The following is a 72,089-nucleotide window of genomic DNA, read 5'->3' on the forward strand; positions in this document are numbered from 1 at the left end:
GTTTAGAAATTTATGCGGGGTTGAGGTGACCTAGTGGTCTAGAGTATTATATGAAAATAGTAAGGGAATATAAATGTAAAATCAAACCAAAGAATATCATAAACAACAAAACAAACCAGTGTCTCAGAAATATATACGACCAACAATTAGCCTACCGTATAAAATCAGGTTGCACCATTGAACTATTATTATAAAATTACGATAACCATGTATTATATTTTATAAAATTGTTGTAAAGCAGCAAGCCTATGCCCCAACTAAGGCACTGTTTCTGTTTATTTCTGGGAAATAAAAGGCATATGCCATTTAAAAAAATACTACTGAATTGTAATGTGTAAGTCAATATTTGTAGTTTTATTATTTGGGCGTTGCTACATATATTTTATAAGCTGGTCTAAACCCAGTTTTCCTTGCACTACAGATAAAATATCCATATTTGTTTTCTTTTGCGGATATTGTGTAATTTGTTACTTGTAATAAATCGAACAAACTTTTCTTTAGAACAAACCAGAAATCTATAACTATTTTTATCTCTTGAATTAACAATCAGATATGATAATTGCACTTATTGACCTTCTTATTCAATCATCATATTAGGAACACTGTTCTTCGTAATTTATTAAACTGAGTGTCGTGGATTTGGCTTGGTACCAGATCTTTTCTCAAGTTACACAAAATAGCTTTTTTGCAAGTAACGTGAAAATCCCGCATAATATGGACTCAGACTAGCAATAATTTGCCCATTGACTTCAATGTTAAATGACTGTAACATCACAGGCTGTAGCTTTTTGCTCAACATTCCGTTGGTTCCAATCTTTATAGGCACAATGGGGACAACATTTGGCAATCTCCTCATCATAATTTTGTAGGGGGTTGACCATTTAGATTTTTTGCTACACGGATTTGAAGTTGACAGGGGTGAAAATCTCACTTCCGACACAATGATTGCTCTGCAGAAAGACACTTTACACCCCCTATCCCTCCGTTGTAATATCATCAGTATTACCCAAAACTGATATGAAATTGCAAATTTGATCCCTTTTCTCCAATTCTAGACCAAAAAGTCAACCCAAAAATGCAGGAAGAGGGGAGAAAAAAATTAAGGGAAAAATTGTCTATTTATAACTCGCACTAATAATTACTAGTCTTAGTCCTATATACAACAGGGTACTCAATATACCAAATACAGGTGTAATAATAATAAACAATATAGTACTCAGTAGATCTAAATTTAAATGATTTAATAGAAGCAATTCCCCACAGGAAAGACCCCTGTGCGTGTGCTAAGATAATAAAAATGAAACCTCGTGCTATATGTGTATAAACCAGTGATTGTTTTCCATATAAATTGTGTTGTATTTTTTTTTTTTTTGTTATTAAGAGTTGTTCCCCTTTTTACACAGGTCAGGCGTGTAACGTATTTACATTTTCAGCAGTGCGAATGAATTTGCTTGATCTGTGTTAGATATCGATTTACTTTCGAAGAAAAAAGATGATGATACATTTAAAGATACCTTCCCTCAAAAGTGTTTATCAGGTGGTTTTTCCAATTTTGGTATATGTGGAAAGAAGTGACACCCAATCTTACTAGAAAAATACTGGATTCCTGGAAAAACATCCATGGAGCGCATACAGGACAAAAATGAGAGGGTGTCACTATTTGATTAAGGGCTGTCTGTTCGAGTGACGTCAAAGGATGCACGCGTAGATTTTCCAATCGATTGGCGTTAGGGACCCAGACAGCCACTCAGCTTTGGCCCAAGTATGGCCCACATCTGGCAGCATCTGGCTGGATGTGGGCCACATCCAGCCAGATGTTGCCACATGTGGGCCATAGTCTGGCTAACACTTGGCAACTATTGGCTCACTACTGATGAATTAAACTTATTTTTGTAACTGGTATCTAAGAATATCTTGTCAGTTTGTTTAACAGTTTTAAATTATTTGTTTTATATTCAAAACATTTGAAAAAATAATATTATGCGAAAAGTTTGCCATATCTGAACCAGAGATGGCCACATCCAACTAGCCAAATGCCTCAAAATATCAACACAATAAATTTCGGCTCAGAATATGTCATCTAGTTTCCAGTAGAATTTTCCCTTGTTCTGTATTAGTTTTATTACAAATAAATATTAAAGTCTTAAAATAATATTTTTTTAATGTACCGGTACTGTATATAATATAAAAGGAAACCTCTCACCCCACCCTCCCCCAAAAGCCAGTAAATATAAATCTTTAAAGCAAAAATAATAAATTATTCTTGAAAGAAGTCAATGAAATAAAGACAAAGTTTATTTGAACACAGCCTGAGTGTTGGGTATCATGCTACAAAGTAGTTAGATTTTAATTACTATAGCAGATTCTGTACTCAGATTATACAAGTTGTTGAAGCTAGCAGGTCAACCATGTAAATCTTTCAACAAAGCATAATGAACAGCCCATTTACTATCTTGAAATCTGTTTGGTCATTGGCTGAATTTAAAATTGTAAAATTCAGTGTAAAAAAACTTAATAGAATTTAGTACTAACAAGAAACTGAAGACATTGCAGTGGTACAAAACTGTGCATTATTTTCACAGAACTTAGTTAAAGATAAAAAGATAAGTACATTTTATTACTTTCTCTACAATAATATTAAATTAGATAGATTTATGTGATTTAATTATAAATAACTTCATTTAACTATTCTTTTGCCTTGGCAAATAAGAATTATTTGACTTAATACTTTGGTACTTGCATTGACAGACCCTTTGGCCATGCTTGATATGAAGAAGGAAAAACATGTTTTTATGTACATTTTGTGCATTTATTGCAGGTGTGATAAATAATTTCACCACAAGGATGCAATGGAAAATAATTTCAAAAATGTTGTAAACAAAATGGTTGAATGGGGGAAGAACAAAAACACGGGGAAGAGGAGGAGGAGATAGCTGCAGAATGAAGAAGGGGAGAATGATATTGACATGGATAATTTGTATGCCTTATAACGAACAGTGAAATCTTGTCGAAACGTTGTGTGTATATAATATAGTGACTGTTATCCATAGAACTGTGCTGTGTTATATGGATGAATAAATTTATTATTTAAGATTTTGCTTTTGTTGTTAATGTATGTTGTTTGTGCTGCATGCAAGATATCCTTAATTTCTACTATCATTTTGGGACTAACATATGGTTCAACCCTATTTCAATATAGTTCCCAGAGATAACTGACGAAGTTGGACAGGCTACCCTACTCCTTCAGTCCTTGTCACATGCAAGCAGGGATTCGCAACCACGCCACTTGACTGGAGGACCGACCTTTTAATTTAATAAGCAAGTGTTAAACCACTAGACCATGGCCATGCCCCTCGGTTTACGAAGGAGGAATAGGACAGGGAATAACGGGTTGCCCTATTTGGCCCACATCTGGCATGGTATGAATTTCATCTGTGGGCCACATTTGGGCCAGTGATGGTCCAGACACGGGCCAATTGTGCCATCTCTGGCCCACACGTGGCATGCCATATCCTTGCCAAAGCCTGCCAGCTGTGTGCCAGATCTGGGCCATGCAAGGCGAGCGTGTGCATTAGCGAATCTGGGCCAGATCTGGCTCTGATTGGGCCATGTCTGGCTCATGTCTGCCAGATCTGGCCCACATGTGGCATGCCATATCCGGCCCAATCATTTTGCCACATGTTGCCAGATCTGAGCCAGATTTGGGCCAAATATGGTGTGCTGTATGGGGAGCGCTTGATGTATATGTTAATGGTGAGAGGACGTAGAAAAAGCGAGAGACGGAATCGTACAGCAGTTTCTGAGGTAAAAAAAAAACACAGTAAAAGACGTGGGCGTACTTCGATATTTATGATAAATGGACAGCGATTATAGACAACATCGTCTTTTGTATGCAATGGACTCTCCTCCGTCTACGCACCCGTTGCTAAGTCGCATGACACAAACATGACTTCTTTTAATAGATTATTATAGCTTTGGGTATTTCCTTGATAGATTAATTAGTTTGAATATGTGTTTAGTCCAAATATATCATCAAATCACCCAGTTTATACGCAGGGAGATATTTTTAGTGCTTACAGTTTTATCTAAAGGTTAACAGTCAGGTTAGTAAGCATGTCGAGTTACAATGATTCAGGCTTCAGGGCCGTGGTGACAATGAGTGTCAAGAGGTTTCTAGGTGGGTCCTAGAAAATGGTTCTTTCGATTTTTCACCTTTTTTTAAAAATATTTCTCAGCGGCGGTTGGTGGGAGGAGGAAGACGCGCCACCCCATATATTTGTGCCAGTCGGGTGACGTTCTTTTCAAGCTGCTTATGCACCTGACCCACCCCCTACCTGCAGATTTACGTAGGCAGATTGATGTTAAAATCAAACTATTAGTCCGAATATTCCTGAGTAACATACCACGCTTCAGATGGAAACGAAAATATCAGCAGAACTAAATTGTTTACAATCCAGCCAGAATCAAGATGTCCTTTCAATAGTCATACACGTAATTTATAATCATTCTCTAATATCTCTACTACTAGAATGTTTCGTAGTTTTTAACGTTTCCGTAGTATAACGAAACGTGTGCGAACCGTGCGAGACTTAAACGTATATGTACAATATACTGTGCAATTAAACGATGGAAAAAAGAAGTGATCGGAGAATAATTCAACAATTTATTTACACTTCAATATTTGAGGTAAATTGACAGAGAGTAACGACAAATATTAGATGCAAAAAGAACCACCCTAAGACTAGATAACAAATCTCATCTCTGAACCCAACGCAAATCACATCTGGCCTCAGTAAGCAAAATTGACAATATTTTTCATCAAAACTTTAAACAGGAGATGTATGACGGTGTATGCCGGATAAAAACAACGCTTCATTAATTTAAACGCGAATATTTGGAGTTAGGCGATAGTTGTGCCACTACATTGGCCTCTGTAAGTTTAATTAGTCGTAATTGTATAAAATTATCTTATTTTTAAGATGTTACCTGCATTAATAAAGAAACTGAGTTTGTCACTTGGAACTAAAGGCACCCAATCGTAGCTAAAAACATGCACATCCGTATATCTCAACGTTTTTAGCTACATTCTCGTAGCTACCCTAAGACAAACCACGTAACAAACAAGGATACTTAAAATTGGTATTTACGGCTTGGGGTAGTTCCTTGCGATTAAAATGTTTTAAGAGGGATTTGAAGCAAACTTTTGATAGATAAATTAGTTTGAATATCATTTTAGTCCATGCATCATCAAACCGCACAAATAAGCTGCAATTTATCCCCGAGATATTTGTAACGGCGCCATAAAACACAGAGAAAACTGGGGTGGATAATGAAATATATTTATCTAAAACATACAACCGAACGCAGAAGTATTTCCCAAAATATTCCTTTGATTAGGATGTATCCACCAACGGATTTCCGACCATTCTTTTAAATCTCCACAATCATGTTAATTATGTTAACAGCATTATATTACAAAACATCAAATTTTCATTAATATAGACAACATTGTGTAATCAGGACCGTATATACACGGGTTTTGTAACAGTTATTCACTGGTGTTCACCAAATTATCACTGTCGTCGACTCGGTCGGCTGACAAAATCACAAGAATATATTACTTCCTCTTTAAGCACTTTACAATATTCTACGTTTGATGAGTCACTATGGTCCATCATTAAAGATGAACAACTCGTTTCCGACTGAGATCCTGAGTCTTCCATATCAGCCTCCGTCAGAAAGCTCACACGTTTCGGTACGGAAGGCATCGACGACGGCGCAAGTCGGTAACGGAAGTTCTTGTTTTGAGAGGATTGAGATATTGAGTCTTCCATACCCGTATCCTTCAGAGATCCAACACGTTTCGGTACTGACGGCATCGCAGAAGATGCTAGGCGGTAAGGGGAGCCGTTGTTTTTAGAAGATCCCGATTTAGTACCACTAGCCACGGAATCATCAACAGTTATCGGCAATCTGTATGAAAAAGAGGGATTTTTTTTCAAAATGGATCGTGGTGACACAACTGACGTACTTGATGTTGCTGTTTCTTTATGTTTAGTTCCGGATTGTCTTTCCGAATTCCTGATCATTGCCGGGCGCTGTAGACTGCATTTCTTTGATACAGTTGTGTCTTGATTTTGGCAAATAGCGTTGTTAAGCGCACATCGCTGATTTTCAATGACTGTTCTTGATCGTGTTTTATCATGACGAGGTTCATATATACTGACCCTTCCTTCTAGTCGACAATGAGATGACGTGAAATAACCGGATTTTCTTTTATTAGATGGTGTCGCCATTGTTACCGCTCCTAATCCTCCCCGACTTAATAAATAAGACGGCTTATCCTTGGCTTTAGTTGACGTTCCTTGAATTGGTCGTCTCAAAGAAAAATGCGTTTGATTTGTCTCCATATTAGGTTATTGGGTAATATAATCCAGATGTGGTTTTTGTTTAAAGACCAATTTGTTGCAATACGAGTTAAAGTCGATAGATTCAACCGCCATAATGAAGCCATTTGATCAGAAATATAAAATCCAGTGTCGAGATTGAACCGCTCACTTATTTATACGTGTCTAATACCAAACCTCATCATAAACCAATCCATTATTTACATCCAAAGACAATTACATTGATATTTCGTTAAAACAAACGAAAATCTTCGTCATAGGAAGAAAGTCATTATACGATATGCTCACAAATCAAAATGTCCGTATATACTCCAATAAACATGTTGAGAGGCATAGATCTATTAAGCTTATGATTGTTTATTTTAACTTGCTCAAACATACAAGTACTTAAAAAGTACATAAGATATTACTAGTCGCCTTTAACAAGCACACGTAATTTATTTGAATTGGAGTTGAACTCTGACCCCCTTCGTGATATTTTTAAAATCAATCACCACCAAGTCTCGTTTACTATACTTAAATCTTTATCTGAGCTGAAATGAAATCCATAGTGATCTTTATTGTATAAAATAATATTAACATGTTCTTTTGATATTGGGTTTATCTATAAATAGAAATCAAATGTTTCATAAACTGCAATAAATTAATAACATAAAATTAAATGCGGTTTAACGTCCTACTTTTCTGCCCGAGCTTGATAATGAAGACGGACGTACGCCATACATTCTGCTATGAGGGAAAATTTGCACAGACAGCGGCACTTTGGCCTGCTCTAATTTCGAATTCCAACTGTCCAGGCTTCGTGTTCACGAAACTGAACGACTAAACGCTGTCCTTGTCAGCCTCATGGTAATTTAATTTAAACAGACGTTATTGTTCTAGCCAACAAGTGGATAAGGCACAAGTTTTTCAATATCACAACCACATGAACAAGCAAAATCTATACTAATATTTGTGACTGTCGTTTGTCTGTCCGTCTTTTCGGGGTTGGCGGCTACACTAAGTCTGCCCCGAGTCTGAAATTTGGGGTATAGGTGTAGCTCGGAACGGGGAGTAACATAGGCCAGGTGGCGTTAGTCTACCACTTCCGGTTTCGGGGTTATGACCCCCGAGTGAAGCCGGGCATTCTTCTAGTTATCAATAAAATTAACAAAAACAAAATTATTACATAAATGGTTTATATTGCAAAAATGTCTTTTATGGCAAAAATGGTTCCTCGACGTTCTACTTTTGCAACGTTAACCATTTTTGCAATAATTTAATTATACTGCAAAAATGGTTGCTACAAAGCATCTAAAACAAGTAGTGCTATTGACCCAATCCTTCATATCGCATAAAATATTGTTTTTAAACATGTGACTGCACGACAAAAATCGGCTAATGCAATCAAGGTAACATTTACCATTGATATGTTAATTAATCACCCATTTAAACCGTTGAAAACGTGCAGAATTGACAGGCACATTTCATAGAAGATAACTGATTATAAATTACAATAAAAAATTTAATAATTGCATACAAATCACTTTGTTTACACTCATATTACATAATTGTGTGCTTTGGACCCATTTTCGTCATAAACTTAAGAAATGAGTTATACAATGAAGAAAACAGACCTTTAAAATTTCTTCACAGATTCACATAGAATATACTCAGTTCACTTTCAATATCCTTTCACTATATATCGTCCAAATTGGCATTATTAACCCCTAATCTTCTTATCGTAGTTTATGTACTCATAGACCCAACAGAAATGCAACCACACACCCATATAATCAACTATTTATATGGGATTAAACACGGCCATTCCATTCACCCACTTAATACATCGCTTATTGAATATGTCCTATTGTATATTATTGTGTGGAGTTGTCAATTTCGGATCATTTCTCCTTTCACTAAATACTAATATTATGTGTAATAAGCGCCAGTCATTTTACATGACATGTCGATCATTCTTAACGTACGCGTATTTTGTTTAAAGGGACATTTAGCCGAAGATTTAATTTTATTTTTCTTTAGTAAGCTGCTCATAACGGTAATCATTTATAATATATTTGTTACCCCAAAATATCTACGGTTCAGGTAAATTTTACATTGGTGGTTGATAAACTGGTTAGACATGAACATGTTTTACGTCACGAAAGTGATATTCTCTGTCCGTTACAATAATACATTAACCAACATTTTTTCATCCTGTAAAGTATGAGTTAATACAGCTTTTTGATTGGGTTAGTATTAATTATGCCGATTATGTGGTCTCCTGATATCGATGAAACCGGATTGAAAACCAAACTAAAATGCAATGCCAGACGGTAGCTCATACACGTCAAACAAACAAAATCTAGATAGACTAATTAAATGTCAGTCATTGATAATTGGGAACCATTTTCTTTATTTACGGAAAATGCCTTAGGGACAAATAATCTATTTTTCTGTCTTGCTGCATGCTGCCCCTTTAATTATATGTCACCCCCCCCCCCCCCATGACATAAAATAGTATACGACATACGTCCATGTATGTATATTGCATATCTTAGATGATATATGTGAAGGAGGAGTATTTATGTATAATAGTAGGCTAAATGCGCATGTTATCTATAGCCGAGTATATATCAATATCTAAGTAGAAAATGAAACCACTTAAACGACAATATCTTTGAAGGAGAGCCATAAAGAAAGTTCATAAAGATTCGTAGGTCCTATATTATGGCAAAAAAAAAAAAAAATATGTGTTCCAATATTTTCTGAGTCGTAACATTGCTATTTAATTAATTGAAAGTAGGTTTTTAGGGGGGGGGGGGGGGTGTTCGTTTTGCAGTACCGTTGTAGGGAGGTTATGACTATTTGGTCAAGTCTGCGAGATTTTGGTGACTATTCATGATTTTGAGGCGGAAGTAAACATACATGGGGTAAGAAAATCACCCACAAAATGACGTCGCTGACGTCGCTCTTTGTGGTTATAAAGATTATTATGTTCATGGGATTTTCAAATCGATGTTATAGGCCAAGAAATGTTATGGGTTTAACGTTGAAGTCAATGGGGGGAAAATTACTAGTCATAGTCCTGATGGAGGCAGAGCACCATTATTTTCCCCATTCTACCTCCAACTTTTCCTCAAATTTTCGTCGTTGGGCTGAACGCTTTTTATTACAGACAGACCAAGAAAATGACAAAGTCTTTGGTCCAACGTTTATATAAGGATGAACACAAAAAGTTTGAGATATACAAACTTGAAGTAGCATTTTTATATAACATCTACTGATAGAGAATGGCTTTTCAGACGTGTTATATGCCCCTGAATTTAATATGGACGAAATAGAAAAGTGAGAACCTGTCTATAGAAATACACGATATGCCAGTCGTCTAACATATCGAATGCAGGAAGTATGACTGTAACACGTCTGGTTATCTGAATTAACAGCTGTGATAGATATTATATCTACACATATCTATAACAACTATAACAAAATCAATCGAATTGAAATTTGTTAACATTTATTGATTGTTTGACCCATATATGTTAGACATAAACTGCTCAGACCCTGAACATTCCATTAAAATAAACTAAAAACCCAATGTATAATAATTCTATATAGTATCAAAAGCTAAATAACAAGTATAATAACGCGACAATAAGAAAATTAAAACAATGCTCAAATAAAAAAAAAACGCTTTGATAATTTTAAAGTGATGTAATATACCAAATAATTTCTAAATCATATAATATACTCACATAGCATACACAATATACTCAAATAACATACACAATATACTCAAATAACATCTAAACATAAATACATAACATCTAAATATACGCATTTAAAAACTAGTCTAGAAAGAACAAATAAAATCACTGGCAATAAAATCAACAGTTATAAAATTTAACAAAACGGACAGACGCACAGGGTGTCAACATACATGTAATACGTCCACACTGAAATCTAGGCGTATAAAATGAGTTTTAGGAATGAATATTTCTCGATTTGATAAACCAAATGAATGTTTTGTATACGATGATAACACCGTAGAATGCTATTGTAGGAGTCGTTATACTGCTTGACTGACATGCTAAAAAGGAATTTATTCGCTATCTTCAAAATAGTTCTGTTTATTTTTTTAAAAAAGTCAAATTATGCAAATATGTGAATTCCAAATAAATTCAGACAGCAGTCCCATATAAGATGGTTTCGACGAAATGTACATTTAGACAACAATCAAGACAACCCCGATCATTGAATTATTATAACTGTCAAAAGTACATATTTCATAACATAATATTTAATATTTTACATTTCAAAACTAAAATCCAGTAGTCCTATAGGAAGTTATATCTAAAACGCAAAAGAACACAAATAAAATAAAACCAAGTACAAACAATCCAAACCTTTAGACAAAATTCGAAGTCCTAAACAAACGGTATAGGCAAAATAGTGTAATCAGCACATGGATTGTTTACCGTGTACAAAATTCGAATTCCTAAAAAAAAAAAAAAGCATTGGCAAAATAGTGTAATGAGTAAATGGGCTATTCGCCGTGTACAAAATTCGAAGTCTTAGAAAAAACGATATAGGCAAAATAGTGTAATCAGCAAATGGACTATTCGGCGCGTACAAAATTCGAATTCCTAAAAATAAACGGTATCGGCAAAATAGTGTAATCAACAAATGGACTGTTCACTGTGTACAAAATACGTGACAAACAGTGGTAACAGGTGTCCAGAAGAGTAAGCTTACCCTGCCTGATCCACACCCGCCATAGCTACATCCAAACCATTAGTCGAAATCTCGGTAGAACAGCGTAATTGGCCAATGGACTTTCCGTATGCAAAATGAACATGATGAACAGTGTTAACAGATATAGTAGACATAATCAGGAAGATAGTATACGCGTCAATCAAATATATCTAGAATAATAGCCGAAAGATACATGTTATATTTACTATTGACGTCAATATCACAGCCATAAAACTTTTTAAAGGTTTTTGTAAGTTTAGTGGACAAGAAAGTCTTCATTCAACTCTCCTTTGTACAATATGAATGCAAGATGTAAAATGTAAAATTTCAAGTTTACACAACCTTGATTGGTCTTATTCATCACAGTATATGAATATCTATTGAACAAGGGTTCAGTCCATGTAGCCAGACCCCAATTTGTGACATCTGATTGCAAAAAGGAATAAATAGTAAGATCTGTGTTTTAATCAGATAGTTGTCGGGTGTTTATACCGTTTGAAGGGTTTAGCTATGAGGCTATTTTCAGTACGTATTTTACCAACCTTAAAACATTTATTGCTTTCAAGATCCAAAGCATGCTTGGAACAGGGACTCATTCATGCAATTAAATATAGTATTCATATGACACGTGTTAATACTAACAGTCTAATCAAAGAGTCCAGATTTGTCAACTTCATATAGTTCACGTTGATATTTCGGATCAACACGAAGATAGCGACAGCTTAGAATCTTCTCAAAGTCTTCTTTAGTGGAAGCGTCAAATGACACTGCTTTCGGTTCATACCCAAGTTCAATCTTTTTACTCTTTTTCTTGATCCTCTTTTTTCTTTCCACTTTCCTTCCAGCCACTGTTCTGGCACTAGTCGACCTTAATGGGCTAGTTGACGGCCGAACCAAACGCCTATCATAAAAAGTGGTAGCTTTATTCTGGTCGGATCGTTTTGTCAGCAATCGCCTTTCCAGCTGTTCCACGTTATCTTGGAAGATAATGTTCGATTTATGCGCGTTTCGGATTAGATCCGCAAATATCAAACTGTTGTTCTGGGCAACATTTGTTGCAGAATAATGCACTTCCACCCGCTTAAGACCTCTTTTGAGTGGCATGAGCGCTTTGCCAGTTTGAGTAAGAGAACTTCCATTTCCTTTTAGGAATTGGCAGGACTTCTCGAAACCTGGGTCGTAAATTGCGCTTTCCCTCCGCACCTTCTCACCATTTACGATCAAACTGCTGGACCGCGAATAAAGTGTACGGATCGGCTTACTTTCTGATATCTGCTTAGTATCTGCACTGACTGCAGCTGTTCCTTCATTTTTGATGACCGAACTTATTGCAGGAATTGTCTTCTTGGATGTTGATGAATGCACTTCGCTTGAGCACTGTGGGGATGCTGATTTTGTCGGCACATCTTCACATATATCAACCATTTGTAACGATAGATCCGATAAGTTAATACTAACTCTACCTTTTGGCTTTGTCTTTTCCATCATCATGTACACATACTCTGGTTGATTTTTTATGTGTTCCGCTGAAAACTTCCTAGCCGCCATCCTTCGCGAAAAATCAATCTTATGCTGATCGTTCTGTTTTCGGGACAGAAAGCTTATAGTTAGTAAAAACGTCTTACTATGCTAGATATTAGTTATAAACTGACTTATTAAATGAACTACTTAGTGGTATATTAGCGCCTGTTTCACATTTGATAATATCACCATAAGTATCCGTGTTAATGGCGTCATAAACCTGAAAAACTGTGAACACGTTGTTTGTCACATTTATTGTCTTCTTATTTATTATATACAAACTGTTATACAGATTTAATGGTAGCGCATTGGATAGTTATCGTTCTTCAATTCAATTAAAATTTCATTTCAGTTTTAATGATTAGTTTGACTACAGTTCACGAACATCATACTCCTTGCAGTGTTTCATTTGATTGTACCTATTCCCACTTAATACTGTTGTAAAGGAAGCAAATTTCTGTTCCAAATTATGACTAGTCAATAGTCCGATTAACAACCAATAGCTAACTGCGTAATAAATATCATTACCATTAAACAGAGCACCAATTTGGACCAAATATGTTTACATAACGTTACGTCATGGCTCACAATTTTATTATGCTCAATTAACCAGTGCATAGCAGAATATTGCAGAAAAACTAATTGCGTGACCAAAGAGGCTATCAAAACGAATACAATGTAAACAATACTGTTTGGAGCCGAACAATACTTTCGCTGTTTTTAATACCGTAAATCACTGTCCAAAGTCTTAGGGAAGACCCCAGATTAAACGAAGGGATGTCATGTTGCTGTACTTGGGATAGATTTGATTGAACGGGAAGAATAGACACACTCCCTCAAAAGGTCAGAAGCCAATCCAGCAATGGTCAGAGAGGGATTTCTCGGGCCATTGCTTCAGGAATATAATAAACATAGTTGACAGCTTTATGGGTCCGCTGTTTAAGATAATTGTTGCATATGACAAAGCGCCGTGTAAATGGCTAGATTAGAGGCCAGACCAGGTCAAGTACCGAATACACGTTTGTTTAAAATGTTTTAGGCGGCCGCGGCATTTTAATATAACATACCAGTAGGCTACAGTGTCAGAACGTAATGTACAATATGATCTAAAAGGTATTCTAAGTTTAGATGGTAGTGTAGACGAATGAGTAAAGAAAACCTGGGTTAGGTGCCATCTTGACAACGATGTTCAGGGATATAAACGAGTTATTCTTAAGTAGCAGACTAAGGTTTTAACACAGAATAGCAGTTAAAACTGAGATGATCATAGCTTTCGTTAGGATTAATCGATTTAATACTGCTTTAGACAAAATAATTTTTGAAGTTTTGATAAGACATATTTTATAAGGTTACGAACTGAAAGTCCTTTTTTGCTCATGCCCTGACCCGTTGAGTATAGGAAACGAGGATGAAAAATCATGAGGAAATTCCTCGGCCAAAACCGGGATTGAAATATGACTTATGCAGTTATTCCCTTGACTGCGCATTTACACGGGACGAATACAGAAGTTAGATTGTGCATTATCTTAATTTGGAAATCACACGGATAGAAGTTACAAGTTTTGAATCTAATATGCCGTCATAGGCCTCGAGTAGTCTTGGAAAGTCCACAAACTCCAAACATATGTACATTTCATTATCTTGGTCTTAAGCCCCTGTCACACTGTTCCGAATAGGGCGAATATTCAAAACTTTTAGCGGGAACAAACTTATTGATCAATACGCTATATATGTAGGTAATACGTAAAGAATTCACCGTGTGAACGTTTCGCACGTTGGTTGTAGGTTGCTGCTCCGTTAAGGCTTCCATCTAACATGCATGACGTTAGACTACCGATACAGTACAGCTACAGTATTGGTAGCGTATTTCAGTCAGATATTCGTCATTCCTGCTCAGCTGGTCGTCAGTGTTGGGGTTGTTCAGCGAGTCCGGATTCGGCATCTTCTGGTCGTTCATCAACATAGAAATGGCCTGAAACGGCTTGCCATCGATCAGTACATCCGAGACAGAAGAAGATGGGAGTAGAAGAGAGTGTGACAGATCGGTGTGGACCAGGGCCTGAATCCAGAGGCGATGACAGCTCAGTTTATATGACCAGTTTCTCGTCTAGCTCCGTCGTGATGACCCAATATCATTCATATGATGAGATCCTGAGGGAATCCGCCATATAATCACCAACCAGTACACCTAGTTTCGAGAGTATCTTGACCGTAGTCTTAATATCACCTGGCCTCTCCGAAACCTTGCCTCTGGTAAAAGCATTATGCAGTTTGTACGGAGGGTCCCCCACAACACATTATATTTTTTCGCCCGCGTATCAAGCCATAATCGACGAGTACATGGGTGGGGTCATGATGTGACCGGCCGCATCCTTTGAATGTCGTGAGGTTTATTCGTTCGTTCGTGGGACCCAAAGTTAGCTTCGACCTAGAGTGATAATAGTGATATGAAATGAAATGAAATGAAATGGGGTTTAACGTCCTACTGTTTTGCTCCGAACTGGGCTAATGAAGACGGGCATACGCCATACAGTGTGCTATGAGGGAAATTTTGCCCGGGCAGCGGCACTACGGCCTACTCTTATATCGAATTGCAACTGTCAAAGGATCTTTTACGTGCACGCCAATGTGTACACGGGACCTCGGTTTTTCGTCCCATCCGAACGACTAGACAGCTGTCCTTGTCAGGCCCTCCGTCCTGCATCACTGACAAGGGGGAACCACGCCGGAAAATCTGAATGAACTTTCTCGGCCAATGCAGGGATCGAACACCCGACCTCCAGGCTAGCGAGCCAGCGTCTTACCCACTTAGCCACCGTGACCCCCTAATAGTGATATCGCAGTCGTGAGATTGCTGTCCGTTTCTACACTCGATATCATGGAACCGTGGATTGCTGCCCGTTTCTACACTCGATATCATGGAACCGTGGATGGGAAAGACCTACTATGAATACAAAGGCTTCTGCTTCTTAATAGATTATAAGGAGCCATGCTGGAACTGGGACTCTAGTGGAACTGGTTTATATATGTTCAATGTCTGGGATGTCTCGCTGACGTGTGACGACGGGGATTTTGATAACGTATTCTTGAGTCAATGGAGACACATCATGGTATATGTTGGGTATTTGTTACATACACTCTAGACGCTACGCCCTGCACTTATTTTGAAAAATAAATTCCGTATGCTAGGCATAAGTTAACTCTATTCTCTAACTCTATGTAACACGGACCTTAGGGTGTCGCACAGACTCTGCCGTTCCAGTGTTCTTTGCGATATCATCTTGTGGTATTATGTACATCAACTGATGATCAGTTATAACGGAGGTGCTATAATACATGAACATTAAAACTAAAAAAATGTTTGATTCTCAGAGAAGAGTTACATTACCTAATTTAGCAGTATGAAAAATCTGTCGAGCATTATATATTATATAAATTCAGGGGGTTTGTTTTTTTTGTTTTAATTTTAAAAAAAAGAATTAAGAAACAAAATAGATACGGTCATATTTTATTAAACGTCCCCACGAAAAATAAATCCTATTGAATCTGGGCAATCTGAAGACCGGTGCCACATTTACAAAGAGGGCATCCATTTTCATCATGGGCAAAACCAGCACCATTAGGACACCACAGATCACACAAAGCCATATGGATATTGTTACATACTGAAAAATAATTTGAGATGTTTAATATGTGTATATGCTTCGGTAAATATGGATATAATTGCAAATAAAAGTCAATAATTATATTGATCACAGGATATGACAAATGTGACTATAGTATCTGGGGTTTAGTAGACAGACCAGAATCTGGCGTGTTGTGAACTAGAATTTAGGATAACGAAGATACCAAACTGGAATTATATGGGTTGTCGCAGGCTGATATCTGGGATATCGCAGACTAGACTAGAATCTGGTACGATTTGTAAACCGACTGGGGAATGGGGGCGTTTGGTTCCAAGCGAACGGGTACACAACGAGAACAAGTGTAAAACAATAAAAGGCCTCTACTTGTGTGTCCAAGACGAAATCTCGGGTGTAGAATCTAGGGTGCCCCAGACGAAATCCCAGGTGTTGCGGACTAGAATCGAGAGTGCTGCAGCAGTATATTGACTAGAATCTAGGCTGTCCCAGACTAACTTTCGGGTGTCGCGGACCAGGCTAGTATCTGGGGTGTAACATCTGGGATATCGCAGACTAGACTAGAATCTAGGAGGGGGGGGGGTCCAAGCGAACGGATACACAAAGGTCCCTACTTTTATGTCCCAAGATGATGTCAGTCTTTTGACAGGTGTGTCCACATCCATTTGAGGCACAGTGATAACCAGCTTTACAAGGTGAACCGAATTCGCCACTTAAAGAGCACATCTCCACACACGTACCAAACTGTAAAGCAGGAGCAGTCCATCCCACTGGAATATATAGTATTGAATGAATGTCATCTTGTTTTTAAAATATTGTCCGTCTTACGAAGTGGAAGAATCTGAAGACCACATGAACACATTTAAGGTAAACATAGATGAAATCTTAAAATGGATCATTAACATTTATATGCATATATTACCTAAAATTCAAGTCTTTTTAAACAATTCACAAAGCCACATATTCTCTTCGAGATAAACATCGACACCACATAACATAAGTCTTATTACCTGCTACAAAACAAACCAACACTATAACAGCAACTTTCATCTTGTATTCGTCTACTCTTATTTTAGAATAACGATTCTACTTTGTAAATATATAATGTAGGACAGTCTGTGAGATTTTACAACATGTAGATGAAGATAAAAAAGATAGCACGATTTGAAACAATTTGATTCAACTTAGGTGCGGTCATACTCTTCCTATCTATCACGAAATTGTCACATATTCATATTGACCACGTTTACAGGTAATCAAAATCTGTCGTCGCTACAATCTTGTCTCATCAGGACATACCATCTTGGATTTTTTTGAATAATAAAAGTTTAGGTTTTATCAAATAAGATGTGTTAATTTATGTGTTTGTGTGTGTGAGTGTGAGGGGGGGGGGTCTTTAATATTCAAAAACGTACGACGGGTGCCTCAAAAGTGTCTGAACTCACCCAATCATAATGCTAGAACAGTATCTCAGCATGTGCCTGATACGCAACACGTGAATTCCTATATATAGCTATCAAACAACGTGACCCTTTCATTTGCTCTCAAAATGGAGAAAACTCAATACAGGGCAATGATTAAATATGTATCTCCATTTGAAAGATTTAGCACCATAGCAAATTTATGATGACATGTTACAAACATTATGTGGCAATGCTCCTTGGTATAGTACAGGGGGGGATCAGCACTGAAGACAACCAAGGTCTGGCCGACCTTGTGAAGTGACGGTCTAACTAAAAAACCGCAGGATGTTGTATCATTCAATTTCAGGATGAATCGGCCAAAAAATGATATGAATTTAACAGCGATGTCTATGTCAAGTGAATTGCCCGTCTGATTTCATGTGGAGGCAGATCACCATTAATTTCCCAAATGACTTCAATGTCAATTCTGGTCTCTGTATCCGGCTCCAACTTTTCCTCAAACTTCCGTTATGTTGAACGCTTTTCACTACAGGCAGAGCATCAAATGGACATGTCTTTTCTCCAGATATTATATGTGGCTAACCAATGAAATTTTGAGATACATAAACTTAAAGTAGCATTGTAGAAACCTGTAACTATCCGCCGTACATATCACCGTAATCATATTCTTAAGTCTGGAATCTTTACTATTTACCAAAACCTGGCAGAACATGTTAATTTAACCCCTGCTCTTCCATTTTAAACCGAAACATCAAAACGGTAGTGTGCCTCCAGATTTAAAAAGATCCCTACGTTAAATAAGCAAATTGGAAACAATGGGCAAATATATATAAATTGTTTTAAAGTAACAAAGAATTTTTTAGAAAACACACCCTTCACGCCACTCTCTCCTGGAAAGCAAAGCCACGCCAAAAGTGAAATATTCGGATCGGACTCTCACCCATTATTTTTACACATATAACAAAAACAAAACCACTTAATTATTTGTTGTGGTATACACTAAACATTTATTGCAGATCAAATAATTATCCGATACACTAACAATGATAGTGATGGGCTGAGTTGTTACTGGTGGGCTTTCATTCGTCCATAAACTTCAAATTGATATTTAATACCATTTTCCTTGTGAATTTCGGGATCTCTGAAAAACAAACCACACACAGGATTGTCAGGCAACGAATATTCACCAAATGTCATAGAGGGGCTTTCACGTTTTCGGAAAGAAAGACAATAACTACACAAAAATTGATTCGGCATATAACCTTCTTTTCGATAAGCCCAAAGATTAAACAGGGGCAAAAACGATCGAGAAAAAAAAACAGTTAAAAAAATATATGACTTGTAAAACCCACTACAAGGTTTGGGTAACAACTCTCAATAAGTTTTCTGCATACGACATTAAAATAATGTGGCTCAATGAGTAAATCGTTAGTTCGCTATCCTGGAGGTCCCGTGTTCATTCCCGGTGTTCATTCCCGGAGATTCTTAAAATTTAAAATAAATCTAAAACAATTTGACGTATAGCTTCCACAGTAAGTACACTCCTACCATGAACGTCATTATGTCATTTTGAAACTATTGAATACAGGCTTACAGCTACATAATACGTGTCGTAATAATCGTCACAACAACCACGACATCGATTAAATATAATCAAAATCCATAATTACGTACTTGATGAGTTTAAACTGATGTTCAAATGGTGGAAAAGATGTATCTGTTTCAAATTCAGCAAACAAACGTGTTAAATGTAAATGCGTACAAAATGGATGTTCTATGGCGGACTAAAATGTATATCAAAAGCTTTGCATTAACACTATAAGAAAACCAGCAAACATGATACGATTCTAAAATTGACACTTATAAATAAAGTAAAATAAAGTAGAGTAATCTCAGTTTTGAAAAGTAACTTAGTTCGTGAATCCCACCCAGTTACCTCTTGGTAATAACGCAATCAAACTGTATAGTACCTTATAAACATCATGGCCACCCATAACCCAGATATCGTCCTCGGTTATATTACAATCTAAGGCATATTGGTGAGCATCTTCCAGTGATGAACAAGTATAATGCACATTGGTTGGTATCAGAGATTCTCTGAAAAAAATATGTCAGAAAGTGTGATCATAACGATATAAATGATAAAATACCATAGTTGTAAAACAAATGACGTAATCGAGCCATCGAATTTACATGGTTTACTTGCGTTTGGGGTGCAAAGCTACAAATATCGCCCACCTGTGTGATTTACTTGAGTTGTATTATCTGTACAAATAACGTCGAGCTGTACGTGTGATATACAAGGGTTGTATTGTAATAACTGTACAAATATTCTCGAGTTATACACGTGATTTTCATGGGTTGTATTGTAATAACTGTAGACATATCGTAATTTACTTGGGTTAAAATTGTATTGTTATCACCGTGTACATATCGTGATTTGCTTGGGTTGTATTGTAATTATGGTACAAATACAGTCGAGTGATAATGTGATTTAAATGGGTTGTATTTTTGTAACTGTGCAAAGACAGTCGAGTGATACATGCGATTTACAAGGGTTGTATTGCAGTGACTTTACTAAAGTAAAACATACATTATGCAAGAGGTAAATCTGCCTATTGCAGGTCTTTCTTTAGGCCTGAAGTGCTATCTAAATTATTAATTAGACATTAATTAACGTATCCAGACCATAATCAACTCTTGATGTCAACGCTAGCCTGCGATATTTACTGGATTACGATCAGATATGCTGCTCAACTTTCATTCATGATTTAATCATGAAATGGATAATCAAGACTATATTTTTTTTTTATCGTACCGACTTTAGTAACGATGATCGAGGCTAAGCCGAAAATGCAATCACTAAAATCTCGGTTCATTGTGGATCAATTTGAATGAAATTTTCAGCAAATTCCCTTTACATTATCTAGTTTTTAACTATTCTAATCTCCCATAATGTATCTTTAATACCATCGTGTTATACATGTGATTTAGATGTGATTTACATGAGTTGTATTGTAATAACTGTACACATAACGACCAGTGATACATGTGATTTACAAGGGTTGTAATGTAGTAACTGTTATACATTATGTGATTTAGATGGGTTGTTTTCAATAAAGATAAACAAAAAGGTCATCAAACTATGACACTGAAAATATATAAACAATGTTAAATTAAGCCAAATTGTACTTGCAATGCACGGAGTGTTTTTTGATTATAGGGGTCACGGTGGCTAAGTGGGTAAGGCGCTGGCTCGCTAGCCTGGAGGTCGGGTGTTCGATCCCTGCATTGGCCGAGAAAGTTCATCCGGATTTCCGGCGTGGTTCCCCCTTGTCAATGAGGGCCTGAAAAGGACAACTGTCTAGTCTTTCGGATGGGACAAAAAAAACGAGACCCCGTGTACAAATTGGCGTGCTCGTAAAAGATCCCTTGACAGTTGGAATTCGATAAAAGAGTAGGCAGTAGTGCCGCTGTCCGGGCAAAATTTCCCTCATAGCACACTGTATGGCGTATGCCCGTCTTCATTAGCCCAGTTCGGAGCAGTAAAACGTTAAACCCTATTTCATTTCATTATAATTTCATTTTGATTATAACGATATGCAAATAACACTAAAACACAACCGACGACCGGGTTACGACATTGCATAATACTTGGGTATAATGTTAATATCTATTTACATGGAAGTCAAATGCGTACAAGAATAAAATTGAAATAGTACTTACTTGGGTTTACTGGTTATAACGATATTGATGATACCCGGTGCCTTACTTTCATCTTCTTTAGTTGAGATCCACGTGAGTCTACCTTTAATATTGGCTGTACGTTGGTCTGTAAACATAAGAAAAAGGCATCTTTTATTACAACTTTAATTAGTCTCTATTATTAATCTCATCAATTTTAAGATTAGGCATTTACATAAGCATACATTCATATACATGACAATTTTTCTCTGAAACAGATAACCGTTCGCTCTACATATGCTATGGTCAATACTCCACTGCTAATATATACATAATTAAAGTCTTACCGATAGGTTGTAAACATACTATGTTATACTGATAGTTACATAGGTGTTGAGGGTGGGGGTGTCTAGTTGTACGATACCCCATGTGTTTATGCAAGCTATTTCTCATTATGGATCTTCTCAGGCTTGGGGGCACGGTGGCTACGTGGGTAAGACGCTGGCTCGCTAGCCTGAAGGTCGGGTGTTCGATCCCTGCATTGGCCGAGAAAGTACATCCAGAATTTCCTGCGTGGTTACCCCTTGTCCTTGGTGCAGGACGGAGGGTCTGACAAGGACAGCTGTCTAGTCGTTTGGATGGGACGAAAAACCGAGGTCCCGTGTACGCACATTGGCGTGTACGTAACAGATCCCTTGATAGTTGGAATTCGATGTAAGAGTAGGCCGTAGTGCCGCTGTTCGGGCAAAATTTCCCTCATAGCACACTGTATGGCATACGCCCTTCTTCATTAGCCCAGTTAAACCCCATTTCTTCTCTGGCTTCTACGGTTGTCTCGCACTCCTATAAAACCTTCTGTGGGCATTGACATACTATAGACCATGCATATAAATCCCGGAATACCTGTTTATCATCGCAAGTAGTACCCCCCCCCCCCACCACTCTCTCCTATTGTCAAGTCAAATCAAAAGTAACCTACCTTGATGTTTTGGAGCTACAAGTGTTCTGTAATATTTGTCATCGCCACTGTTTTAAACATAGAATAGATCAAAACATAAGTTTGTTACAGTTGAAATTATGATTAATATAATTTTGCGTCATTTCCCCTTGTCAGCCGTGCACGTAAACAAGAAAGAGAGAGAAATGGGGTTTAACGTCCACTCGACACAAACTAGTCATTTCGGGACTAACACATGGTTCAATTTTATTTCAACCATACGCTTGCGCGTAGGGATCTTTAGCAGTGGGAGGAAACCGGAGGAACCGGAGAAAACCTGAGAGGTTGGACAGGCGACCCTACTCCTTGTCACGTACAACCGGGGAATCGAAACCCCGCCAGTTGACTCAATGACAGACCGTATGATACAGCGCGCTTGCTACACATAAACAAACCCTTGACAGTTGGAATTCGATATAAGAATAGGCCGTAGCGCCGCTGTCCAGGCAAAATTCCCTCATAACACGTATTGCCAGTGTGTGTGTGTGTGGGTGTGTGTGTGTTTTTTTTTTTTTATATCAAAGTTCAGTATGTATCAACACAGTTGACTATGAATAGAAAAAAGACTACATTACAATATCCCCGATAGCTAAATATAGTAACACGTACACTAGCTACTTACGGAAGATATGGCCACGGAATTCCATTACTCATTCCAATACCTCGACTTTTGTCGCACATAGCAGCTACGATCTTCATAATCGTTGTTTACAGCCCTAAATGTCACCGGTCTATATATAAACTGAGAGAGTATAATGTGTATTAAAAGCATATTCATAATTATTTTCTACATGACGCTTTTCTATAAATCACAAACAAAACAACAATGCGACAACTCTTCCATAAGCCGCCATGACACAAAATCGATACATGTGATGACGTCGTTTCACGCTACTTTAACCAGTCCTGTAGGAAAGGACAGACGAAAAGAACAATCAATTTATTTGACCTAAATAAGTTATTGTTTCAAAAAGAATAAAAAATGACCTATATTATTATTTTAACTCATTACACATGTTTTATATCGAGAGGTGATATAAACCGAATATGTCACATAACAGTCAAAAAAGTAAATTCTTTACTATGGCGACGCCTTTAGAATCATTAGAAAAAGACAAACATTACACAAGAAAATCCACGTTCAAAATAGTATATGGGTCAAAATATTTTTTTTCTGTAAACTTGAGATGAAACTATAAAAGTGGGAATGTCTTAAGGAAAAAAAAGAAGATATTTTAGTAAACATAACTCCTGTTTATATGACTTGAAATACTACTTGGTTTTCTTAATGGTTTCATGAACGAATCGTGTTTTATGTTCTATAAAATTCAAATATGTTTATTATATGCCATATGAATGTGTATTTATGTTTATACACAAACAACATAGTCAATAAAACAATAACATTTTGCATTACTTGCTAAATATAATAGAATGATTGTGCGCAGACCCAAGCATTTTTTATGCTCAGTTCACTTGATTATCCTTTCGGGACTAACATATGGCTCAATTTTATTTCAATAATTCTCTTGCGCGTAGGAGTCTTATGCAGGAGTCTCTCTCCTTGTCACGCCACATAATGATCACTAGACCACCAAACTCCATGACTATCATTATTACCGCTGCTATGCAAATGCTACTTTCATTTGGGCTATCTCTTTTAACCTATAGTTTTAATGATTTTTTTTATCTAAATTCCTTAGATTGTTGAAATTTTTCTCTACACAGAAACACTAACTAGTGAAAACTGAAGGAAGTCAACAGAAAGATATTAAATTTAGAACAAAGAATAAAAGTTAATTTTTTACTGGTACAAACGGTTAAAGTATATAAAAATTCTTAAAGAATTTTAGCAAATTCATTATGCAAGAAGGCAAATTGTTTGAACACCACTCCTCTTTCGTATATTTTGCCAGTGAATAATTCTTGGTGGGCCTATTTTAAATACTATTGAATCTAAGCCGTAACAAATTTGATATTTCAACAAAACTTGCAAATTACGCATCGTTACCTTAATTTTGTAACAGCACCTTCCAATGTATTTTTCAGCGATATCACGTCAAAGGGCCTAAATCGCTAATATTTGTGACCTAGAAATTGGAAACAAATGGGTCGCAACGCATATAATAATGTAATATGAATGTATATAAACTGATTTACATTCAATCGTTTCTGTTTTTACTGTAATTTCTAACCAGTAATGTTCGGCGAAATACGCCAGAAGTCTCTATCGAATGGCAATCTCTAGCGTCTGGTTATTCCAGTATCCACCAATAGTCTTTATTGCGCATGTTCTCCGGATAAGAATATGGTGCCACCGTTTGACATGACTTGTTGAATATGTCTAGCCTCGTTCTCCGAGGTCCTTGTTACAAATGGCACTGAAACGCATTATGGTGTACGCGTTGTGTACCAATGGTAAATTGTTTATTTTGTCTTAAATATGGATATCAGAAGCCCATCATTTCTCGGTAAGATCACAACATCAATGTTGATTTAAATTGACAAAAAATTCATGCTTTCAATGTCGAAGATTTTGGATGATATCGAGTCAGAAACTTAGCTACTTTAAGTCTTTAAGAACAAACCGAAATTTCACCGTGACAAAGTGTGCTTGTCAAACCCTACGAAAATGTCACCACCTAACCGAAATAGTCCGAAATACCCCCACCCCCACCACACCCCAACAGGGTAGGGGAATTCTTTCGGGTACGATAGTAGGGCAAATTAAAGTCACATATTTTCTACTTAAAGATTAAGAAGTTCACAGCGGTTTAGGAAACTTTAGGTTCGTATAGGGGCTGTGTGGTTGAAAACTCTGTGCACGTTGAACCATGGGGATTGCTAGCCTAACATCGCAAAATTTCTCCGGAAAATCTGTCTTCCTCACACTGTGTCGGATTACTGGACGTATTACTGCAGATGGACGCTCATATTATATAATGAGCGCGAAAATAGGTTGCTACATGCGTGTATTTAGATATGTAAATACCAATAATATTGTTGAAGGCAAGTACATAGATGTAATATAGTCAGTTTGGTGCAGAAGTTTGGTGACACCCGAGCCAAATTCCTTTTTTGTGTGCCCCTGAGAATTGAATACAGGACCTAGTACTAAGACATAAGAGAAAGGAAGATGACTTTAAGGTAATTCTACAGCGCTCAAAGATTCACTGCTACTTAATATTATCTTAACCAGTACTTTAGTCCCCTCTTCCCCTCCACCCCCTCCACGCCACCAATCACAGGATAAGTTGGACAAATAAAAAAACTATTAAAATAATATATTTTATACTTTTATGAGTATCATAATAACATGACCAACATTTCTCAAAATACATTTCAGCAAAAACAAGTTTTACTTACAAATACATATATGGTATTATTTCTCTTCTATGATACTATATGATTTAGCAAACAACGTCTTTAATTAATCTCAATCCACACCTCAATACACACAGGAAAAGAGATTCTTTTCTAGGACACAAAAATATGAGAATTCTGTAAAACAAGGGAAATAACTCTGATTTTGGAAATCCGATAGCCGGTATCAGTTAAATATGGTACAGTGCTCCTCATCATAGGCGTACGAGCCAGGGGGGCAGCTGCCCCCTAACTTTCGGGTAAGCTGACTTTTCGGGCAGACGGGTAAAGTGAAAAAAAATTTATTTCATCTACTTGGCAAATAAAGTGCCCAAAATCTAATAAAACACTAATTTTACGCGTTTGCGGCCGTCAAATATTACAAGGTCAGCTCCACTTCTTCGCCTCTCGAAGAAAACTGGCGCCGCTGTCTGTAAACCTGAAATTTTTTCGGGCATTTCTAGTTTTGCTTCCCTGTCACCAAGCCCTAATAAAACACTAATTTTACTTATCTTTTAATTGAATACCACGAATTTGTAGAGTTGACTATGGATTAAAACATTTGTCTGGAGCCACTCTACTTTGTGCGACATTTTTCAGGCATCGATTATTATTTGTGAATGCCGCTGCAACAGTCTGATTGAATGGTTGGAATTTAAAATGGGATTTAGGTTACAAAACCATTGGATACTGTTGGAGTTGCTTACACAGGCTAGAATAGCAGAAAACGCATATGCGGTGGTTAAATTTTCAAAATTTTCTCCGGGAGGGTGAGGCCTCCATACTCCGCGGCGATTGATTGTTTGTTTGGAATTTGGGTCAGCCAGGTGGGCTATATTGGACCAAATTGAAGTTGCTGTATTCACAGGCTGGAATAACAGGAAAACGCGTTTGCGGCAGTTAAATTTTCAAAATTTTCTGCTAGCGGTCCCGTCTTCGTGGACTGTAAACGATTGATCTTTTGATTGGAATTCGAGTCAGACATCTTAATTAGGCTATAATAGACCACTTTGTTCAAGGACTGAAATAGCAGGAAAACGTGTTTGCAGCCGTCAAATATTCCAAAATTTTCTTTTGGGGTGGGGGTGGGGGAGTCCATGCAAGGTAATCTCTGCTTCTTCGCCTCTCGAGGAAGACCGACGCCGCTGTCTGTAAACCCGAATTTTTTTCGGGCATTTCGGGTTCTGCCCCCCTAACTGTCACCGAGCCCGTACGCCTATGCTCCTCATAGTTGAATACAGTATCGCTCGGTGCTATAATCCACAGTCCACGCATTAAACACAGTCTACGATCTGTTACATTGACTACAACCTTACACTGAGAATGTTAATATAATAAGATTGTGAGGAGTTATTTGTGATTCGTCGAAAATCCAAACGGGAACGTGATTCAAGTTAATTCGAATACAAATGGAAAATTAAATATATTTAATTATTTAGTGAACCTACTTTACGATACATAATTAATATTCAAACATATTTAATCAGGGCTCTAACTAGAAATGTCATACTTGGCAGTGGTATGCAACTGTGCTATATCGTCTCTTTTTTTAACTAAAGGATAAAATAAAAGTAGAGTGCCGCCTATTAGTGGTGTAATACCACAGATATAAATAACTATATTGAATGTACCAGTTATATCTCTTAGCCAGCCTGAAAAATATAATATAAATCCAATGTTAATTGTCTAAGAACCATTCCCTTTCTAGTCATTCGATAAATCAATCCTAGTTACTTATTGATGACTTAATGCTGGTTCCCTTGACAGCCAATGAGAACAGACTACTGGTTATCAACCAGCATTAAAGTCCATGTGGTAGGTAAAAAGAATTTAGTAAACAAGTATGGGCGTAGGCCTACTGTACTGACCAGGCAGCGAGCATGATGTCCCCACAGACATCATGGAATTGGGACACGTCTGAGAAATAAACCCGCCAATTATCATATCGATAGTACTTGAATCGGCGTCGCTTCCAAGAAGAACAACGAAATGAGTAGCGCATGGAAACATGTTTCTGTTCTACATGGTAACATGCCTAATACACACAATCGTTACTAGTTTTCACGAAATATAAATTTCCTTTTCAGTCTTCTTGTCAAATTATTTGAGTTAGTAAGCCTACTACCAAAACGAAATACAGTTGAACTCTCTTTTACAAAAAATATTGCTACTCACCTAAAAATGGCTGACCAGCCGCCGCCCCACAACCCTGTATCAGTAAAATTAAGGCTAAAACCTTTGGCATTAATTTTAGTCCCACAAAGTCAATAAGAACAACTGACATATAGTTTACATAAACACCACCGAAAAATCCATAAAATCCTGAGAGCACTGACATGACGATAAAATTGTTAACTGGTAAAAAACAGAGAATAACTACCCCAATTAGTATGACGCTGACGGCTTTTATTTTATAACGTTGTATCACGTTGAGGTCGCCGAGGATACCGCTACCAATACGACCCAAAAGATCACCAATACCGCAAATCGATAACATTAGTGCCTTTTCATATTTGTCGATACCTTTATCCTTGACGTGAAGAGGTAAAAATAAAATGAAATTAAAATAACCGAAAAAAGCCAGAAAACTACATATAACATAAAATATTGAAACCGGTCTTCGTAATACGCTAAAATCAAATAATTTTCTACAAATATTCTTTCTTTCGGAAGCATCGTGTACGTGTCCATTTTGGATCACACCCGTGTCATTAAGTTGTGTGGCCTCAGTGTCTTCTTCTAAGAATATGCTGCCCGTGCTAGCCATGAGTGCTCGTAATTTTACGTCATAATTTACTTCTTCTTTTGATATAGATTTAATAAAGGTCTGTAGTTCAGTCTCTTCCTGTATTTTACTGTCATTTTCACAAGATTTCGTTTCATAACCTTTGATTGGTCGGAACAGTGAACCAAATAATGTGACATGGAAATAGAGCGCTCCGAGCAGAAGTAGCGTGCCATTTAAACCATACGTATCCAGTAAGAACTGAATAAATGGCGGTAAAGTAAATTGTCCTATACTAGCACCCGCTAAAGCCAAACCATTGGCCAATGTCCGCCTTTTCTTGAAGTAATTTCCTACCATGACTAGGCTATTTCCATATAAGGTGGCGTTTCCTATACCTACAATTACAAGAAAAAAATGACAAAACACTGATACAATGAGCAGTATTCATTTCCTAAACACAAGATAAGACGGCCTTAAAGGACAATATTGGTGTCAGTCATTATCACATGTGATAGAACTGGTTAAACACATTCCAAATATAATTTTAACACAGAGATCATTTGGAACGTGTTTAACCAGTTCTATCACATATGTGATAATGACTGACACCAATGTTGTCCTTTAAATCAAATACGTCGATTTTAGACCGAATTCATCGGAAGGAATTGGATCGGTTTTTAAATTAATTCCCGCCAATTTTCACAATATTTGAACGACGCCATTTTCAGAACTTCTTTCTAAAAGCGGCAAGTTATCCTAATAAGTAAACTGGTAGCCGCATCACAATTCTATGGGTGTCGCTACATATCACTTACCGTCATACAGCCAAGGTTACATGCAGGGTACCGGAGTCTGTCGAATGACCTTATAACTAAACTTCGGCATATATAGATATGATTATCCAGCCATATGACGGTTTGTATTACTGCAAACGTATCACATATTATCTTCCGCAAATTGTACACAGAGAGAGAGAGAGAGAGAGAGAGAGAGAGGGAGCTTAACGTCCACTCGACACAAACTAGGTGATTTCGGGACTAACGCATGGTTCAATTTTATTTCAATTATTCGCTTGCGGGTAGGGAAATTGTACAGAACTAGGATAAAGATTACCTTAAGTCTTTCACACATATTTAACCTCATTTGTTTTTATCTAAGGTAAATTTACTGGTAAATGAATTCGAACTGAGGAGACAATGAAGACTTACCAAAACCTATGCCCAGAAATCCTATTACAAATCCTATGCTGAGTAATAAACTGCTGATTGACATACCAATAAATGCTACTACCCCTCCAATCATTACCACTGCTCGAGCTGTAAAATGCTCGCCAAGGATGATACTAATTGGAGCTGAAAAATTATAATATGAAAACTTATTTCATTGCATGTAGTATCACAGGTTTTTTTTTTTGGTCGATGGATTTGAAGTCGACCATCCGCTTTCTGAACAAGTCGGTTACGTATTATTTTTTTTTCAGACAGATATGTATCGAAAATAAAACGAAACGAAATATGTGTATAATTCAGATTTCTCTTCATAGAAAGTAAAAAGATCAAAACAATATAGTTTGAACTTTACAATTAGTTTAATATTTGCTTTATTATTTTCCTCAACACAAAGCCCCCCCCCCCCCACACACACACACACACCCCTCTTCCCAAAATATCCCCTCGACCGGTATTTTAATATATATTCTTGTATTCTAGATAACTGGTATCCGATTTCATCGTTAGTAATTGCCAACTTACCAGCGAAGGCATAAATTATTCCGGAAACGCTGATTACCATTGTCGCCAAGGCTGTAGATATATGAAACGTCTCTATAAATTGTTCTACTAGAATACCAAATGATTTCGCCAGTCCAACCATGCAGAAAATATTCATGAAACTGGCTGGAAATAAAAACATTTCCTATTGTAAGAACCAAGGCTATTAATTCAGAAATCAAGAAACTAGACACATTACTGACAGATTATTTTGAGTGGAAGTTCGGTTATGTTAACATTAACGTCAGGAGTCAGCATTGCCTGTTTCTGAATACAATTTCAAATAAAATAAAATCACTGTTTATTTTAAAATATATATAACTATATTATTATTAAATCATGAGATAAATTGCAATATGATATCTTACCACCAACTATTACCCATGCCCAACCCCTGTCAATGGGCAGGCGGCTCTTTGAAGTCATTTGTTCTTCTTGTGTATGACTGTATCCAAATAAGACTTACAACAACAAAACTGAAATAAAGGTAAAATACAATAATATACTTCATAAAATAATGAAATGAAGTTTGAGTCTATAAGTCCCACGTTTGTGAATCACTGAGCTGTTACTTATTATATATTAGATAACATAAGACAACCACTTATATTGGATAACATAACTAATGACAACTGAACCAAGACATAGCTTGAAGGAACGATGTTCACTGAAGTGTCGCATCCACAAGAGGTTTGGGTGGCAATATATTATCTTGAAGCGATTCAAATAGCAGTGTTATTACGAGTCTGTCGACTGGTTAAAGTGCATGCATAAATACATACACTATTAATGGACAATGTTAAAGGGACATTAGTTAAGATTAGATAAAGAGTTGACAGTTCTCGCTGTAATAGTTAAAATAGATAATGACAACAAAATATGCTGAAAATTTCAGTCAAATTGCTTCACTCTGAACCGAGATATAAGCCATTATATTAGCCATTCAATTTTAGGCTAGTCTCGGTCGTATTACTGACGTTGGTATGATAAAAAAGTCTCGATTATCAAATTTTATCTTATATTACCCATCACAAAATGGATTCAAATCCAGTAAATATTGCTAGCTAATGATGTTATCGAGAGTTGAGAGTTGATTACAGTCTGGATAAGTTAAACATACATTATGCAAGAGCTAAATCCGCCTATTGCACCTCTTCTTTGGGCCTGAAATGCAAAAAGTTTCGCCCACCCCCACCCCCCTGTGAAAATATGCTGAAAATTACAGTCAAATTGCTTCACTCTGAACCGAGATATTAGCCATTCAATTTTAGGCTAGTCTCGGTCGTATTACTGACGTTGGTATGATAAAAAAGTCTCGATTATTCAATTTTATCTTATATTACCCATCACAAAATGGATTCAAATCCAGTAAATATTGCTGGCTAATGATGTTATCGAGAGTTGAGAGTTGATTACAGTCTGGATAAATTAAACATACATTATGCAAGAGCTAAATCCGCCTATTGCAGCTCTTCTTTTGGCCTGAAATGCAAAAAGTTTCGCCCACTCCCACCCCCCTGTGAAAAAAATGTCGACCATAAAAACAATAGATATACATTGTCTGTCAATTTTACAGCAACCCTGAGACCCCCCCCCCCCCATTGCTCTGAGCTAGTTACGGCCCTGGGATTAATATACTTTTTGGCAACAGGACGGAGGGCCTGACAAGGACAGCTGTCTAGTCATTCGGATGAGACGAAAAACCGAGGTCCCGTGTACACATTGGCGTGCACGTAAAAGATCCCTTGACAGTTGGAATTCGATATAAGAGTAGGCCGTAGTGCCGCTGTCCGGGCAAAATTTCCCTCATAGCACACTGTATGGCGTATGCCCGTCTTCATTAGCCCAGTTCGGAGCAAAACAGTAGGACGCTAAACCCCATTTCATTTCATTTCATTTCATTTCCTTTTTGACAAGATTTATCTTTATTGTGTTTTGTCGGATAGTGTATATTGGCTTTGAAGTCTAGAATATTTTACTTTTAAGGCATCAACAGCGATCACCCAAAAGTGTACTCAAAGAATACTATAGGATGTATCTTTAATACGCCTACAATTTGGGTTCTTGTATTAACGTTCTGAAATGTTGAGTATGTTAAATTCAAACATGATATATTTTGATCTGTCCATTAATCTCTTTCAGATTAGCACTTGTATTATTTATTTTACGTATAAAGATGAAATAATTCATGGCCATGCTTGGTACTGTTTCATACAAAATAAAATACGTAATAGATTTTAAGGGATAAGCGGTAGTTTGCTCACTTCTACATTCATTCAAGGACATTCTTTACTAACTAGACTAATATATCAAGATTTCAAATTAATGTCATCCAAATCATATGTGATCTACTTATATCATCAAAACTTTACAGAAACATCCAATCATGAACGTCATTTGTATTTATGTTTACAGAGCAAAACAAAAGGTCGAACTTTTATTTAAATCATTTATGTCTTGTTAAAGTTGATATAAACATTAAAAAACACGATGTTTCATAACATCTGTTGGCAGGCAATGTTTTCAATATCTAGCTTACACAACAGGACTAAAACAATAATTTGTAAAGAATTGACTATAAACCAAGAAGATTACAAGCATGTCTCTTCATTTATGGCTACACATTTAATCTACTTAAAATCGGACCTATCCGATGACATCGAGAGTTGATTATAACATGTAAGGCCTAAAGAAAGACCTACAATAGGCAGGTTTAGCTCTTGCTTAATCAATCAAAATACTGAAAAAGATATGCATCCCTAAATATATCAACATCTAACTTCCATTTTCCGATCGGAATTCCCGTATATGACGCAAAAAGAATATGGGGTTATATTTCATTAGTTTTACAATGTGTATATAATAGGGTATAAAATTGAAATTAAGCTTGATTAGAGATAACTGCTTCACAATAGAGTTGTCATAAGAAATAATGTAGATGTCACAGGTGACGTCTAGCAGAACAACAGTCATATGTTTAATACATAATATTATATGAATAAATCTAACACCATGAACAAGTACAGAAAAGATGGATTTTCAGGCAAGGAATAGCATTGTCGTTCGGATTGTAAATGAAAATTATTCAAACTAAACTTCGTCTCGAAACGATGACAATATTCTAACAACGTCATGTCTCGTTTCAATAAAATGACAATATCACAACTTTAAGCCTCGTCTCGAAAAGATGGTATTACCATAAATATCACAACTCTAAGCCTCGTCCCGAAAAAATGACAATATCATAATGTCATAACTTTAAGCCTCGTTTCGAAAATATGACAATATCATAATGCTACAATTTTATGTCTCTTCTCTGAAGTTGAAAATAACACAACTTTAAGCCACGTCTCGAAAAGATGACAATATTATAATGCCACAACTTTAAGCCTCGTCACGAAAAGATGACATTATCATAATGTCACAACTTTATGTCTCGCCTCTAAACGATGACAATATCATAATGTCACAACTTTAAGCCTCGTCTTCAGAAAATGACAATATCATGATGTCGCAGCAAGTGACCATCCCAGTTTGAACAGAGTCTCTAAAATAAAAGTCCGAGCACGTATGCAATTTAAGTGCCAAAACATACAGAAATCGTGTATTTACCTTGTCTCAAAATTTGAGCTCAAAATATTGAGTCGTTTGGACGTGAACGACAAAACCTCTTATCCGGACACGTAACCTTTTTAAGATTTCGGTTCAATTTTTTCGTTGGGTGACCTGATAATCTATCAATGTTTCTTTAGAGGACAAAACAGTGCATGGTCTGTACTTGATATCAAACGGTAAATTTCACCTAATCGTTTTTTAAAAAAAATAAAATTCGGGTTTTATCCAGTCTCAATTTCCAGATGAAGGCTGACAGGTTTAAGTTGTTTCAAAACGTATCACGTATCTTGAGTTAGTTGCTGTGCACTAAGATAGAGGTTTTTAAGGGCTTTTCACACAAAATTAAGCAGTTTTATTCTCCAAAATATAATCGAGATTGGCCCTTTAACGCCTCGTATCTAAAAGATGACAATATCAAAAGCCCACAACTTTAAGTCTCGTCTTGAAAAGATGACGATAATTATAATAATGTCAACTTTAAGCCCGTCTTGAACAGATGACAATATCACAGTATTCCAGTATCGGTACTGTTGTATCATCCCGTCATATATAAATCATACTAACCTAAATTAAAGCCGCTTTATTAAATAGAATATTATCGAAAAATACTAATAGTTCACATGTATGAGCCCACAATCTGTCCTTGACAATAATATAGACTATATAAATAGTATACTGTAAATAATGTATTTTATGGCCCACCGTGTTACCTACACGAGAAATCAATGATGCATGTCTAATACAAACATCATAAATTATTATTATACAGTACCGTAGTACAATCACATTGCGAATCCACGGGGATGGTGACATTGAGGCAATACGTATCGGAAAACCAATAGGTATAAAGACAACAGCGGAGAGGGTGGATGATGGACCAGTGCACAAAGAGATCGTTAAGCAGTAGTATATGTATATTAGTTCAATAAAATTAAACTACATTTTGTGATAAATATATGATTATCTACTGAAGCGAAATAACAGTAGAACACAGTGCAGCTGCCAGGACAAACTTTCCCTCATAGCACACTGCATGGCGTATGGGCTGTGACCATCTTCATTATCCCGGATGGAGCAGGAAAATAGGACGTTCAACCCCATTTCATTTCAATTATCTATGGCAGCAGATAGATATTTCCCTTGATTATTAAACCGAGGGAACACAGACACGTTTAAAAATAAAACAGACGAAATTTTCCAATAATATGACGTTTAAAATAGGCAGGAATGTTCAACAATCCATACTGAATTGTTTTCTTCTTTTATTTTAAACAGTTTAATTGCCAAAGCACACAAAAACATACATAAAAAGGTACATACACATAAAATTCACGTTATTTATAATAATATATTAATTAATATGGATATGATCAGTTAAATTTTGCCCTAATCTCCCAATCAATCGTTTACAACAGCTATTATTGTTAGGAAGATAATTTAATTTATTGACAATTAAAACTGAAAATTACTGGATCTGACTATACATTCGTCACCCTTCCTGCGTCATCATGTTTATTTTCTAATTGATCACAAGAAAAATGTATTTCCACGATTATAAAAATGTGAATATTGTTTATAACGAAAAACTCTCTCATATTACTTGATGTAGGTTTTATGATCGTGCTTCGCCACAAAAAATTACATAACACACTATTTAAACCAAACACAGACTGAATTTATAAGGCGCCGGGATTATTTATACAGAGTACATTTTAACTTTCCATCATACCATTGAAACACTTGTGATCTTTTATGTTCCGCCCCCTGGTTTAATGCAAACTCTTACTGGCATAAAATTCATGACATAAATTCCAATTAGTGACTTTATTCAGAATCCGATCGCATAATTATCATAGGGTGTAATAACATCGCAACAATTTAACGTTGTGATTCAATGGTAATGCAATTTTAGGGTTTGAATGTTCAAAATAAACATAAGAGTCAATTCGAAGTAGAAAGGAAAGGCATGGAGTTTAACGTCCATTGTCTCCTCTTAACACTTTGAGACTGGCATGCGGTTATTTTATAGTCACTTTTATAGTCATTTTGCAAAGAGAGCGAATACCTTCTTACTCGCCACCCAATTCAAACTGTCAAAGAAGCGACGCCGTCAGCGTGAATTTGTGTTTAGCAGCAATGACTGAGACCCCCTTCAACCCGGCCCCTCCATCGCCACCTCCAAACATAGAGTAATATACCCAACCGTCCCTTCCAGCATACCAGAAGTGCACTATGTATGGGTGTTTTCGTGTCACTGCTTTGATTTCAAACGAAAACATGCCATCGTTAAATTTTAAAGGGAGTCGTATGTTAGTCTATAAATTATTACTTGCATCATTCAGACTCATCATGGCGGTACACATGACTCAAGTGGACCCGTTACCAGTACCGTAATAATAATACATATTATGGAGAATATATTACATCTATCTAGACATTCGTTACAAAACACGATAAATCATCCAGTAATAAGCAGCTTCAGGAGAAAATATATAGCGTATCGATGTCCATTGCCATGCGCAAGCAATCTCTAGTTCTAGCCAACCGAATCCACACACTTCATTATCGACAGATATTCCGAATGACTTTGTTTGTTTTGGGGTGAACAAGAGATGGAAAGCGGGGTTATAGTCTATATTCTCTTATCATATGACGCTTATCTACATAATTACATACTCACCAGTAATATATCTCAAATCAGCGTATCATCTCATTCATTCATGCCGTATCAGTTCGTGGTGGTATACACACTCAACACATTGCTCTACTGCGCGTGTTAACGGGAAATTGACCTTTGACATTAACACTTCATTATCCAGGCGCTCAAAAATTCCTGCTAGCAGTGGTAGGCTATATCGGCAAAAGAAATGAAATGAAATGGGGTTTAACGTCCTATTGTTATGCTCCTAAACTGGGCTAATGAAGACGGACATACACCATACAGTGTGCTATGAGAGGAAATTTTGCCCGGGAAGCGGCGCTACGGCCTACTTTTATATCGGATTCCAACTGCGCCAAGGGATCTTTTACGTGCACGCCAATATGTACACGGGACCTTGGTTTTTCGTACCATCCGAATGACTAGACAGCTGTCCTCCGTCCTGCACCACTGACAAGGGGAGACCACGCCGGAAAATCTGGATGAACTTTCTCGGCCAATGCAGGGATCGAACACCCGACCTCCAGGCTAGCGAGCCAGCGTCTTACCCATTTAGCCACCGTGATCCCCTATCGGCAAAAGGCACGGTAATACTATTAATTTATTGACTCGAAAAATGTTCACTGTTATAACGCAAATCACCCTAATATACTTTTCATTTTGAGTAATTTATATTACATAGTCCACTATATGATAAGTAATTACTGTATTTATCTAAACGTATAGTAAAGATGAGATTTATGTCATTCAACAAGGAGCGTTGGATGGCCGAATGGTTTTCGCGTGCGCGATGTGTGTCATAAAGTCTGTCGTTAAGTCAACTGGCTTGGTTTAGATTCCCCGGTTGTACGTGACAAGTAGTAGGATCCCCTGTGCAACCTCGTGGGTTTTCTCCGGGCCCTCCGGTTTCCTCCCACTGCTAAAGACCCCTACGCACATGCGAATTATCGAAATAAAATTGAACCATATGTCAGTCCCGAAGTGACCTAGTTTGTGTCGAGTGGGCGTTAACCCCCCCCCCCTCTCCTTGGTTTTTCGTCCCTTAGCCTAGATACTGTTCCTTGCCTGCCCCCCCCCCCGTCCTGCGCACCACTGAAACATTGTAACCACGCCGGTAAATCCCTAGAAACTTTATTGGCAAACACCGCGAGCTAACCCGAGACCACTTGATTCAATCTGTTTAACAGAGTTATTGCGAAAGCCTTCTTCTAACTCTGTATATGATGACCGACCTTAAGTTCAAATGCCTTCTACATGTGCCGTTACATCACACGGCTTCGATCATTGGCTCTATGGCGCGTGCATTGTTTACATAAGATGTAGTAACGTAAACTTGTCCAGACAGAATGGTGCTTTTTACTCATTTTAGGGGGATTGGATGGCTTAATGGTTAGCGTGCGCGCGCTGTATCATAAAGTCTGTCATTGAGTCGACTGGCGTGGTTTCGTATCCCCGGTTGTACGTGACAAGGAGTAGGGTCGCCTGTCCAACCTCGTGGGTTTTCTCCGGGTCCTCAGGTTTCCTCCCACTGCTAAAGACCCCTATGCACAAGCGAATTATTGAAATAAAATTAAACCATATGTTAGTCCCGAAATGACCTAGTTGTGTCGAGTGGACGTTAAACCCCATTTCTCTCGCTCTCTCTTTACTCATTTTATATACTCATTTACACTAAATAGGAAATATTTTTTTATCTAGATATACTTCAAACACCTTTATTTATTTTTCTAATACGTCAAACAAATGTTCTAGAATTTAATTTGCAGAAGGAAAAAGTTAATATTGCGAGCTAATTAACCCGCAACGATGTCACCCCCTTCAGTGATTGTAGCGGCTTATCAAATATTCACTTCTGATCAGTGTGCACTTGGTTGGAGAGCCAGTGCGTGACGCACTGAGACACCGTGGTTTTGCGTTTCAACATCATCATCATTGAAATGAAATGGGGTTTAATGTCTTACTTTTCTGCCCCGACTAGGTTAATGAAGACGGACAATAAGATTAATATGACCACATCATGACTTAGTACAAATTGTCGACAGGCTCATTCGGAATAAAATACTAAAAAGGTGAGTATACAGCAGGTATATATTTTAATCAAAGCAATTATTTTATTTGTTTTAAAAAAAAGCTCAAGATAAAATGCATGTGGGTGAATTATAATATACTAGAAACATATTTACCTTCTTTATACATGTACATGACGTATATACGAATCGTAGCCCCAATTAAAAACTAATAGCTAATACCAACCATAAACTATTAGTACGAATTGTTATCAATCAATACTCCAATATAATAATACAAACTCAATGATTTGAGTGACTGGCGTCTATACAAATAAACATTTACATTGGTGGCCAATTTAATAAATTGTTGGTTTACAATGATAAACAATAAATTATCATTTTACAATAATATAATGAATTATCAGTTTACAATGATAAATCAATAAGATATCAGTTTACAATGATAAATCAATAAGTTAACAGTTTACAATGGTTAAACAATAAATGATCAGTTTACAATGATAAAGTAATAAATTAACAGCTTACAATGATAAAATAATAAATTATCAGTTTACGATGATAAAAGAATAAATTGTCAGCTTACAATACTAATTCAATGGCTTATCAGTATACGTACAATGATAAAGTAATACGTTATCAGCTTACAATAATAAAACAATAAATTATCCAATGAACCAACAGATTATTTGTTTAAAATGATTATCTAATAAATTGATAACATGTTAATTTTAATGTTTATTTGAGACAGATTAAAATGGGAGCAGACACAACCTTGATCTGCATAATATAAAAATAATGAGTATTTATTCCTTCTAGGATTACGTATGTAAGAAAACGTAACCTGGCCAAAAAAGGTGAATTACAAACATCGATTGAATGCAGTGTTTGGTTTTAAATTTTACCTTATTGACAGATGATTTTGTTTTTCAAATTAAAATCTTTAATAATCATTTGAATATATTTTAGTGACGATTAAGCCGGGAAAATGAGCTATTATCCGAAAAATTCAAATGATGTTATTTGGGTAGAAGTTGGGATTGTTCTTGTTTTATTTAAATTTAGGAATGAATGACACAATAAAGGAAATACAACACGCTATCCCTCTACAGTTAAAATAATTCTGCGTTTATCTCATTATTAATCATATGTGCGATTTTCCTGGAATAAAAGGAGAAAAGATCGAGTCACACATTTTAATGTTATTTAACTGCGGTGCATGAAAAACTAGATGATGTCCATGTTCGATCTACTTCACAGATTACATCAGGGTTTCCACTTGATGCTGTCCCGTTGACACAAACATAAGTTGCTGTACTACCCACAAATTTATCTGGATACGAAACAGTGGCGTTGACAATTGTTGGGGGTTCCGGACATTCTACAAAAATAAACATAACTTAATATTTAATAATTAACATACTATAATACAAAGATTTGTAATCTTAAAGCTAGCGAATTAAAACAAAATGAACCGTTTTGCTCCATCCGGGTCTATGAAGACGGGCATACGTCATACAGTGTGCTATGAGGGAAATTAGACTTTGGCAGCGGCGCTAGGGTCTATCTTTGTTTCGAATTCCAACTGTCAAGTGCACACCAACTTGTAAACTGGACCTCCGCTTGTCCTTCCACCGAACGACTAGATACTGTCCCTTTTCAGACCCTCCGTAACTGTGCCACTGACAAATGGAACCAAGTTGTAAAATCTCGATGAATTGTTTTTGCCAACATCCAGGTAAGCGCCCCACTGCCGCTCCTGAACAAAACAAATCAAAATTACCGTTAAACGGAAAGTGGGCTACAACCACATCATTAATCTGCAGAAATCAAAAATGCTAAACACCATTTCTTTTATTATGCCTTTAATAGATTGTGTTGTGTAAGAAATTAGGTGGTGTTTGTCCCACTTTTCTGCATCTGCACCAACCTGCTTGTGCATGCAACTGGATGCGGAGTGGTCTACCACATGCGCAATCTGCTATCTTTGCAATTCATGATTTCGATCCTATGTTTGTAGTAGAGCCGCTTGCTTAACCTCGTAGAATTTCAACGGGATATCGGGTATTTCGCTTCCGCTCCACTCCTAAGCCCCACTTCCCATGTGCACGATGTTTTTATATATCCATGAGGATAAAATGACCTTTTCTGACACCTGGAAAAAAGGTTATCACCCCTTGACATAATGAACCACACAATGCCACAATTATTAATGATGATTTTACTAAAAATGATCTTTCATTTGCAGAAAAATTTTGGCCTGAGAAATTTTAACTTTGCTCTTTCAACAACAAATTTGAACAGTGTAAGATTTACAATATTGCGTGCGGTTAAAACAAAACATTACAAAACGAAAATGAAAAGAACACATATTATTATACAACAATTGATAATTTTTCCATTCATTTGAGTATTTTACAAAGATATAACTTTACGATGCCAAGTAACAGACTTACCTAATTTACATGCAAAGTCAACACTTGTCCACGTTTGATCGGGTTGACATGTTAATTGTGGTGTACCGTCTACAGCGTATCCACTATTACAAACATAATCTACTACCGTGTTTATTATTCGTACCGCGGTGTTGGTAGTAGCATTTGGTACATCAGGTACAACAGGGCATTCTGAAACAGACCAGAATTTGAGATAATATACTATTTACTGTCTGATCCAGGTAATACTCCGACCTGAAAATTGCTTGCCATTTCTTCATTTTTTAATTAAGATGGCTAAAACTTTGTGACACACCTGGAATTTTCATCCCTTTGATTTCTTCCCTTAGCCTAAATGACTAGAAGTTCGATAAAATCTAGTATTCTCTTGTAAATTTCATATATTTAGACATTGTCACTTTCTCAGAGAATAAACATTACGACTACGCCTGCGTCAAATTGGACGCTTGCATATCGCTTGCATTCCTTTTACTAATTTTACCTTGGCAAATTACATAAAAAGTAATTCTACAATAGTTATGAGTTATTATTACATAAACTCTGACAAAATGCACAACATGCTAGTTAATATGTGATAATGACTGGCACCAATATTGTCCTCCAAAACCAAACCAACACCTCTAACCCGCTTAGGCTCTTCCAAATAACTAGACCAAATATGGCTGTTTTCAGTACCAAGATGTCGCCAAACCACAATTTTTCAAGGAGGAAAAGCTATATAGCTTGATCTGACCTTAGTTCTCACAAGACAGAAAACAATAGGATGACCATTCCAGGTATTTCACGACGTTTTAGCCATTTTAAATAAAAAAATTGAAGAAATGGCAAGCAATTTTCGAGTCCTAGTATCACCCGGAACATACAGTAAGAGAAATAACGTTTAGACCATTTGAAAACAGTTGTATGTTTGAAATATCGGCCAGAAATGATTAAATATATATATATATATATATATATATATATATATATATATATATATATATATATATAACAATTAAAATTTGTTTTTTTTTGAGGGGGGGGGGGGGGGGCTTGTTAACCAAATTGCGGTTGTTAGCATACTAAGATACAGCGCTGTTGTATACAAATAATAGTGCTCATTTTTTAGCATCTATTCTGTATCCAAAGAAATATCACTTGTTAAAATTTTCCTGTCCACATGAATGAACCCGTGATGCGCCATACCATTAGCGCCTCACTAATATCATACTTACGTTTTAAACACTGAAAGTCGGTCGTGGACCACTGTTGATCTGTTTGACATGTAATGTTGGGAGAACCGCCTGGAACTGTTTCAGGATCACAGGAATAAGTGGCATTACTACCAACAAATTTATCAGCATAGTTAGCAGTCGCATCTGTTATATTTTGTGGCTCGGGACATTCTGATAAAAAAATATTATTTGCATCAAATATAGTCCTGGGAAATGTTATCTTAAATCAGATGAACATGTTCGTATTTGTCATCAAATTCATGCTTGGAAAACATAAAATTACAAGTAACTTTTAACAATTTGTATAAATCAAACTGAACTAAAATCATCGTATCTTGCAAAAAGGTTAAGCACCCCATGAAAATGGACCAAATAATGTCTCAATTATTTTCGAGTTTCATATTAACGGTGATTTTAATACAAATACAAATAAATAATTGGTCATTCTTGAGTGACTGCAATGCATCAACGCCAAGACCTTGTACACTCAACTTGCCCCCCCCCCCCCAACTATATATGGTCTTTAAAATCTGTTTCTTGCAATATTAACTCATTGTCTGTAAAGATGGTGCGAATGAGATTGATACAACCGCAGATATGCATTCGGCAAGAATGCCCTGCTGTCTGGTTCGGAAACATTGACAAGCAAACCAACGGTGTGAAGGACCGACCCCGTTACGGATAACCTAAAGTGAAGTCACTTGGTGTTTACCAGGAAGGGCTGGAACCTGAGGGTGTGGCTGAACACCCATTAGTCGAATGGAAGTAGGTTTCTGATCCATGTCACGGATGGGCGAAATGGTGGGCTAAGAGACACGGAAAGGCGGTTTATATACCAAGGAACATTAGCCTAACCGTTCCGTACGGTGGAGGCTCAGTCATGATGTTGGGATCTCGCATAATTGCAAGTTGTACATGCCAGGCAATCTTACATATATTAAACAGACTTACCTAATTTACATGCAAAGTCAACAGTCGTCCACATTTGGTCAGGTTGACATGTTAATTGTGGTGTACCGTCTACAACGTATCCACTATTACAAACATAATCTGCCACCGTGTTTATTATTCGTACCGTGGTGTTGGTAGTAGCATTTGGTACATCAGGTACAACAGGGCATTCTGAAACAGACCAGAATTTGAGATAATATACTATTTACTGTCTGATCCAGGTAATACTCCGACCTGAAAATTGCTTGCCATTTCTTCATTTTTTAATTAAGATGGCTAAAACTTTGTGACACACCTGGAATTTTCATCCCTTTGATTTCTTCCCTTAGCCTAAATGACTAGAAGTTCGATAAAATCTAGTATTCTCTTGTAAATTTCATATATTTAGACATTGTCACTTTCTCAGAGAATAAACATTACGACTACGCCTGCGTCAAATTGGACGCTTGCATATCGCTTGCATTCCTTTTACTAATTTTACCTTGGCAAATTACATAAAAAGTAATTCTACAATAGTTATGAGTTATTATTACATAAACTCTGACAAAATGCACAACATGCTAGTTAATATGTGATAATGACTGGCACCAATATTGTCCTCTAAAGCCAAACCAACACCCCTAATCCGCTTAGGCTCTTCCAAATAACTAGACCAAATATGGCTGTTTTCAGTACCAAGATGTCGCCAAACCACAATTTTTCAAGGAGGAAAAGCTATATAGCTTGATCTGAACTTAGTTCTCACAAGACAGAAAACAACAGGATGACCATTCCAGGTATTTCACGACGTTTTAGCCATTTTAAATAAAAAAATTGAAGAAATTGCAAGCAATTTTCGAGTCCTAGTATCACCCGGAACATACAGTAAGAGAAATAACGTTTAGACCATTTGAAAACAGTTGTATGTTTGAAATATCGGCCAGAAATGAATAAATTATATATATATATATATATATATATATATATATATATAGATAACAATTAAACTTTTTTTTTGGGGGGGGGGGGAGGCTTGTTAACCAAATTGCGGTTGTTAGCATACTAAGATACAGCGCTGTTGTATACAAATAATAGTGCTCATTTTTAAGCATCTATCCTGTATCCAAAGAAATATCACTTGTTAAAATTTTCCTGTCCACATGAATGAACCCGTGATGCGCCATACCATTAGCGCCTCACTAATATCATACTTACGTTTTAAACACTGAAAGTCGGTCGTGGACCACTGTTGATCTGTTTGACATGTAATGATGGGAGAACCGCCTGGAACTGTTTCAGGATCACAGGAATAAGTGGCATTACTACCAACAAATTTATCAGCATAGTTAGCAGTCGCATCTGTTATATTTTGTGGCTCGGGACATTCTGATAAAAAAATATTATTTGCATCAAATATAGTCCTGGGAAATGTTATCTTAAATCAGATGAACATGTTCGTATTTGTCATCAAATTCATGCTTGGAAAACATAAAATTACAATTACTTTTTAACAATTTGTATAAATCAAACTGAACTAAAATCATCGTATCCTGCAAAAAGGTTAAGCACCCCATGAAAATGGACCAAATAATGTCTCAATTATTTTCGAGTTTCATATTAACGGTGATTTTAATACAAATACAAATAAATAATTGGTCATTCTTGAGTGACTGCAATGCATCAACGCCAAGACCTTGTACACTCAACTTGCCCCTCCCCCCAACTATATATGGTCTTTAAAATCTGTTTCTTGCAATATTAACTCATTGTCTGTAAAGATGGTGCGAATGAGATTGATACAACCGCAGATAATTGATATGCATTCGGCAAGAATGCCCTGCTGTCTGGTTCGGAAACATTGACAAGCAAACCAACGGTGTGAAGGACCGACCCCGTTACGGATAACCTAAAGTGAAGTCACTTGGTGTTTACCAGGAAGGGCTGGAACCTGAGGGTGTGGCTGAACACCCATTAGTCGAATGGAAGTAGGTTTCTGATCCATGTCACGGATGGGCGAAATGGTGGGCTAAGAGACACGGAAAGGCGGTTTATATACCAAGGAACATTAGCCTAACCGTTCCGTACGGTGGAGGCTCAGTCATGATGTTGGGATCTCGCGTAATTGCAAGTTGTACATGCCAGGCAATCTTACATATATTAAACAGACTTACCTAATTTACATGCAAAGTCAACAGTCGTCCACATTTGGTCAGGTTGACATGTTAATTGTGGTGTGCCGTCTACAACGTATCCACTATTACAAACATAATCTGCCACCGTGTTTATTATTCGTACCGTGGTGTTGGTAGTAGCATTTGGTACATCAGGTACAACAGGGCATTCTGAAACAGACCAGAATTTGAGATAATATACTATTTACTGTCTGATCCAGGTAATACTCCGACCTGAAAATTGCTTGCCATTTCTTCATTTTTTAATTAAGATGGCTAAAACTTTGTGACACACCTGGAATTTTCATCCCTTTGATTTCTTCCCTTAGCCTAAATGACTAGTAGTTCGATAAAATCTAGTATTCTCTTGTAAATTTCATATATTTAGACATTGTCACTTTCTCAGAGAATAAACATTACGACTACGCCTGCGTCAAATTGGACGCTTGCATATCGCTTGCATTCCTTTTACTAATTTTACCTTGGCGAATTACATAAAAAGTAATTCTACAATAGTTATGAGTTATTATTACATAAACTCTGACAAAATGCACAACATGCTAGTTAATATGTGATAATGACTGGCACCAATATTGTCCTCTAAAGCCAAACCAACACCCCTAATCCGCTTAGGCTCTTCCAAATAACTAGACCAAATATGGCTGTTTTCAGTACCAAGATGTCGCCAAACCACAATTTTTCAAGGAGGAAAAGCTATATAGCTTGATCTGAACTTAGTTCTCACAAGACAGAAAACAATAGGATGACCATTCCAGGTATTTCACGACGTTTTAGCCATTTTAAATAAAAAAATTGAAGAAATGGCAAGCAATTTTCGAGTCCTAGTATCACCCGGAACATACAGTAAGAGAAATAACGTTTAGACCATTTGAAAACAGTTGTATGTTTGAAATATCGGCCAGAAATGATTAAATTATATATATATATATATATATATATATATATATATATATAACAATTAAACTTTTTTTTTTGGGGGGGGGGGGCTTGTTAACCAAATTGCGGTTGTTAGCATACTAAGATACAGCGCTGTTGTATACAAATAATAGTGCTCATTTTTAAGCATCTATTCTGTATCCAAAGAAATATCACTTGTTAAAATTTTCCTGTCCACATGAATGAACCCGTGATGCGCCATACCATTAGCGCCTCACTAATATCATACTTACGTTTTAAACACTGAAAGTCGGTCGTGGACCACTGTTGATCTGTTTGACATGTAATGATGGGAGAACCGCCTGGAACTGTTTCAGGATCACAGGAATAAGTGGCATTACTACCAACAAATTTATCAGCATAGTTAGCAGTCGCATCTGTTATATTTTGTGGCTCGGGACATTCTGATAAAAAAATATTATTTGCATCAAATATAGTCCTGGGAAATGTTATCTTAAATTAGATGAACATGTTCGTATTTGTCATCAAATTCATGCTTGGAAAACATAAAATTACAAGTAACTTTTAACAATTTGTATAAATCAAACTGAACTAAAATCATCGTATCCTGCAAAAAGGTTAAGCACCCCATGAAAATGGACCAAATAATGTCTCAATTATTTTCGAGTTTCATATTAACGGTGATTTTAATACAAATACAAATAAATAATTGGTCATTCTTGAGTGACTGCAATGCATCAACGCCAAGACCTTGTACACTCAACTTGCCCCTCCCCCCAACTATATATGGTCTTTAAAATCTGTTTCTTGCAATATTAACTCATTGTCTGTAAAGATGGTGCGAATGAGATTGATACAACCGCAGATAATTGATATGCATTCGGCAAGAATGCCCTGCTGCCTGGTTCGGAAACATTGACAAGCAAACCAACGGTGTGAAGGACCGACCCCGTTACGGATAACCTAAAGTGAAGTCACTTGGTGTTTACCAGGAAGGGCTGGAACCTGAGGGTGTGGCTGAACACCCATTAGTCGAATGGAAGTAGGTTTCTGATCCATGTCACGGATGGGCGAAATGGTGGGCTAAGAGACACGGAAAGGCGGTTTATATACTATTCAAAAAAAGTAGGGGATATTTGATTTTGGGGGCATAATACTAAAATATGCAAATGACTACGAAAAAAGTCACTATAGAACTTAACAGAAGAAACATTTCCAGTTACATGTGACGCCCAAACGCACCAATAGCTACCGCATGGAATGCAGGTGATGCTTGGGATCATCATGGGGTCCAACCCAAGATTTGCACGACTCTGACTTTGAATGTTACAGTCATTGTGGCATTGAATTCCAGGGTGGAAACATCTGTTTTATTGTTTTAGTGACCAGAAAACAAATTTTGATATGCGTCGGCTTACCCAAAATGAAAGGTTACGTGCCCTTGGCGTGCTACAGATCGGCACAACACAGGCGGTTGTGGCGCGGACGATGAATGTTTCTCAGTCTGTCATAAGCAGGCTATGGTCCAGATACCGTGATACACAATCTGTACAGGACAGACCACGCTCAGGTCGACCAAGGGCGACAACTCAAACCCAGGATCGATTTATCCGTACCTTGGCCTTGAGAAATCGTGTCATCACAGCAAATCAGATCAGCGCTCGTCTTCAAACAGACACTGGTGTGAGAGTGAGTGGCCAGACGATTCGGAATCGACTGCATAGGGGTCACCTTCGCGCCCGACGTCCTCGCGTGATCCCTTGTTTGAGAGATCATCACATTCAGGCAAGACGTCGTTGGTGTAGGGATCGTCAACACTGGGATAATCGACGCTGGAGCAATGTGATGTTTTCAGATGAGTCAAGGTTCACTGTTGATTTTTTGGACAGACGTAGGAGGGTGTGGCGTCGTCGAAACGAGCGCTTCCAAGACGTTAACGTCATCAGACATGATCGATTTGGGGGTGGTTCTGTTATGGTGTGGGGAGGCATTACTGTTGCTGGAAGAACGGCTTTATATGTTGTTGCAGGGCGTGTTACAGGCCAGTACTACCGGGACAACATCTTGGCAGTCCATGTTGTGCCGTTCGCACGACGTCATGGCCGCCGTTTCATCTTCCAGGATGACAACGCAAGATGTCACAGGGCCAGGATCGTTACAGGTTACCTCCAACAACAGAACATCACCACATTATCTTGGCCAGCACTGAGTCCCGACCTCTCCCCATCGAGCATGTCTGGGACATGCTTGGACAGAGGTTACGTCAACGTCAACAACGTCCTGTCAATGTCCAAGAACTTGCTGCTGCGTTGCAACAGGAATGGGACAATCTGGACCAAAATGACCTTAGACGTCTCATTAGGAGTATGCCACGTCGGATCAATGCTTGTTTGGCAAACAGAGGAGGATTTACCCGTTACTGACTTGGTTGTGATGCTGTGGTAACTTTGCTGTTTGACCCCGGGTATCATTTTACCCTTATAATGGTCAGTCTGTGCCTTACTTAGTCTAACGATCATTTGGAATAAATCGATGAATGTGAACTTCATTTCATTTTGTCATTTGTTTCTTCGTCAGTTTCATTAGGTGACTTTAATAACACTTAAAAACCAAATATCCCCTACTTTTTTTGAATAGTATATACCAAGGAACATTAGCCTAACCGTTCCGTACGGTGGAGGCTCAGTCATGATGTTGGGATCTCGCATAATTGCAAGTTGTACATGCCAGGCAATCTTACATATATTAAACAGACTTACCTAATTTACATGCAAAGTCAACAGTCGTCCACATTTGGTCAGGTTGACATGTTAATTGTGGTGTACCGTCTACAACGTATCCACTATTACAAACATAATCTGCCACCGTGTTTATTATTCGTACCGTGGTGTTGGTAGTAGCATTTGGTACATCAGGTGCACCAGAGCATTCTAAGAACAGAAACAACTACATGAAGAAAATGAACAATTCGTTATCAATTATAAACCTGTTAAGAACAAACTAGCGACTTCATAGGACACCACGATACAAGTGTGCATATTTATGTCTCTTTATAGCAGTTTGTAAACAATAGCACAGCAAATATTTATTGCCTATGTGACCTCCACAAAAAGAACAGGACCCTGTTTCACAAAAACATAAATCTCCTTAAAATAGTCTTGAACTAAAATTCCATCCTAACTTAAGATAGATGCGTTCACAAAACGATTTTAAGCATTTTAGATAAAATCCACTAAAATAATATTATAAGTTAAAATTGTATCTTAACTTACAATAGTGGCGTTTCACAAAACTTTTTTAGGGACAATTTTAACTAAAATCAATTTTAACTTAGGGCAGCCGTCACCCTCTCCTAACATAAAATGCCGAGATTAACAAACATTGATTAGAGCTACGTTGTGAGATCTATTGCGACATATAGATATATTTGGAATAATGTTAATATTGCCAATGGCCCGGGTTATATAATTTAAACATACATGTACTATCATTCACAAAAATAATTTTCATTCGATTTTTTTTTCATTGAATGGGAAATATAGCTGCGGCCCACCCGTTTATTTTATTGGAAGGCAATAATAATGTAAGCAATTAGACGACGACCCAAATTAAACCCCAAAGAACAAAATGTAGGCATCGGAACATTGGTTATTTCGTGTATTAGTTTAAAAGTGGTTAAATACCGGTACTTTTAAAATTCGACAATACTTTAGTCTAGATTAATCGTTTAAGTCAGAAATATCACATATTTGTGACAATTGTCAATAGTTTCTGTTATCCAAAATACCATAAAACTACTAAATCCAAGCGATTTAGTTTATCGATACGCATTATTTCCATTGAAGCCTGCGAGTAAATCAAATGCCAAGGTCACGAAAGCGACATGCAAGTTCAAGGCCAACCAACTGATAAATTTCAAAACGAATAATACGCAATAAACTTGTTTATTTCATCTCTCTACGACTGTCTGACCATGTGCAGACAGTGTTACAACGTATGAAACTCTTCTCATTGGTATTGTAACGGTTAGTTTAACCTGGCAACTGTTTTCAGTTCCGAAGCGTTTAAGCTTGCACCCTGAGTGCCCTTGCCGGAATTGTGCACGGCGCGAGCGCAAGCAATTTTAACTAAAATCTATTAAAATTGCATTGTAAGTTACAATCGATCTTTGTGAAACGCATACAATTTAAAATATCATTTTGATTTTAGTTAAAAACTATTTTAGTTTAAGTTTTTGTGAAACAGGGCCCAGGTGCCATTGGCTCTAATCTATTCAATGTTAATATATATCTATTGATATTAATTAATTACATCACGTGTATTTTAGTGCTACCTTTCACTGACAACGGATGTTTCTGAGTTCGGCGTTTCCCGCTAGACATTGCAAACGTTACAGATCCATTTTAAAAAAACTAAATCAAATGTAAAATACAATGAATTGAACACCATACTCACGTTTTATACACTGGAAGTTTGATGTGGACCATTGTTGATCGGTTTGACAAGTGACAACAGGAGAACCATCTGGAACTGTTTCAGGATCACAGGAATATGTGGAATTACTACCAACAAATTTATCAGCATAGACAACAGTTGCATTTTCTATAACTAGCGGCTCTGCACAAACTATAAATGACAAAATAACATTCTTTATTTTAGCCGAATTTTCGGAAGGACTTTCAATACATGCAACGAGTTAACAACGTCTACACTTCTCGAACCCCACAAACTTTATATTATGTCAACAATCATACAGCACGTCTGTCGGGCCTCGATTCTGACCGTTTATAATCAATCAGAAAATAGGAGCATTTCAGTATGCATTGTAGTGTGCTTGTGTTAAAGGGGTGGTATAGGGGTGGGTTATGAGGTGAACTTTGGGTCAAAATGTTTTTTTTTTTCTTTACCAGACACGCAGAATGTCTGTCTTGTGTGTGCTTTTTTTACTCTAAAAATTATGTTTCTCCCTGAATATAAATCTAAAAACATTGACATATGCTACTGGAGACAAATCATCGTCGATGTCAAAATGAACAAATTTTCTCCCGATGGCTCCCGATGTTTTTGCCCGCAAAAACCAGAGTACTCCCGTGAGAAATGGCACTTATTAGACATCGGGGATGGTCCGATGAACGTTCACTGATGCTTCGGCTATGGTCACAGCTTACGAAAATGTTCCCCCGAACAACTGTCGTAAATCATCGGTGATGGCTCCCGATGCTCGGGAAAGTTCCGGAGTACCTTCGCCGATAATAATCAACATTAGCGGGTGCATTTGTGCGAACCAACCCAGGTGAATCTGTGGAAGGTTATGGGAGGGTATATATGCACATTGTGGGCCAGCATCATTCCAATCTCTCTCTGGCAGTGGAAGGGTGCACATCTCGGTGTAAAGTTCACACATTTAATTTTGTTAATGGAAGGTTACTTATTATGGCTGGCTTACAAGAACAGCAGGAGTTAGAAAGAATAATTTATTCAAAATCCAGCCAATCAGCGCCATGGGAAGATTGCACATTTCAATCGTCGGTGAATATTTGCGACGCCCCCGAGGTTTCCCCGGGACACCGAGGATTCTGTTCCAGAAGCCTCCAGAGGCTCACCAATTACCATCGGTGGTACATCTCCTAGGCAAAAAATGACCTGTGGGAACTAGGCATTAGATTTAAAAAAAACGGAAATAGGTTTTGATGAAAATGGTGTTGATGTAGTAAAAGTATTTTGTAACTACCGTACCTGGATTACACGCAAAAGTGACATTTGTCCACGTTTGATCAGATTGACAATCCAAAATCGGGTCTCCCCCGACTAATTTATACCCATCATTACAACCATACGTTACGTTTGCGCCTATAATTCGTGAGTCTGTGATAGGTGCAGCATTTGGTACGACTGGAGGCAGTGGACATTCTATAACATAAAGACGATCACATACAATTTAAGACGACTGGATGTGCTGGAAATAGCTAATAAACTGGAACATTTACTTTTGGAAATATTTTTAGTTTTACAGTTGCTGTTTTTTAAAATTTGTAGCTACCGTAATATGAAGTTTGGTTTCCTGCATCTCACACATAGGCCCCATACATTTCTCTTGTAGTATAATAAGCGAAGTTCCAAGCAAAATGTATACCCAAACCTTGACGATAATAACCAGTCGAAATAACGATTATGCGAATATACGAAGTATAAACAATTAAATACGGAGGGAAAAGCATGGTTTAATATGCCTACTACTATATTTGACGAGTATAATTATGCTGAAACAGTCATGCTATCGATCAAAAAGTTTTTCCAGTTTTGTGAAAATATTTCTTATTTGTAAATAACACTGAACACAATATTTAGACTAGCATACAAATGGTTAGGTCTTGCTACGGCTACGTCTACAATGCTAGTGAGGAGGATAATAGCGATATCGCACATAAGCCTGAGAGCAGCGTCTCCGCTCCCTTATCATCGCATGCAAGGATTTTATTACGTGTATAATATTGTGTACACGGACAGACTTTGAATTTTCGATTCACCCAAACAATATTACAGGGACCAGTTTAATTTATTGCCCAGTTTAATTTATTGAAATTGCAGAAAATGCTTACGTTCTAGACAGATAAATCCAACTGCTGACCATTCTTGATTATTTTGACAAGTGATATCTGAATTACCATCTAATAGTCTATCAGACGTACACGTATACGTTGCTATACTATCAATAAAGTTGTAGTTGGAAGTCGATACCGTTGTATAATTTAAACTTGGTGGGGGCTGACATACTTAAAATAAAAAAATATATATACACAATTTGCTTCACGGGTACCAGGTCATTTAGTACTAAATAGCACGTTTAAGCTTTGGTTTCTAGCAAAACAATATAACATTAGTATACATCAGAATGAATTCTTGATTTTCATACCTTCAATTGACGTCATATTAACGTTTAACAAAGATATGGCAGACAATGTCTAATTCACTCCATATCATAGCCATTCTATGATCCAGAGGGTTGATTATGAATAATTTTTAAAATGTTTATATAACTTTTGAAGCATTAGGAAAATTTAATAGAAATGTTTCGGTAACTACAATAGTTTAAAGCAGGAATTCAATGTATGGCCAGTTCCAATTATTCAAATCCATTATCTTTTTATGTTTCCTTCGAAATAATATATCAATGTCTGGGTCCATTTTTTGCATTACTAAAACTTTAAAAAAAATCATCAAAGTAGAAATGTGATTTTATGCCAACCGATTTCATTGCAAGATGTGCAAGGCTAACTTACCTAATTTACACTGAAAGTTAGTAGAAGACCATTCCTGATTGGACTGACATGTTAGTTGTGGCGTTCCATCGGCAACATATTCCCCGTTACAGTGGAAATCTACAACTATACCTACTATTCTTACTGTCGTGTTTGCGGTAGCGTTGGGTAATTCTGGTACCGTGGGGCATTCTGGAATAAATAATGTAATTGTTAGTTTAGCACCACCGCAGAGAGACTAGCATAATATGAGGTATTTTTATTTTAATAATTTGGTTGAGTGCATGGCTCTTTCAAAATCAGGGGAAACCAGGGCACTCAATCTTAACCCTGCGATTAGGAAGGCGATACTACTACCTGACATCAGTGTCGGACTGGGCGCCCACCTGTCCACCTGTCCGTGACAGGTGGGCCTAAGCTCATTAAAAAAAAGTGGGCCTAAGCCTATAAAGAAAAAAGAAAAAAGGAAAGAAAAAAGAAAAGAGAAAGAAAGGAGGGGAGGAATGAAAAGAAAGAAGGAAAGAAGGGAGGAGAGGACAGGACAGGACACAGGACAGGAGAAAGAAAAGATAGGAAAAAAATGACTGACAAACAACACAAAAAGAAGAAAGAAGTGTACTAGAATTCTCAAATTCATCTAATGATTGTGCTCTTGGGTCATTCTGTTATCTAATTGTATCAGGAAATCAAAATTTTGGCTTCTTCTGCTTTAGACTGAAATGCTTGGAAAATGGGTTTGCCGTTGTCAATTTTCAAAATTTTCCTGGAGGGAGACCCCACCCCCTCGGACGCCGAACTCGTGACGCGCCTTCGGTGCGTACTTGTGTGGGCCTTGGTCAATGACCTGACAGGTGGGCCTTCGGTCTACCAGTCCGGCACTGCCTGAGATTACAAATGAGGGATACGGTCCATAACTTTTGCACAGATAATATTATTATGGCTTATGACTTAAGACCACCCAACCAGTTCACACTCTTATATGCTATAGACGTAGTTGCAGTTGAACGGAATTGGACTATGGTCTAGAACGTCATGGTTTTGTAAGTCCAGTTATAAGATAAGTGTACAACCTGACAAAAGTTTGAATTGATAATTAAAAGACGAATATCTCTCAACTCGTGTTACCGCTAGTGTTACTTAAAGATACATTATGGGAGATTAGATAAAGAGCTGACAGTTCTCACTATAATAGTTAAAAACTAAATACTGTAAAGGGGATTTGCTGAAAATTTCAGTCAAATTGATCCACTATGAACCGAGATTTTAGCGATTGAATTTTAGGCCTTGCCTCGATCATCATTAGTAAAGTCGGTACGATAAAAAAACATAGTGTCGATTAACCATGTCATGATTTAATTATGAATGGAAGTCGAACAGCAAATCGGAACCTAATCAAATAAACATCGCAAGCTAGCGATGCCATCGAGAGCTGATTATGGTCTGGATAAGTTAACTAATGTCAAATTAATAATTTAGATAACATTTCAGACCTAAATAAAGACATGCAATAGGCAGATTTAGCTCTTGCATAGTGTATTTTTAATCTAATATGAACAAATCAAGTATATATACGTAGTTAGCAAAACTTGTACTAAAGGGCGTAGCCGTACGAGATAGGGGGCTTGGGGGGTGGGGTTTGGCGTAGGGTGTTGGGGGCTGCAGCTGTAGTCATTTTTGCGATCATTTTTCGGGCATTGACAAAGTAATGAAACAAATGAAATTTTTGTGGATATAAAAGGAACAATATTAAAATTATTCAATCCCGCAAAATGAAGTGCTCGGAATCCGGGACTTTTACTGACAGTTGGCTGAGGTGATGCAATTCCCAACTGAATTTCAGATTTTCAGAAAATCGCACAATTCTAATTTTGATTCTGGGTGTCTCGTTTTCAAATTCAAACTGCAGTTCCAGATAATTCGCTCCGCTAGAAGCGCTTTCTGCTATTTTTCCGAGATTCTACTACGGCTATATAGTGATCGGGGTATCTGGTAGAGTTAGTTAGGTTCATTTTTCGGGCGCTGCCGCCGTATTTTTTTTGGTCAAAAAGGACACCCCCTACCCCAAGGAAGTACGCCTATGGTAAAGAGCGTAACATTTGCAGCTTTAGACTTTCTAATTATACAATCGCTGCGATCGACTCTTGATTTGATATTGCTTCAAACCAGTAAATAAATAAAAAAAACTCACGTTTGTGACATTGAAAAGTTGAAGTAGACCACTGCTGATTTGATTCACAGATAATGACAGGAGAACCATCTGGAACAGTTTCAGGAGCACAGGAATAGGTGGCATTACTGCCAATAAATAAATCAGCATAAACAACAGTCGCATCTGATTTAGCTGGTGGCACAGGACATACTGTAATGATATTTGAGATAGGTCTGGTATGTGAAATCTACTGAAGTAATTAAGTTATCATGTTTTTTATTCTATTAATTGTAAACTCTCTGTTAATACTTTATCTTTCGGGATTATTTGCAAAAATTTTAGATTTTGATATGTTTGTTAATTTGAATTATAGTATATTTTACCTGGATCGCATTGAAATTGAACAGGGGACCATGTTTGGTCGGGCTGGCAGACTACAGTTGGAATTCCCACAATAGCATACCCAGTAATACAAATGTATGTTTCTTCTGCTCCGATTATACGTGATGTGCCTGTTGGTGTTGCATTTGGTAACGGTTGTGATACGGGACATTCTGAAAATTTTTAGTAAACTAATAAATCAAAGATCTCATTTACTTTGCTATAATACTCGGCCCAGTAATTCCCTTTATTTTCATGAGTGCCATTTATTTTCCGTTTTTATTATTTCTGGAAAAAAATGTAACATTCGGGAACAGTATATTATACAACAGCATGTCTAAAATGTCTGACTCTAGCTCTAACCCTGTTACTGTTGGCTATTTTGAAAACTGAAAACCAGGACAAAAGACCATGTTTCTATTTTTCTCGAGTTGTCAAATGTTCGCGTATTTGTGAGGCTTTTCACAGATTACGTCTCTTTTATACCATAGTTTTACAATTAATCGTAAAGGTTTCCAAAGGTTTCCAAAGGCCCAAAGGTGTTTAATTGACGTTACTGCGTTTGTACGAAACATATGTTACAAGAATAAACCAAACTTACGTTTCAGACATTCAAATTGCTCTGATGACCATGTCTGATTTGTTTGACATGTGACAGTTGAAGTACCGCTCAACAGCCTATCATGTGTACACGTATACGTTGCTATACTACCAATAAAGTTAGCATGCGATGTCCTTACTACAGTGAAATCTATTTCCTTTGGTGGTGGACATACTGAAATATAACATTCCATTAAAAATAATATTTATTTATCACTCACAATGCGAGTTTACTAAACGATAACTATCGCCCAATACAACCAAACACATCCATATCAGACTATTCGGTTTGATTTAATATTAAATCTGAACATAAGGGGCGAGGGCTAAAGGACTATTCCAATATCTCGACTACGGAAACCAGCGGGGTCAGTGGGTGGAAGATTTCAAAACTCAACTTTTTATTCACATTAAGTTAGACATCTCAGAGTAAATAGGATAATTTTAAATTTCCCAAAACATTAATTTTAATTTCAATTATTGATTGGATGACTCCTAGAAATGGATGCCCGAGGCAACAGATCCATCTGTCCCCGAATCTGCACACAACCGGATGGGATTTCCTAACGTTTCAGTTTAAATGTAAGTGTTGACAAACTAATCCTACGACGGACCAATTCAGGTATCAAAGGGCGTAAATATTACATCTACTAATACTTCGTTCTTTGCTGTAATTCGAAAATAAAAAATTGATACCGCGATATATCCCATCCATTGTCAACATACTCACCTAATTTGCATTCAAAGTTAATATCAGTCCACTGTTCATTGGTTTGACATGTTAAAAGTGGTGTACCGTCAGCAACATATTCACCATCACAAGTATAATTTACAATAGTACCCACAATTCTTACTTTACTTCCTTGAGTAGCATGGGCTATGTTTGGTACAAGGGGACATTCTGAAAATAAAGATGGCGGATGTGCAATAACAAATTGTTATTTTAAAATTGATGAGAAGTAAATCTCTTTGGATTACACATAGTTCTTCTAAATCCGTGGGTAAGGATGGATCGATGCCTCTACGCTCGAGTTGTTCTATATATCACTGGTCGTACTCATCCCTGGACACAATTAACCAAGATAAATATTTTGTGTTTCCATGAACTTTAAGTATTTTCTTACAATTTGCAGGGATATTTACATTTACACATAATTGGTATAAATATAATTAGCTATACATACATAGCTAGTGCGCTCTACATTTATGCATGGGTTTACTGGGGAGAAGAAATAATACATAATTTTCTGCAATCTCAATCAATCTAGGAAATGCGCGAACAAAAAACTAATTTTTTAGGCGTTTCAGTGACCTTCAATTTGTGACTAGATAGTAAGTGAGAGGAATTACTTACGTCTGTGACATTTAAAAGTTGAACTAGACCACTGCTGATTTGATTGACAAGTAATAACGGGAGAACCATCTGGAACTGTGTCAGGATCACAGGAATAGGTTGCATTATTGCCAATAAATTTAGACCCATCATCATAACTAAAGGTAGCATGGGTTTTAGCACTTGGTACTGGACAAGCTAAAAAGAAAGAAAACAGTCAATATTAATCTTTACTAATTTATTAATTACTCACTATTTTCTCCGGTTTAAGCTATCCGGTTTCAAACTCCGATTAAACATTCAATAAGAAAAAAACGAACGTGGGTATCTTTCTTCTATGCGTACAAAACTTATCAGTACAAGCCTTCTTTGACCATATCAAGCAAAACAACACAAAACTGATCAAAGATAACAGATCTTTTAAACTTACGAAGTCGGCCGCTCAGAAATAACTGAGCAACGGACCGGCAAATGGACGAACAGGAGTTAATCAATACATCTAAACGGTTTTGGTTAATATACATCACCTGGATTGCATTCAAATGGTCTAATTGTCCAATTCTGATTAGTCTCACAAAATATTTCTGGAGTTCCTATCACATCGTGTCCACTAATACACTGATATGTAATTGTTGAACCTACTATCTTCGGTCCGGTATTTGGGGTAGCATTTGGTAAATCCGGAGCTGATGGACAAACTAGATAAACAATATAAAATACAGCTTAAAATATACTTTTACTTCGGGTGTGCATGCCGAAGACTGAGAACATTGTTTGCTACATACATACGTCAGATGTTTGAGGTCAGGCACTTGCGTCAAACAGATCAGTAGTGTCGGTTCGTGTCTAATTGGCTTTAGACGTGTTCCAGCAAATTTATTAATTATAGATTACAAAAATAAAACATAAAATTACCGTACATTAACATTGACAAATTCATAAAGGTGGGCTAAGGCCTGTTATTGGCGTTAATAATGAATAAGGCCATAGATGTGGTTTTCTTACTTTTAAAGCTAATCAATCTTACGTTTCACTTATCTTTGAAGGGGAAGACCAACGATTTTCAACAAGGTTTCCATAAATCTTAAATATATATTGATAAATAATCCCCTCTGTAACACAAGCAAAAAAGTTTTTGTTAGCGAGAAATTAATTTTTATTTAAACCGGAAGTGACATAGTTGGTTCAACACGCTCACTGGGCTCTATAGTAAGCATACAGATTTGACATAACTTTACTTCTGTATTGTGTTCACGCGTCGTCCTTAGGCCAAAAATCTGATCAAATGGGCTGTTTATTAGGATTGTATCATAAACAGGAATTTATGTTTTTTTAACGTTTGGTACACAAAGCCGTCGCGTAAATTCCCTCATACTGAACAGTATGCTGTACATCAAATCACGCCACATGGCTAATTGTTTACATCACGTGGTTTGATTGACTTGCTTAAGTTACAGAGGGGATTATGTATCAATATATATTTAAGATTTATGGAAACCTCGTTGAAAATCGTTGGTCTTCCCCTTTAATGTTAAATTGCGCAGAGTGAGAGAATGCTGTTTTGATTGAGCCGTTTCTGATCTGTAATTGACCGTGCGGTACTAAGCAGTGCTTTCCATGCAATTCAAATGATTTATCACAATTCCCTTTTCATGCTCATAGCTTCAATATAAACTTGTGAATATTCCTCAAAATACAAAGTTTGTAAGAGAATCGTACCTGGTATGCATTGAAAGGTGACAGGTGTCCAATGTCTGTCGGATTGACAAGTTACTTGTGCCGTACCCTCCAATTCGTACGTATCAATACAGCTAAAGGTTTTTATATCACCTATCAGTCGAGAACCTGGGTTCGGAATAGCGAATGGAACTACTGGTTCGTCCAAGGGACATTCTGAAATCAAAATGGAGCTTTATTTACAAGCATACATCGAAATATTCCAAGATTCTCAATTTCAATACTGTTGTGTTTAGTTATGAACCCTTTAACGACAAGTAAAAAAAGCCAATAATAATTATATGTACAAAATCATCATTATTAAATGAAGAATCGCAGATATATTTCCGTGAACAAAGCTGTTCCAGCGAGTAATATATATAATCGAATACTATTGCCTTGTTTTATTACCTACTAGTAAAGCATACAAACGGTATTGAATAGTCACATTTATCAATGATTAGAAAACAGTTTTGGCTATGATTTCAAAAGGGCTCAATATTTTGAGCTGATCTAAATAGGTTATACCTTACACAATTTGGCGCTTGATGACCTGGCGCCTGGTACGTTCGGGCATTTTTATGCGCGAACTCTTAGGGGTTTTTTTTACTGGCATGCGCACAGGTACTATTTCTTTTTCTTTTAACAAGTACCAAAATCGGGGATTTCGTGCGGAGGTAGTTCGGAGGTAAACAGTCTGTGAAGTACAACACTTGCCACTGTACCTGTATATCGCTAATTATAAACCGAATGTGTGAAGACAGTTCATACATATCACTCAAAAATTTTTCAGTACAAACTCAGTTGATTCACGCTCGATTTGCTACTAAACAAACCCATCGGTTTATTTTCTCAACAGTGTGACCCGAAGTGACCGCGGATTTATTGACCTTGTATGAACTTATCCATAGCTATATCCTTACACCGAGAGAAATTATCTAGTCTCGGTGAAAAGAACCATGGTCATCTGGTAGAAAATTACTTTTGTATTTTTTGGAACGGAAAACAGTGTTGTTAGAAGCAAACTAACCTGCCGCACATGAGGAAGTCATTATACTAATAATAAAAGGCGAGACCTCTTTTTGCGGCGCAGGCTTATCACTGAGTAGTAAACCGTCCACAAACAATAATATAGGAAGCCTAGTGACGAGTGTAGTACTGTAAGTAGGCTATAGACTATAGGTTTGAGTCGAGATTACTCGCTTTCAGTTTACTCTGTTTTTGCGATAACCAATTATGTGAGAAATACCATACTGACATTCGGTTTTTAAAAGTTGTACGCCAACTAAATGCGTTTGTTAGATACTGACAGAGCAGCCCCGAGTCGAACAATCGCCGCCCGAGCTGTCTTCGTCAGCTAGTTTCACAATATCGTGCAATAGGTGTATTAATGTGATTTTTAGGTTTAACTCCGCAAACAATGCCAAAATAGTGTTTTCACTGCTTACAGAAAACTGAAATTTAAAAAAAAATTTTTTTATGAGGGTGACCCTCCCACACACTCCCTATCGAGCTGCCGCTCGGTCTGCGCAGCCTCATGCCTGGCACATACTGTCAACATTGTATATTTTTCCGTTTCCGCCCTTCCCCCCCCCCCCCACAATATATATTTCACGGCTACGTTGCGACGGTACCAGCATACCCAGTTGTTGACACCCATTACATCACTCCTGTCTAACAAATCATAAAGCTGTGGTGTTACGGTGGCGGCATAGTATTTCACCGTAACACCACAGCCACTCTAACCATTCATAATACATCTAACTATCCCTTTACAGCACTTCACTCCCTACACATTTCCCCTCGTCCTACTTTCCCAAACGTCAACAACACATCTCATACATCCAGTTCGCTGATTAACCCTTGTACCACGTCTACTGGATGACCTGGCGCCTGGTACGTTCGGGCATTTTTATGCGCGAACTCTTAGGTTTTTTTTACTGGCATGCGCACAGGTACTATTTCTTTTTCTTTTAACAAGTAACCAAATCGGGGATTTCGTGCGGAGGTAGTTCGGAGGTAAACAGTCTGTGAAGTACAACACTTGCCACTGTACCTGTGTATCGCTAATTATAAACCGAATGTGTGAAGACAGTTCATACATATCACTCAAAAATTTTTCAGTACAAACTCAGTTGATTCACGCTCAATTTGCTACTAAACAAACCCATCGGTTTATTTTCTCAATAGTGGGACCCGAAGTGACCGCGGATTTATTGACCTTGTATGAACTTATCCATAGCTATATCCTTACACCGAGAGAAATTATCTAGTCTCGGTGAAAAGAACCATGGTCATCTGGTAGAAAATTACTTTTGTATTTTTTGGAAAGGAAAACAGTGTTTTTAGAAGCAAACTAACCTGCCGCACATGAGGAAGTCATTATACTAATAATAAAAGGCGAGATCTCTTTTTGCGGCGCAGGCTTATCACTGAGTAGTAAACCGTCCACAAACAATAATATAGGAAGCCTAGTGACGAGTGTAGTAAGTAGGCTATAGACTATAGGTTTGAGTCGAGATTACTCGCTTTCAGTTTACTCTGTTTTTGCGATAACCAATTATGTGAGATATACCATACTGACATTCGGTTTTTAAAAGTTGTACGCGAACTAAATGCGTTTGTTAGATACTGACAGAGCGACCCCGAGTCGAACAATCGCCGCCCGAGCTGTCTTCGTCAGCTAGTTTCACAATATCGTGCAATAGGTGTATTAATGTGATTTTTAGGTTTAACCCCGCAAACAATGCCAAAATAGTGTTTTCACTGCTTACAGAAAACTGAAATTTAAAAAAAAAATTTTTTATGAGGGTGACCCTCCCACACACTCCCTATCGAGCTGCCGCTCGGTCTGCGCAGCCTCATGCCTGGCACATACTGTCAACATTGTATATTTTTCCGTTTCCGCCCTTCCCCCCCCCCCCACAATATATATTTCACGGCTACGTTGCGACGGTACCAGCATACCCAGTTGTTGACACCCATTACATCACTCCTGTCTAACAAATCATAAAGCTGTGGTGTTACGGTGGCGGCATAGTATTTCACCGTAACACCACAGCCACTCTAACCATTCATAATACATCTAACTATCCCTTTACAGCACTTCACTCCCTACACATTTCCCCTCGTCCTACTTTCCCAAACGTCAACAACACATCTCATACATCCAGTTCGCTGATTAACCCTTGTACCACGTCTACTGGATTTGCTTACTTACATAAACTACTCTTATTAGAGACCCAGTTGTAAATGCATCGTTTACACTATGAATAGAAATACTGAAGACGATCCCTTCCAATATATAGTGCAATTATTTGTAAATATTGTGTACAGATACTTACAGGTCGGAAATAAACTAAATGTATTGTAATATTTTCATTTGGCCAGCGTAAAAGGGCTAGTTTAGGTGTTGAAAGTGCTACGTAAGAATATTTTATTTATATGTTTCACCAATAAGACACCATGTGTTAATTAATCTACAAAGTTATTATTCTCTCTAGTATCTGTATCTGTATAACGCCATATCTATGTCTTTATTTCTATAGACACAGATCTTGAATTTTCAGATTAAATGGCACAAAATTTTCAGACCAATGCATCATTTGAATCAAAACGTTTTATGGTCTTAGACATTTATAGTGCAGCGACCATTTGTACTCGCTAATTTGCTCTAAGAAATCATTCTTGTCAAAAATAACTTTTTTATACCAAATTAATTAATATATATTTCTCGCCAAATTGGATAACGCCACGGCCATCTTCCCACAAAGGTCTTTATAAAAGTTTCATTCAAACTTGATTTATATACATAGTAGGTTAATAGTCTTATACACTTATAACGACATGCGAATATATACTTACGTTCTAAACAACTAAATGAAATAGCTGTCCAACCCTGGCTTCCATCGCAAGTTATAACTGGATTCCCATCAAGAAGGGTGTCATTAATACACGTATAGTTGACTGCTATCCCAACCTCTTTTACTTCGGTGTTTCTGATGGCATAAGTGACATTGGGTGCGTCTGGACATTCTAAAGAAAACACAAGATTGTGAAATGAAATGATATATGGTTTAATTAATGACCTACCTTACTGCGCCAACCGAATTAATGAACACGTCATGCAGTGTGATAAGGGGGAATTCCAACTGCTAAAGGGTCTTTTGCGTGCACACATGCATGTAAAGGGGACGTCATCGTTTCGTTCCTTGTCAGGTCCCTCGCCTTGAATCACTGACAAAGGGAAATAAGGCTGGCTTCATTACTGAGCCAGAGACCACAGTACTTCTAATATACATGACATACATATCCGTTCAATTGAATTTTGGGGTGTAAGAATAACATCACAAAATCTAGAATGTGAAAAGAGCGTATAACCCAATTAATACATGCGTAATATCTCTGTCAGACCGGGGTTGCGCCCTTACTGCGCTACTACGGCGACGGAAAATGGTCTCAGAGCGCGTCAAAATTGCCATAAGCGTGGCAATAGCGAGGTGGGAACGCCAGATATCGTGCTGTGGTCTCCATGGTTGTAATTTTTGGGAACATTTTCTCGCGTTCTGTTCACATTTGCCGGCGACCTTGTATATTTTGTGGTCGCGGTACGATCGCAGCAGCGCAGTAAGGGCGCCATACCGGTCTGGCGGGGGTATAATGACTTGATAGAACATCAAAATATGATTTACACATTTTTAGTGAAATAAATTTAACCAATAACTTCGCTAGGTCTAATAGCGTTATATACGTGTTCAAAAGTTTTTTGGGTTTTTTTCTTAACAGCTTGCAAAATCAAGATTTGTTGTACATATATCTACGGTAGAGCATTTCATTTCTAGAACATTTTAAAGATGCTTACGTCTTATACACTCAAATGTGACATTGCTCCAAGTCTGGTCGTTCTGACATTCTAGAATTGGAGTCCCGAACATATCAGCCCTTGGATCACAGCTGTAGGTAATGATAGTACCCAGAATTCTTACAGTTGTGTTAACAATAGCGTCCGTTATTACTGGAGCGACGGGGCATTCTGTAATACAAAAGCAGAATTTGTAAAAATGGTGGATAATATTAGGTACATATATCAACTAAAGGTAAATAGTGACTAAGTAATAGGTAAATATATCAACTAAAAGAAAATAGTAAATAGTGACTAAGTAATAGGTAAATATATCAACTAAAAGAAAATAGTAACTAAGTAATAGATACAGGTAAATAATAATATATCAACTCAAAGTGAATTGTGACTGTGTAATAGATAGAGGTAAATATATCAACTAATATAAATAGTGACTAAGTAATATAATATACAGATAAATATGTCAACTCAAAGTAAATAGAGTCTACATAGGTAAATATATCAACTAAAAGAAAATAGTGACTAATAGTAAGTGCAGGGGGACTGCACCACCCAGCACCACCCAAAATTTACACAAAAACAAATACACGGACAAGACATCATACTCAGGAAAACACAAACAGACAGACAATTCAAAAAAAAAAAAAGTGAATGGATCCGGGGGCTAGCGGTAAGCGTCTCCTGCGCTGTACAGCTGTACAGTCCCGAGTCTGTAGTGACACAAACTTCACTCAAATTTTGAAAACAATTAGGAATACAACCCAAAGAAACCATTGTGCAATGCCAGCATGAGTCATGATCTGCTATATGCTACACGAAATACGAATGTAAGCATATGTAGTAAAATTCAACTATACAAGTAACCACATCGGTGAAATGTATAAAATAGTAGTCTAAACCTAAATGCTCTAAAAACAATCCAGAAACGTTTCAGTATTTAATACATATAGGGCACATGTTCCATCCGTCACAAAAACAAAAACAAAACTGAATACAAAGAAGCAAATAGGAAATGTAGACTGTTTCGAGAGACAGCCGTCTGCTGACTGAGTGGCGACGTTATTTTGGGAATGACGTCATATCTTAGAATGTGACTAAGTAATAGATACAGGTAAATACGGAAGCCCATTAGGGTCAATCAAATGAAAAAAAAAATTCTGACTATCTTGTAATTACAAGATAGCTATCTTGTTATTACAAGATACGGAAAAGCCCGTGAGTAACATTTTTTAAGGTCTCCATACACCGATTTATCGAATAGCTAGGTCAACGCCGTACTTTATTTTATGTTACCGAATCGGCACATTGATGTCATGCTCCCATAAATATCATTCGTCATTTTCATGCCTCCATTAAAATCATAAAGTTCATACTCTCATTAACTTCATACTCCTACCAACTTCATATTAATATCAATTTTAATGCTCTCCTTGGAAAACTTCTTTAAATTTTGATTTTTGGCTGTTTTTATTGTCTGCAGAAGTTACCGAGTTTAGCGATTTTTCCATTTCAACACGAAATTAAAAACTGTGCGAAGTCAAAACGAACTAAAACAAAAAACATTTTTACGGTTAATCATCAACAGCCATTAAACAGCAGATATAATTCAAATCTGTTGAAAATCGGAGTTGATTATTGTCTTAATAAATGTCTAATTAATAGTTTATATAACATTTCAGGCCTAAAGAAAGACCTCCGATAGTCAGATTTAGCTCTTGCATAATGTATGTTTTAAGGAGCTAAGTCTCTAACCCAATATTTTCCATAATATTTGAAATTGAATACACGAATTAGAATTCAATATTGATCAATTTCAATCAATATTGATTTTGTTATCTTGTCGTGAAACTAGAGGATCCTAATATCTAATATTTAAGACACAATTAACATTTTATAATCAGTACCCTATGGTTTCGGGTGCCATTTTGTAATGAACAAATAAAAACATATCCTACAACATAATGTGGAAGTAATTAGTAAAGGCTGATTCACAAACGACAAAATAATAATTTAAAAAACGTGTAGAATGCACTAAGCAGGCGTAAACGACTACCGTTCAATTTGAACTGTAATTCACCGAACATAATTGATTAGAAATTACATTTTTTTTTTTTTTTCAGAAAATTGAATAATCACTTTACATATAGTCATATTACATTAATATATGCTTTTAGAACCATTTTTGTCTATTTGAAGGTTCCAAATAATAGAACCATACACTCTTTAATAAGAACCCACTGACGTGTATTTAGTTAAATTTTTATCACATTTTTGGCCGTTTTGTTTTCGTTCGTTTTAACTCTACACGGTCATACAAGTTTTGATCGTTTTGGATTAGCGCCTTTTCGTCTATATCCCTTTTAAACAAGACGTTGCCATATATACGTTTCGCTGAACCTCTTTCATGCGCCTCTATTTAATTCGATTGAATCCAAGCCTGAAAATTAGCTATCGTTGCTATCTTGATTTTGAGTTCTTTAATAATTAATTGGTATACATTCAGGCTTGGAATTTCAAAAGTTTCTGAAAAATGTAAATGGCATTCCATGGCTTTAAAGATACCATAACCAGATCATTAGTTATCTCCAGGCTAGACTACTGCAACAGCCTCTTGGCTGGTATCTCTGCTGAAAACATTCATCGCCTCCAAAAGCTTCAGAATAAGCTGCACGAATCGTTACCATCTCCAAAAATAATTGTCATGTTACTTCACTTTTAAAATCACTTCACTGGCTCCCTGTTCGACAAAGAATAAACTTTAAGGTTCTAACCCTAACTTATCTGTGTATACACGGCACAGCACCAGGCTATCTATGTAATTTAATTCACAAATAATCTCCATCTAGATCACTCCGTTCTGGTTCCCAGTGTTTATTAACTGTTTCAAAGTATAACCTGAAGACATTAGCCTATAATGCAGCACATACATGGAACTCTCTGCCATTACATCTACGGACTGCTCCATCTTTAAGCATCTTCAAACAAAAACTCAAACTTACTTGTTTCAGTGTTCATATTTACAACTGTTAGCGCTTTGAGCAAACAGTACTGTTTGGAGTCTAGCGCTTTATAAGAACCCTTATTATTATTATTATTATTGTGCCGAAGTTATTTATCTGGTGGTTATTTCGAATAAAAGTATAGCAAATTTGGTATATATGGAAAGTATAGACACCCAATCTTACTGGAAAAATACTGCATTACCCGCCAAAACACCAATGGGGCAAGCAATGGGCAAAAATGTCAGGGTATCACTAACTGGCAACCCGACTGTTGTCTGCCAGCTTATTGTGTGCTAGCTTGACTGGGGGAGCGGTTGTTATTTCTTGTTCAAATGGTTAGGCGGTTTGGGGAACATTGAGGGGTGTCAACGGAAAAAGAATTTGACAGAAAATAATTAAGAATTTACTTAGGTCTCAATATGTAAGATAAATGGACAGTAAGTAACGAAAATACATTCTGCAAAATGGACACGGCGTCTAACAACAGTTTATTTATAGCTTGCGGTATCTCCCGACGAATACAAAGTTTTGAGAGGGATTTGAAGCAAATTTTTTGATAGATTAGATTAATTAGTTTGAATATGTTTTTAGTCCAAATATATCATCATATCACATAGTTTATACGTGGGAAAGTATCTTTAAGGAGAGCAAGAAATCAATGAATCATTAATAAATGATATCAATGAGAGTATGAAGTTGGTTGGACTATGAAGTTAATGAGAGTATGAACTTAATGAATGGTTTTTAATGAGGGCACGAAATAGCTAATGGTATTATGGGAGCATGACCTGAATGTGCCGATCCCGTAACATAAAAATGTACTTCGTTTGCCTAGTGTAAGGCGACCTTGAAATAAACTGGTTAGAACACTTTTTTTTTCGTGTGATTGACTCTAATGAGCTACTTCGTATCTTGTAAGATAGTAAGAATATTTTTTTTTTCATTTGATTGATCCTTATGGTCTGCCGTAGGTAAATAATAATATATCAACTGAAAGTGAATAGTGACTGTGTAATAGATAGATGTAAATAGTAATATAAGTAAATATATATATCAACTGAAATTGAATAGTGAATAAGTAATAGCCATCGCTAAATATACCAACTGAAAGTAAATAGTGGATGGTAATAGATACAGGAAAATATATCAACTTTTTCTATAAGTGTTTAACTTCAGCTTCCTTCGAGGGTGGTATCACAGACAAGTTGTCTTAATATTTTACTATGCTCAACGCACGCGCAGGGGTTCTTCCTGTGGAAGGCTGAGAAGGCGCCCCTATCTCCAATTGCATCTGAAGCAACATTTCCTATTAATCACCCGTAAGTTTGGTCAGTAGCCCCCAAAGTATCCAAAATTTAAATGACGTTATAAACAAAATTATGGATAATTGAAATGCTGAAAAAGTGGCGTCATACCGACGTAAAGGAGCTATATTATAGCTTACACGGGATAAACCCCGTAGATAAGCATAGACGGGTTATAGTTAGATATGTCATGTAACCTGCCAACATGAAGCAATATTTTAGATAGATCTATATTATGATACTTAGATCTATGGTACTTATCATATTCCAACTTGGCCACGTCACAACTTTACGCCATAATATCAATTATCCATAATTGTTTCCCCTTTTTTTATGAAATCATTATATACTATTCAAAAAAAGTAGGGGATATTTGATTTTTAAGTGTTATTAAAGTCACCTAATGAAACTGACGAAGAAACAAATGACAAAATGAAATGAAGTTCACATTCATCGATTTATTCCAAATGATCGTTAGACTAAGTAAGGCACAGACTGACCATTATAAGGGTAAAATGATACCCGGGGTCAAACAGCAAAGTTACCACAGCATCACAACCAAGTCAGTAACGGGTAAATCCTCCTCTGTTTGCCAAACAAGCATTGATCCGACGTGGCATACTCCTAATGAGACGTCTAAGGTCATTTTGGTCCAGATTGTCCCATTCCTGTTGCAACGCAGCAGCAAGTTCTTGGACATTGGCAGGACGTTGTTGACGTTGACGTAACCTCTGTCCAAGCATGTCCCAGACATGCTCGATGGGGGAGAGGTCGGGACTCAGTGCTGGCCAAGGTAATGTGGTGATGTTCTGTTGTTGGAGGTAACCTGTAACGATCCTGGCCCTGTGACATCTTGCGTTGTCATCATGGAAGATGAAACGGCGGCCATGACGTCGTGCGAACGGCACAACATGGACTGCCAAGATGTTGTCCCGGTAGTACTGGCCTGTAACACGCCCTGCAACAACATGTAAAGCCGTTCTTCCAGCAACAGTGATGCCTCCCCACACCATAACAGAACCACCCCCAAATCGATCATGTCTGATGACGTTAACGTCTTGGAAGCGCTCGTTTCGACGACGCCACACCCTCCTACGTCTGTCCAAAAAATCAACAGTGAACCTTGACTCATCTGAAAACATCACATTGCTCCAGCGTCGATTATCCCAGTGTTGACGATCCCTACACCAACGACGTCTTGCCTGAATGTGATGATCTCTCAAACAAGGGATCACGCGAGGACGTCGGGCGCGAAGGTGACCCCTATGCAGTCGATTCCGAATCGTCTGGCCACTCACTCTCACACCAGTGTCTGTTTGAAGACGAGCGCTGATCTGATTTGCTGTGATGACACGATTTCTCAAGGCCAAGGTACGGATAAATCGATCCTGGGCTTGAGTTGTCGCCCTTGGTCGACCTGAGCGTGGTCTGTCCTGTACAGATTGTGTATCACGGTATCTGGACCATAGCCTGCTTATGACAGACTGAGAAACATTCATCGTCCGCGCCACAACCGCCTGTGTTGTGCCGATCTGTAGCATGCCAAGGGCACGTAACCTTTCATTTTGGGTAAGCCGACGCATATCAAAATTTGTTTTCTGGTCACTAAAACAATTAAACTGATGTTTCCACCCTGGAATTCAATGCCACAATGACTGTAACATTCAAAGTCAGAGTCGTGCAAATCTTGGGTTGGACCCCCATGATGATCCCAAGCATCACCTGCATTCCATGCGGTAGCTATTGGTGCGTTTGGGCGTCACATGTAATTGGAAATGTTTCTTCTGTTAGGTTCTATAGTGACTTTTTTCGTAGTCATTTGCATATTTTAGTATTATGCCCCCAAAATCAAATATCCCCTACTTTTTTTGAATAGTATATGTATATCTTTAACACATTATTATCTTTCCTTTTCAATCACTTTGTGCAATATGGCCTATTTTATGTACTATTGACAATAAAACGTTATTGTCGGATCTTGTCGGTGATTATAGTAGGACCGGAAAATACAGTTCGGACCAGAAGTGTATGAATGTTACACATTCAAAATAAGAATCTTTAAGATGTGTGAAATTGGATGTGGTTATGGTTGAGAAATCATACGTATTCATATCTAGTTCTGCTTTCTCGTATTTGTATAGCAATTGTTCGAATGTTATTCGAATATTTGCTTCATATTCGTCGTATATTTGGATCGTGATTCAGAGCGAATGACAATAGGTGATATATCAAATAATAGCCGTTATTCCCAATAGGTAAATCACGAGGCTTTCTCCATAGACTTATCGGTATAAAATATTCATACATAACTAAGCGCGACCATCTACTGACTTTCAATTATTCTCTATATAAAACACAAAGTCTTATCGGCAAACGTAATCAATACAACATTCATAAATAACTCATGCAATCGAAAACAATCCAGTTTTGATAAACAGTCTGTGATTTTATCAAAACCCAAGAAAAAGTTTCCTAGTTTTACTACATTTTACTACTAACACAACCAAGAATTCTGACGATTTTTATCTTCCCCAGTGAGATTATTTATAAATTAAAATTATTCCCCGTTATCAATATAACATAATAACATGTACAACAAACACAAAATTCAATTCCCAGGAGATAATTTGCTCGACTGATCGTAATGTTTAGTGTACAACTGATAATATTGTTTCCGATAGAGGTATCTTGCAATAGTGTTCTTTGACTACGCACCAATGCACGTATATTTTTGTAGACGAACAATCGATATCACAAGTTTCCCCCAACAAAGAATATCCCTGGACAGATAGCCAAACAAAGAGTGGACATGCGCCCACACAGCATCCATGTCTCAACAGCAGTTTATTCGCAAGGAAAAGTTGGATGCTGACTAATTTGAATACGGATCTACATCCTTCAAGAAATCTAATCTCTCTCGTGTTCACGAGCTTTTCCGGACAAATAATATATCTTAGTAACAGAAAACATTACATTGCATTGGTTCATCCTTGCCGTGGAACACTGCTCTGTTAAAAACGTAAGTCCCTAAGACGGTTGCTGGAGAATGGAGAGTAACACCCCTAGAAATGAAGATCACTCAGCACTGAATAACAATATAATTCATCCTCCCATGACCCCAATGCTCAACACGAAATTTAACTGTTGTTGTTGTTGTTCTTAGTGTTTAATGCCCGCGTTGTGTTCACGTTCGCCTGAGACCTTGTGCATTTTCTGGTCGCCG

The 72,089-nt window shown here is 37.1% G+C and overlaps 2 protein-coding genes and 2 long non-coding RNA genes across 6 annotated transcripts; all 4 read right to left on the bottom strand.

The window, feature by feature from the left end:
* Window positions 1–16,188: 16,188 nt before the first annotated feature.
* LOC126826850 (uncharacterized) lies at window positions 16,189–23,314 on the bottom strand. Of its 3 annotated transcripts, none has more exons than XR_007682426.2 (8): window positions 23,034–23,314; window positions 22,394–22,440; window positions 21,457–21,562; window positions 19,701–19,827; window positions 19,405–19,514; window positions 17,317–18,871; window positions 16,921–17,076; window positions 16,189–16,330 (listed from the first exon to the last, which is right to left on the bottom strand). It is a non-coding gene; the product is annotated as an uncharacterized LOC126826850 (long non-coding RNA). The 3 variants fall into 3 exon arrangements; XR_007682435.2 differs by having other exon boundaries at window positions 17,229–18,871; XR_007682432.2 differs by lacking the exon at window positions 19,405–19,514.
* Window positions 23,315–27,186: 3,872 nt separating this feature from the next.
* On the bottom strand, window positions 27,187–36,674 carry LOC126824007 (monocarboxylate transporter 13). Its single transcript, XM_050553094.1, has 6 exons — window positions 36,567–36,674; window positions 30,640–30,747; window positions 30,254–30,397; window positions 29,711–29,854; window positions 27,950–28,897; window positions 27,187–27,426 (listed from the first exon to the last, which is right to left on the bottom strand). The coding sequence occupies exons 2-6, from the start codon at window positions 30,695–30,697 to the stop codon at window positions 27,266–27,268; spliced, it is 1,455 nt and encodes a 484-aa protein (XP_050409051.1). The 5' UTR covers window positions 30,698–30,747; window positions 36,567–36,674; the 3' UTR covers window positions 27,187–27,265.
* A 2,008-nt stretch (window positions 36,675–38,682) lies between these two features.
* Window positions 38,683–52,165, bottom strand: LOC126808422 (sushi, von Willebrand factor type A, EGF and pentraxin domain-containing protein 1). Its single transcript, XM_050533122.2, has 10 exons — window positions 51,998–52,165; window positions 50,717–50,887; window positions 49,021–49,191; window positions 46,534–46,704; window positions 45,344–45,514; window positions 44,388–44,558; window positions 43,194–43,364; window positions 42,243–42,413; window positions 41,029–41,199; window positions 38,683–39,953 (listed from the first exon to the last, which is right to left on the bottom strand). The coding sequence occupies exons 3-10, from the start codon at window positions 49,052–49,054 to the stop codon at window positions 39,775–39,777; spliced, it is 1,239 nt and encodes a 412-aa protein (XP_050389079.1). The 5' UTR covers window positions 49,055–49,191; window positions 50,717–50,887; window positions 51,998–52,165; the 3' UTR covers window positions 38,683–39,774.
* A 713-nt stretch (window positions 52,166–52,878) lies between these two features.
* Window positions 52,879–56,135, bottom strand: LOC130010554 (uncharacterized). The gene is made up of 4 exons (XR_008785847.1): window positions 56,053–56,135; window positions 55,709–55,879; window positions 53,542–53,712; window positions 52,879–53,034 (listed from the first exon to the last, which is right to left on the bottom strand). It is a non-coding gene; the product is annotated as an uncharacterized LOC130010554 (long non-coding RNA).
* Window positions 56,136–72,089: the final 15,954 nt, after the last annotated feature.

Source organism: Patella vulgata, chromosome 1 (assembly GCF_932274485.2).
Source record: "Patella vulgata chromosome 1, xgPatVulg1.2, whole genome shotgun sequence".
Lineage (NCBI taxonomy): Eukaryota > Metazoa > Mollusca > Gastropoda > Patellidae > Patella > Patella vulgata.

What these genes read in the sequence shown, in the direction of transcription:
- LOC126824007 (XM_050553094.1), bottom strand. Translation starts at nt 30,697, where the DNA reads ATGACTTCAAAGAGCCGCCTGCCCATTGACAGGGGTTGGGCATGGGTA. An exon ending in AATAATTTATGCCTTCGCTG is followed by an intron (nt 29,855 to 30,253) that starts GTAAGTTGGCAA and finishes ATAATTTTTCAG; the next exon opens with CTCCAATTAGTATCATCCTT. An exon ending in ATTTCTGGGCATAGGTTTTG is followed by an intron (nt 28,898 to 29,710) that starts GTAAGTCTTCAT and finishes TTGTAATTGTAG; the next exon opens with GTATAGGAAACGCCACCTTA.
- LOC126808422 (XM_050533122.2), bottom strand. Translation starts at nt 49,054, where the DNA reads ATGTGGACGACTGTTGACTTTGCATGTAAATTAG. An exon ending in CGACTTTCAGTGTTTAAAAC is followed by an intron (nt 45,515 to 46,533) that starts GTAAGTATGATA and finishes GGTCTGTTTCAG; the next exon opens with AATGCCCTGTTGTACCTGAT. An exon ending in CGACTTTCAGTGTTTAAAAC is followed by an intron (nt 43,365 to 44,387) that starts GTAAGTATGATA and finishes GGTCTGTTTCAG; the next exon opens with AATGCCCTGTTGTACCTGAT.